The 72,089-nt window shown below is 40.3% G+C and overlaps 1 protein-coding gene and 2 long non-coding RNA genes across 4 annotated transcripts; all 3 read left to right on the forward strand.

Moving 5' to 3' along the window:
- Window positions 1-17,258: 17,258 nt before the first annotated feature.
- LOC115346163 lies at window positions 17,259-20,003 on the forward strand. The gene is made up of 3 exons (XR_003925041.1): window positions 17,259-17,354; window positions 18,915-18,965; window positions 19,819-20,003. It is a non-coding gene; the product is annotated as an uncharacterized LOC115346163 (long non-coding RNA).
- A 13,410-nt stretch (window positions 20,004-33,413) lies between these two features.
- Window positions 33,414-55,055, forward strand: LOC115347384. Its single transcript, XR_003925475.1, has 3 exons — window positions 33,414-33,534; window positions 42,065-42,187; window positions 52,224-55,055. It is a non-coding gene; the product is annotated as an uncharacterized LOC115347384 (long non-coding RNA).
- A 3,244-nt stretch (window positions 55,056-58,299) lies between these two features.
- Window positions 58,300-68,112, forward strand: PCDH18 (protocadherin 18). 2 transcript variants are annotated; one of them, XM_030023104.2, is made up of 4 exons: window positions 58,300-61,275; window positions 62,221-62,309; window positions 62,445-62,608; window positions 66,928-68,112. In XM_030023104.2, exons 1-4 carry the CDS (start codon window positions 58,768-58,770, stop codon window positions 67,617-67,619), a joined length of 3,453 nt encoding a protein of 1,150 aa, XP_029878964.1. In that variant the 5' UTR covers window positions 58,300-58,767; the 3' UTR covers window positions 67,620-68,112. The 2 variants fall into 2 exon arrangements, with proteins under 2 accessions (XP_029878964.1, XP_029878973.1); XM_030023113.2 differs by having other exon boundaries at window positions 58,301-61,275; window positions 62,224-62,309.
- Window positions 68,113-72,089: the final 3,977 nt, after the last annotated feature.

Genomic DNA, 72,089 nt, shown 5'->3' on the forward strand with positions numbered 1-72,089 from the left:
AGCATCTTTTTCTTGAAGATCCCCCGAACAGTGATAACACAGATACTGAGGAGGAAACAAGCTGTCAGCAGATGTGAAATTTTACAATGTGAGTAGATTCAGTTCCCTGTCCTTGTTATATCTCTGGGATTGTCAGGAGTGAGATACTACAAAATTACTACAATGAGATATACATAGATAAAAAAGATGGGTAAGAAGGAAGTACACATCTGTCCCCACTTCTGATTTGAACCAAAAATCTAGAGGCGATTAGCTCTTGCTCCTCATCTTTAGCATTCTGATGCCCTATCAGCTGTATTTCCTCAAAGGAATAAATAGTGCGTGTACTCCCTCTAAATATTAGAGAAATTTAGTGTAATTGGTGACATCGTCTCAGAGGATTAGGCAGCCAAAGTGCTTTGACTTTCAATAAGCCAGCAATCCTTAGGGATACATACTGCAGTATTAGCAGACTCCTCTCTTTTTGTCTTGCTTCCCACATTCCCTCTCATACACCAAGGTACGTGTCAGCAACAAATAACAACATTGTCAGGTCCGACTAGTTTGCCTCGATTCTGCTCCTGTTTGTGCTTTCTCCCATTGTAGTACCGAGGCATGTTGAAATAGCAAGTATTAATAATCCTCTAGTCACTTCCCGCAAATCCTTCCTTCCCTGCTGCGTCCCCAGAAGCATAGCCTGGGTACTAACCGGAGAGCAGCTGACCTTTACAACATGCAGGAGATGTCCTCAGAAATTTAGTGACATACCCTCAGGAGCGCAACAGCAGAACACAGAAGCGCGAGGATGGCTTTAGAAAGTGTCTGTGAACATCTGCTGCTAAGCTAACCCAGATGCTTGGGCCCCAGTGTCAATTATCTGAGTTTATGCTATAGTCCAGGCATGTCACAGATCCCTTTTGAAAAGGGGGCTTCAGTTCCTAAGTGATGTCAGGGTATTAGTAACTTTATGATCTCAGCCTACTAGCTTTTGCCCAAATCCGGAAGAATCGCTGTGGATGGTTGAACGATGAAACACTATTTTAGGCAGAGAAAGCTACAAAATCATTGTATTGCTTCTACTGTATAAGTTCTATTTTAAAATTATTATAAAATAGGGAAGCTAGGAACACTGATTTCTTATGTAATATAAATTTCCTATTTCTGAAAGGTTGCGTAGAAAATACTGCCGCATGCAGACGTATCCCATTAGAAAGTTTAACTGGAAATTGCATGCTGTTTGATAAATCTCTGGTTGTTGTACCCCCCAGAATTAGGGCAGGCAATAGAATTTTCGCTTCTTATTTATGAATCTTCCTATGAGAAAAACAGGAGAGATCCCTTCAAATAACACGTTTGGCACAGTTCTGAGGAAACGGATACCAGAAAAGCCTCACTAAAAAATTAAAATAATATTTCCTCTCCCCCAAAGCCCTACCACCATGGACAAAAACAGAGGGAAAAGAGGGCAGAATGAATTACATGTGAAACGTGAGGGTCCTTCAGAAGGCATTCTCAAGAAATAAAAGAACACCATTCTCAAGAAATAAAAGAACACATTTATATTTTATAACGTGGTCCCCAATCACCAAAGAAAAAGCATAAAATTAAGCAATTCCCTATAGACATTCTATATGATAGCACTGCTTTAATAATTAAAACAGAAGTCTTTTTTAAAAGAACTCAATGTACAACTCCCTCTTTCCTTCCGAATGCATTACCCTGACTGACTGGGAGAACTCCGCATGAAGCAGTTCAATGGTATAGTAGTGGCTGTATGTTTTTTTTTTAACTTCAGTTTCCTTCTCTCCTCTTTCTCTTATCACCCTGGATTTCACAAGATGATCTGACTGACCGCCTTTGAAAGTCACGGTCCCAGTAACATGGCATTTTCCAGACAGGCGGAAGGGAAGCCAAGTGAAAGATCCCAGGATTTCTTTACACAACTGCTCTTTTTTTGTTGTTACGTTAGGTCACGTGGAAAACTGGGCACCTTAAACGTACCGTTTCTGCACATGAGACTCTACGCACTCAGATCTGATTACAAGTAATAGCAACTGTGCAGCTGGTATGCCATTTTTACAATGTATGCTTTCTACATGGGCCGGAGTTGAAAGGCCAGCAAAACATACCAACACTGCATCACCATAAGCAGAGGAAGGTGCTAGCATTTGTAGCCGTTGCGGTTATTTTGGGTTACAGTTTGGGGCTTCTGGTAAATCAAAAAGTTCATTTCTCAGAAGACCTATGAGAAAAATTGTCACTCCAAGTGTCAGAGAGGGATTGGTTAAGGATGGGGTTGGTTGGTTGTGATGGTTTGGGTTGGTTTGTTGGTTTTTTGGGGTTTTTTTTGTTATTTAATCCAGTGACCGCTGATAGATAAATTTGGCAGTGAAAATATTTTCTGTGGCTGCTTTGTGAGACATCTTGGGTGATTTTTTTTTCCTGCACAAATAGAAGTGCTGTATGCAGTTAAAGCTTCACAAAGCACAGGTTGGTAGAAATACACAAAGAATATGAGTGAATAACCAGTGTTTTTTGATCATCTCTAATTAAGTAATTATGACTTCATCAGAAAACAATACTTACAAGAATGTGGCAAATGTTATAATACATACAAAGGAACTCATTTTCTCAGTGAAAATAAACAAATCTTGTTAAAAATATAAACACCTTTTGGTGTTTGAACTCCCATGTTGGGAATGTTTTTTCTCAGATGATATTTTAACACTACGGCTTTGCTGTAGAGCAAAACAGTAACTTTGGGATAGATACTCCCTGTTGTTATTATGTGGGTGGGAAAGTAAACTTCCTTAATTTGAGGAGGTGGAGGAGTCACCTCCACAGCTCATTTTCTTTTTTAAAATACTGTCTCTGACTAACTGGGAAGGCACCAAGTATCCTCGTATGTTTTCTGTTAGGCTTTTTAAGTTACTGAAGACAGAGCCTTGGGAGCTGATGTGGAATGTGGAGTGCAGAAGTTCATGCAGTTTCCCCATTATTTATATAATGTGAAAGCCAGGATCACTGAAACAGACTAAATAGATTGCCACTTGGACCACTTGCTAATTGCTAGTAGATTGGCACTCGGCCCCAAATGGAAAACTATGACGGAGAAAAGCAGAATCATGTCTCCTTTTCAGTGCTACCTGGAAAAAGCAGGTGTTATCCGTTTTGCCTTTTCTTTCTTTGTGCTTGTTCAATTTTTCATCAAAAGAATACAATACATCTGAATTCCTTGCCGTGCCCAGCTACAGTTCTCAGGATTTATTTTTCATGTATAGGAAAACCCCTATCTGGCCATAGGTTTCCAAAATAGCCTTCTGCCTTCCCACCAATATGCAAGTTGTTATACTACCCTTAGCATATTGGAGAAGCCATGGTAATGAATATATAATTTAGTAGGGATTTTTCTAAAGATTTTTTCCTATGTGACCTTTTCTTAAACTCAGTCTCTCTTCTTTTCATCCCTTCTGAAAATTAAACATGATGCAGTGAGAAAGAATTCGGTACAAAGTAGGTTGATAACATTACCATCCAGGGTACTAGCCATTTTTAAGATCTATTATTTCATATTTCACTGCCTCTATCACTTTCTTCTACCTCGAGCTCCACAAGTCGATCCTGGTTATATCTGAAAATCACACACTGGAAATGTGATCCATCTAGTAAATGAACAAACAAGGGAAGGGGAAGCTGTAGGAAAATTCACAGAACAAATCCACTTTGCTGTGTTTTCTATTAAGGCTTTTCTTGGGTCACGAGGAAAATTAGGCACCTAAATTCATATTACGGAGTAATGGGATTTGAATGTGAATCTCCAGTGTCCTTGTATGAATATTTACACCCCCTGTTGCCTGAAGAAAAAGGGATGTGTCATGGTACGGTTGGCCCCAGCCCTGCCACACGATCACCACAACTTTCCAAGAGGGCTGGCAAGCCTCACAGCTCTGTCTTCGTTACCTCCCTTTTAAATAATAGCCTTGTTGTTCAGAAAAGCTTCTCTTGCACAGGGACTTTTTAAAAAAAGAAAAGAGCTGCTGAAGACTTTATTTTCTACATAGTATTGGTTATTTTGAATTTAGGAGTATCAGCATTAATGTCATATGTAATAGTGTATTTCCCTTTGCTTGTATGTTGATACAGTGTGATTCTGTCGTTTGCTCTTCTTTATTAAGAATCAGTGTTTTTCAATAGTTATGAGAAACATGATGTTGTCTGTGGAGTTTCTGATGCAAGTTACATTGTAAGTCAATGCAGTAGCTTTCAGGTTTTGTTTTTGCACGCAAAATGTTCTCAGAGGGTTTAGGATTAGTAAGGAAAGTAGTAAGGGGGGAATAAGGGAAGGCAAGGGTGGCAACATGTTGTGTCTCTGGAGAATGTGTTAAGAGGCAAGCCAGTTGTGCAGGTTTGGCATATCGAAGGTTTATATCATGGGACAGCAGCTCTCCTTTATAAATCACTGTGATGATAAGGAAAACACACATCCTGTTCCTGAATCCAAGGAAGAAAAGCCTACGTTTGTTTTTCTTCCCTAAGCATCTTTCCAGATACATATTGTCTGGTTACATAATAACTTGAAATGGACCCCAACTAATCTCCGTTGTCAAAGGTTTAAAACTCTTGGTATTTGAATTTAGAAAACAGTAACCAAAACACAAATAATTCTTAGATAGAGGTTAAAAAGGGATGAAAACCAGAAGCCTCAGAAAGGAAAAACGTTCAAACTCCTACATGCAGAAGCCAGAGTGGTCATTGTCCACCACTGCTAAGGTGGGTGACACTTTCAGGACCAGGTGCCTTGAGAACCACCTTTACGGAGACAGTAGAAGAAGAGAGGAGGAAATGCTGTGCTGGAGGCTCATTATCACAAAGCAAGCCCAAATATGAGGCTACTTTACTTCATTTCAGCTATCCTGCTTCTATCAAGTCTGTTTTTTATTGTGACTATACTTTTAGGAAAGAGAAATAAAATGATGAGCCCACATACCTAGAACATCAGAAAGACTCAGGAAGCCAACAAAGAGGAAACAGTACCACATATTCAGCACTTTTTGAGGCTCCTCATACTCCCTTTCTCTAAAATGCTGATTTTTTCCCCTCTCGGGTATGACTTCTTCAGCCATCTCACCTCTGCTAGTCCTTTAGCCCTCTGGTATGAAGCAAACCCACAGGATCATACACAGTACTTTTAAATCACAGACACCTTGACTTAGGACGTAGGAATCCAGCACAGTCCTAAGGGGGATGATACGATACTGTCCTGCCAGGCTACACGACCTAGTTCCTACTTCAGCTTTAGCTTCCGAAATCATACTCACTATAGTATTTTGCGATAATATAAGCCTGAAGCCACAAAGGCTTGCTAAGGCCAGATCCTCCTCAGTGAGAAAAGTTCCTAAGTAATTGACTACTTCTGCACCGAAGTGTCACTGAGGTAAATTGGGTTGCTATTCTGTTGGATTCACAGAGGTATGACGAGTCTTTTTTTTTTTTCCTTCTTTTTTTTTTTTCTTTTTTTTTTTTAAGAGATCAGGCATTCAGAGGTAAATGCTCTCCTTCTGGTTCTGTGAAGAGCTTTTACATTTCAGCGGTCATACCATTGTAATGAGTGAAACCAACAGACCATCTGGTCCTCTATTTGATCTCTGGTAATGGCCAGTACCAGATGCTTTAGAGGACAGAGCAGCAGAATCCACAGCCGAATAACCAGCCAACGAGAGAAGGGTTTTTTCAGCTCCTGTCAATTAGTGGCTCGTTTATGCCTTATAAAGTGAGGATTTTTTTATTTCTTGTACTTTTTGTTATCCAGTAATCTTCATCTTATAATTGTTCAATACTATTTTGGTCTTGGATTCTGGATATACTGATGGTGGAAATATATTTCTTATCCTCCTCCACCTTTTTCAGGAGTACATTTCACTTTTACAGTTGACAATAGAGATTATCACAGGATTTTATGTTTTATGATGTAAAGGCAATTTTTTGATACAGCATAGCTATCCCAGATAAGTTAGTAGAAATACAATTAATTCATTATCTGTTCCAGTGGCCATCCTGTTCTTCAGCTCGGCCCTGTTTCACCCTAGTTCAGTGGGAATTTGTTTTTGTACTGATTAGAGTAGAAACTGGAACAAATCTTAATAAATACTACAGCTGGATGTACAGGAGGACCCTGTTTGAGTGGGCCTTGCTTTGATGCAGGCCAGACGGAATAATATTGAATCCTAATTTATAATTCAGGATTACTGGGTCCAATTAGTACCTCAGAGCCCAAAAGCTTTGCTGATCTCATCCGTGTCTAACTCCTCGCTTCTACAGCACAGCAAAGTGCTACCTTCATTAGTACCTCTTGGAGGTATTGCTATACAAACTGTTTAATAATAATTTTTAGTTTGCAGGTTTTTGCATTAATAAATAGCAACAAGCACAAAGTGGGTTTATTTCAGGCTGTTACTTCCAACTAGTATGTTACAATGCACTCTTGTTGGCCAGGCAGTGGGATGTTCTCAGTCAGTAATGGTTTGTGTATTTTAACTTGTTATTTTTAGATTTTAATCGTATCACTTATCCTTTGTTTTCCCTTTAATGCCAGAATGGTGAACCTTTGTGTCTCGTAAGATGAAATTTGATGCACTGATTGTCTCAGACCTGAAAGACTGAGCCAGAACTTTAGACCAGAGACTCCGTATTACATGCCTGTGATGGAGAGTCAGAGCTGTGCAAGTCCGCCTTTCTAACTGGGCTGTATGCAAATGATCAGAAACAGAAACAGTGGTGCACTGGTTTTGGCTGGGATCGAGCTGATTTTCTTCACAGCATCTCTCACGGTGCTATGTGTTGGATTTGTAACCAAAACTGTTTTGATAACACACTGGTGTTTTAGCTGTTGCTGAGCAGTGCTTGCAGAGGGTCAAAGCCTTTTCTGTTTCTCACCCCACCCCACCAGCATTTGGCTGGGGGGGGGGGGCACAAGGAGTTGGGAGGGGACACAGCTGGGACAGCTGACCCCAACTGACCCAAGGGATATTCCAGACCATATGATATCATGCTCAGCATAGAAACTGGGGGAAGAAGGAAGGAAGGGTGGTGCGTTTGGAGTTAAGGAGTCCATCTTCCCAAGTAACCATTACATGTAATGAAAATGGCTAAACGCCTGCCTGACAGTGGGAAGTAGTGAATGAATTCCTTATTTTGCTTTGCTTGCATGCGTAGCTTTTGCTTTACCTGCTGAACTGTCTGTATCTCGACCGACGAGTTTTTTCCCTTTTGCCCTTCCCATTCCTCTGCCCCATCCCACCGCAGGGGATTGAGCGAGTGGCAGTATGGGGCTTAGCTCCCTGCTGGGGTTAACCCCAACAAATGCTTAAAACTCAAGTATCCTTCCTAAACAGCTATTGACTTCCATGGCTCGCTTTTTAAAAATGACTCAGACTCCCAACTTCCAGAGATCTTTCAGAGTCTGCTAATTTCTCAGATGTTTTGATCTGCTTTTTCCTACCTTTGCTGTGCTTTACAATTTTCTCTTTTCATTTTGCTCTTCAAAAATAGATCTAACAGTGAAAAGGACAGTTTTTTTTAAAAAGAAGGTTATCTGAGAAAGAAAGGTTCACAAATCAGATCCGCCATCTAGCCAGAAGGGGACTGCAAAGAATTAATTGATATATGGAAAGAGCATGCAGCAGAACATGATTTCACTTAGAGTGCACAGAACCAGCACATTTATGACAGAATTGCTTTGCAGCTACCTCAGGGAACACAATATAAAAAATAATCTTATGTGCGGAACGAGAAATAGTGGAAAAGACTGCACATTATTGAAAGTTAACTGCAAAGTCCTGAAGAGTAATTTTGTCAAGTGTGTAGAAAAGCTAACGAACTCAAATAGCTGTGAAACCTCTCTGCTGCTTCATGGCAGAGACACAATTGATTTGGCTTCATATAGAACTGCACGTGTCAATAGATCAAAAATTCATGTACGCTCTAGAAAATCATCAGCCTTTTGGATGGGCTTAATGTGCAATATGCTATATTGCTACGGATGCAAATTTAGCAGGTTTGAGAGGCTTGTGGTGTAAATGTGTTCATACCCATCGTTTCTTAGATAATTAAACATGCAAATGCTACCTCTGATGGCTGAATTATAAGGTGGTATGTAAGTACAGTTCTTTCAAACCCTGCATAACATGGACATTTCAGTGTATCTGTCATCTGGCAAAACTCTTCCAGTTGACACAGAAATGCTAATGGAATTAGTTATTTTCCTCTTTGCTAAGACAAACTGATGCTTTTTTTCAGCTCAGTTTGGTGAAAATGTATCAACAACTTTTACAAATCACTGCAAGTAGTAGGGAGGGGGAAGAAATGAGAAAAAAAAAATATCTCTTTCCAGTATGAATATTTACTATGGCATGAAAAGACAATTGATTCTCACCATGATTAACTGCAAGAAATCCTAACGCAGCAAAAAAGCCAATGACAAATTGGCACAGGGAAGGGAACTGAATGAAAGGAATAGGTTTTCAATATAAGCATAATCTAAAGCATGGCCTCAAGTCACCAGATGGCTCAAGGGATTAGCAATACTATATAGTCCTTTCACCTTCCTCCTCTGTCCCCTCCCCTTCAAGCAACAGGTTCAAGTGTTTGAGTAAGTAACACAAGCATCCACACAGCCACAGCTTAAAGAGTCTTTATCTACAACAGGCAGCATGGTAAAAGTCGTCACTATCTAGTAGCATTATTTCTGTGAGAAGAATTATATGCTGGGGCTGTGTGAATATTTCTTTGTTGATGAAAAGAAAACCATTCATTTGGGTTAAATTGAAACCTTCCCTTTGAAACGTTTCATTTTATTTTCAGGCCCTTTCAAAACACATCCTTATGTTTATGTTTGTTTTGTAAATTTTGAAAAGAATCACCATTCTGAAATGAAAGCAGTGCAGTTTAAAAACTTACAGATCTCACATTTGTTTACTCCAATTAGGAGGAAAGGGTTAGATGTAAACCATAATTCTGTGAACGTGCAAAGGGGATCTGATTCTTAATTTTCAGTACACAGAGTGTTCTGTCAGAGATGTCTTGCTGAAGTTTGCTTCTAGTTATATTATTTTCTTAGGGGAGCACACGCACATACCATAAAAGTATGATCATGACTGTTAGTAAGCAAAAATCCTTTAGGAAATCTTAGTAGACTACAAACTACTTAAAACAACTTTTTAAGTCACCCTATGAGGAAATGTGGTGTAACAGGTGTTGAGGAGTCATCTTTTCCCCTATATCTGTAGTGCTTGCTTAGTAGATAAATAATGGACTTTAATCCTTGTTGTGAGGGCTATAGGCTGAGTTTCAACAGCATGAAAATCAATAACCAAAACCATCAATCATATTCTACATTTAAATTAACAGTACTGATTATAGTAAAAAAAAATACTAAAGGGTGGGGGGAAGGTAAGGTAAAAAGCCACTGAAGCCTGTGTATAACTGTAACCCAGAATACTGTACCATTTATTCTTGTGTGGCGCTCTTTAATTCAAAAAATATATGTCTACCTTGAATTTTCAGCTGTTCATGTTCTGCTAACTTTTAGCTATAGACTTAAATTACTCTCTTCAACAGAAGTAACATTTTGGCCTCTCTGCAAGATAAATGCAGAAGAAGAAAAAAAAGCTAGTTGAGTTTAATGACCTGATTTTATGCTACAGCTTTGATAAAACTCTACTTTTCTCCTTTTGCTCAGTTACTTGCCTTCTGCTGCCTATTTTTGCAGGCAGCTGCAGTACAGTGCATGATTTATACTTCAGATGCTAAAATATTTATTTTCTTCTATGTTCAGGCAAGCTCTTAATGTTATATCAAAATTTCTTTTGTAAATCTTGACCTTTCAAAGTAATTTATTGGCCCCACTGATGTCACTAGCAAAGCTTCTTTGGACTTGAACAGAGGGGAGGTTACCCTCAAGGATGTCATTGTGGTAAGGCTGTAATGCTCCTAGAGAACTTCTATGTTCAGATTAGATTCATATTGCCTGTGATTTCACTCTGTATGTTTTTTTTTGTCTGACATGGTACATGCTGTTATTCTCCTGAATGATGTATCTCAGATAACAGTACTTATTCACCAGTTGTGCTGTGATGTTTGGGTACCTGTGAAGGTCGAAGTTTGGGATGTAGATCTATATTGACTGTATTAAGTCACCAACTAATGCGGTTCAGTTTATGGCTTGGTGCTGTTCATTGCCCTCTTTCCTTACTTCCAATGATGTAGGTGGTGTTGTTGCAGATTACAGAGCAGAGAAATGTTAGTTTCAAATAGGCAGTCTGGCAAATCTCTAGAACCCTAGCGCCCTTTGACAGTCCCTCCTCACTCAACTGCAGTGCGCATTCTCTAGAGTCAAGCAGCTTCTCTTTCCTTGTGCTACATAGGAACATGAAGAACAAGAAAGGGGATTTCTCTGTCCTTTGCCTGTTTATATTTAAGCCACCCCAATATATTGATATTAAACAAAACCAGAGACGAACAGAATGCTCAACAGTCCCTGGTTCAGCCAGGGCCTTTCAATAAATTATTTCTTTGTGCGTAAAGAAATCATTAGATTAAATATCTTCATGGAAGAGAAGTTCAAAACAATGTGACAGCCATCACTGAGCAAGTTCAACACTGAATAGGCAAATTTTGGCTCAGATCTTCTTACTTATGGGGTCTTACCATAATCATGACAACTAATGAACCTAGAATAACAACATCAGGAAAATAAATGACATAATGTAAACTAATCTTGAATACAGTTTGGCACCTCGAAGCAGGGAGGTGCAGACTGCACTGCATGTTCAACGAGGTCTGCACAGCAAATCACCAAGCACTGCAAAAGTTCATAGTAGTTCACCTGAGAATAAGACTTCATATCTCAGTAATCTTCTCCCGGGTCTCTTTTTCAGGTTTTTCAAATTCTGTCTCTATCTCCTTTTCTGTCATTTAATACTTCGTAAGTAGCAGACTATCTTGTTTTTTCTTTAACAACTTCACTTTGTAATCTCCCTTGGAACTTGCAGGATTTTTTCCTGTATTGTATGTCCAATGTATTGTGATACCATCACGTCAGCTACAACGTGAATTTCAGCATACTTGCAGACTTAGCAGTTTTACGGTACAATTACTGTGATGGCTTTGACAGACATATGAGCCTGCATTTCTTACTCAGGCAAAACTTCTGTAAGTTCATTGAATGCAGTTAATGAAGACAAATCAAGATGACACTGAATTCACAAAGTTTGCTTTATGTTTGTGTATTGCTACATAAAACTGGACCACGGACTGGTACGCTGAGAGTTGTCAACCATAGGCTTGGGGGGCTTTGAGCATCTCTTGCTTTCCCTGGTTATCATGGGCTGCTTCTGACTCTGAAGAACATGCACCATTTTACTAGCAGTTGAAGTTTTGATTCAAATAAAAACATGGGGTTGGTCTGTTGGTCTTCAGCCATTTTTAAATTCCTTAAATAGGTTGGTTTCTCTGAAGTATCTGCTGTGCAAAGTGATGCTTAGTCTGAAAGTTTGCAGAACTGGTACCTAAACAGATTGAAATTTGTTGTAGTCACAGTATTTCTACGTGAACTATTCAGTGAAGTGCAGAATGTAAAGCTGTGGGCTCTAAACATGGCTGTACGTAAGAGAAAAATGCTTTTTGGTAAAGTATACTTTCTAGTCTTTCTTTGAGTGCTGTCAGTGTAGTTTCAAAAATATTTGAGCCATAAAACTATTTTTTACAGGAAAAACTCCTTAAAAACATATGTAACTGCAAGACTAAGCACAAAATTCAGCCCCACAAGTTCAGTGTCAATATCCTATGTGCTAGCCTTATTTTGAAACCGGGTAGTTTGGGACAATTTTACAGTTGTTCTCAGATTACAATAAAATCCAAACCAGACTATAGAAATGTGCAAACGTTATTGTTAGTCTGTCTTTCAGCTCTGGTCTCATAAAACAAATTTGAAACTGCAGATTTCCAGCAGAAAAGCTTTCCGACCGCTCGCCGTTCAAGACCATGTGAGATAAAATGGAGGTGGGAGGACCACCCTTTTCAGAGGTGGGTGCAGGCCATGTAAACAGATGTGGCCGGGCTGAATGGGGGAGCCTGAATGGCGGCATTGTTCCTCGCCTTCCCTCCTTCCCTCCCGCCCTCCCTCCCAGCAGGGACCCGGCACAAGTCGCAGATGAGAGCTTAAACTCTGCCTGTTACAGTTTAAGAAACCCCAACTGCACTGAAGTTTTATTAAGTCTATCAAATATCATGAACGCTCGTTTACCTCCCCAGAGCCATTTCAGAGGCATTCCCGAGCAGTGTTTACAATAGGGTTTCTTCCTATGTATGGCAGAGTTCATTTTAAAGACACCGTTGCAGTAATTTCAAGTGAAACTTTTCCATTTCTGAATTAATTGTAGTTTATTTTTGAAATGAACTCATCTTCAGCTCTCTGTGACTCACGATGAACCTACAAATAGTAGCTTTAATATATACATACATATATAATGCTGTTCAATAGCTTTACATTAAGCACATTCCAAGAAGAAAGACTCGGGAGATACTATAAACATATTTTATACAATTATATATGCCATGCATTCAGTAAAATCTTCTAAACCAATTGTAGGGACATGATTCAACAGTGTTGATACAATTTCATCTTGAAACGTCCATGCCACTGCTGAGTTACTATACGCATGTTCATGGATTTATTTCATAGGGGACTGTTATTGTTGAATACTTGTAAAGGTCGCCTGTACCAGCATTTGGAAGCTTGCCCAGGTTCCTTTAAATAACCCCAGGGACACAGAGTTTTGTGATTTCTGAGGCCTTTCTGGGGAAGAGACAGCAATAGTAATGCAGTTCTAGTTTAACAGTTTAACTAGCACTTCATTTTACAGAAATAAAGCAGCACCGTTTTCCCCGTTTATGTTCAGTAACGAAGTTATTCGTAAAATACACACTGTTGCATTCCGCTGCGCAGGAGTGGTGGTTTTTCCTCTCCCCTAGTAGTGGCAAAAGTTTGTAATAAATGTATTTCAGATGTGTATATTCTACTATTTTGTTAACTTTGTGTATAAAGTTCATGAATGTATTTTGTAGACATTTCTGTGGACTGAAGCATGCCAAACATCGTCAAGACAGAAAAAGAGGAAGCGAAACAGAAGGGAAAGGAGAGCGAAGGAATGCATGGTTTGTAAGTGCCAGTTTGCATTTCTCTCATGTTCAAAAATTAAGTGTAATTCTTCTGTAACAGCTCAAGGTACACACGATAGTAGGTCTAGTTACTTTTCCAGCCTCAAAGTCCTTTGTTTGTATCAACAGCAGCTTGAGAAAGTTGAGAAAGGAAAATACACCCAACAGCATACTTTAACCAGTATTTCAGGGTCACCCTGCAAGTGTTCAGTTTGCAGTTCTGCTGCAAATCTGCTGCCATAGGCGATGTACAGGACTGTGCACAATCCCCTTTTTGGGGGATAGGACTTGCTTATTTATGCTTAGGCATGCTATTAAAGCCTGTTTTATTTATTTTTTTTTTCTTTTAGTAGTATGATTCTATCTCAACAACAGTGATAGGGAGTAAATAAGGTGGCCTGATTTAATTTCTTGTTCTGCCACACACTCTGACTTTGTGTCTCATGTCATTAATAGATCTAATAGGATTTTGGCATGAAACCAAAGAGGGGGAGGGAGGAGGGGATGAGCTGCAGAGAGAGCTGCTGCCTTTCTCAACTCGAAAGCAATGTCAGGCCTATCAGCCTTCTCTTTAGTCCTCCCTGACAGAGCTGGAGGCATTTCTCTATACATGAATGTGTCTCATGCATTCATGAGGCTTTTTGACACCACAGCCTCTTTTGTTACGAGCTAGATCACGGCTCTGCCCTTCTCTCAGCTGCCATATGGTGCAGTGGAAAGAGGCTTTCAAAGAGAGAGCGGGACTGAGGGACTGAAGCAGAGAGAAGAAAGAAATCGAACTGTGGCAGATGAAATTGATTTATTTTCAGAGCAAAAGGGGCAAGTGACTACGACTGGTGGAGAGAGGGGGGATGCCTTGGAATATAAAACCGTCTCCAGAGCAGGCGAGCAGGCTGTTCGGATGACAGCCGTGCTGTGCTTGTTCTCCAGGCGCAGAGCTTGAAAATAAGCATACGCATTTTTGTTATCTTAGTAATGCTATCTGAGAAAGACTTATAGCCCCAATGCCTCGGCACCGGACCTCAGCAACTTCATTTCGGCTTGTCATTTTACATTTTTTGGGGAACAAAACCTCTCTGCCCTACCACGTGTACGTAACTGTCAAGTGTTAGTCTGACGATGTTAGAAGTTTCCAAAAAATATCTGTCTCCACCATGACATTTGGAGAAGGACTGCTTAATGAGTGTAAATCCACTAAAATCAATTGAGTTTGTTTAGACTTACAGGTCATTACCTTGTTTTACCAAGGCGATCTACTCTATTAGAAAAGAATATTAAACCCAAGTCAAATTTACTTCTTGTTATTTTTCCTGCCTTATACTTCATTCAGCTTCAAAAGCAAGCCTGTTTCACATCTCCCTGTAGTCACTTTGACTTCCAGATTTGGTGACAAAATATTTCAACTTGAAAAAAAAAAGGAAAATGATACGTATGGATCTTAATTAAGAGAGTTTCTTATGGAGATTATTTAAATTTTGTGGCAAATTGAACTTTAATCTTGATGTCAATATGGATCGGAAAAAGATGTATAAGGACAAACTTCTCAACTGCATTTAGGAAAAATTCTGATAAAACTGATTGAAATTGCAATTCTTATTCCCGGAAAAATTATTAAATCTGTGTAACTTTTCATACCTCCGTGGGACTGAACTAAAGTATGCAAAATGCATAGGAAGGGAATCAAGAATATTACTTAGAAATTTTGAAGTGTTTTGTTTTAAATTCATTTGTTGTCGTTTTGCATCCCCTGAACTGCCTCAAGATACTTATGGGAATTGTAGTTCAAAGGACATGTGAGAGGACCAGGGAGATCAAAGATATGGACCGTTTCCCCAGGAAGAGAGGATACGTGGACAGAAGAGACAATGAGAGGGATAGGGTACAAGTTTGAGAAATTGTAATTGGCATGGTAGCTAGGGAATCATTATTCACTATTTCTCAATGAAAGGACTGGAAGACACCCAATACCAATTTAAAATAAAAGTTTTGAAATTAATCAAGGAAGTTCTTTCTTCACACTATGCATAATAAAATTGAAGCTCTCGTTGCTGCAGAAAGTTCTGAAGGCCGAAAGTATAGATGGTTTTAAAAAACCAGATTGAAATATTCATTTGAAGAAGCATAAAGTTGATATTACAGTGCTTTGGATGCAATCTGTAGTTCAGGAAGTCTTAGAAATGGCACAGTTTGGGGAGCTGGGACAATGTGTCAGAAGCAGCAATTAATTTCTAAATTTCTTGTATCTTCTTACCGCTTCTACTGACCACTGTAAAAAGACAAATGTATACTAAATGGACATTTTAGCTGCCCCAGTATAATTATTCTTTTGTTCTTATAAAATATTTATCACTTCCAGTAAGCTGGGCTCTCTCCTTACTCCATTTTTCCTGTCAGGTACAATTCATATATTTACTTCTGTAGTTCACTTTTGAGGTTTAACTGGAGGGAAGGTATTGAAGCATTTGGGACATATATCAGACAAGGAAAGCTAGCTCGAAGGGGAATACTCCAGTCCACTTCCCATGAGACAGTGTGGGAAGCTCAAGCGGCTACTGAACGAAGTTGAACTGACTCAAAACAAAATACTGCTTTTCTGAAAAATCCACTGCTTGGCTTGGATTTGACCCAAGGTGATTTTTATAACAGGCAAATTAGTTTTGAATCAAAAAATTACAGACTTTGTTACAGAAAAAACTCTTACTTAGAGATTGGATTTTCCATTCCCAAAATGTGCTGGTTAGGTTAGTTTATTGATCATTGCAAATGGCTGTCTCGAGGAGCGCAAAACAGTAACCAGGGTTACTAATCATCTAAAGATGATTCTCACCCCTCCTGAAACAGCATTCCATATGTTTGGCTTGTTTCAACCTGGAGGTGGATCTTCCCTGTCAAAGTTTAGGACCATATGGTAGAACTGACAAAGGAGGAAAGTGGTCAAAGGAAGAATAGGAGGCATAGCCCTTGGAAAACTCAGAAGCAGCAGAGAGGGCACTAGAGCAAAGCCGGATGACTGTGAGCGACAAGGGTTTCTGCTGTCAATCTTCACTTGATAAAGAGCTGCTCTCCCCACAGACACATTTCCTTGCCCTCAGCTAATACTGTCACTCTGGGAGCTTCTGTGACCACCCTGTGGTTTCCATTTCTCCCAGAAGAGAATCCAGTCCCTTTCATACATTCACAGCACACGTCGCGTGTGGTCTATTTGCAACGTTGTTCCTTGTTTGAGGGATGAACAAAAAAAAAAAAAAGGGGACTTGCTGAATTGTTGGTGGTTGGTGTTGGTAGGATCTCGCCTTGCTAGCAGTGCCTAGTGAAGCATGGTCCCAGCCAACCACCTTCTCATCCATCCCTTTCTCTGTCTTTGAGCTTTCTCGGCCTGCAGCAGCACAAGAAAGGAAGGTCACTTTTAAAAACGTCCCATGCTGCAAAGCAGAGCTGTTGGGAGATATCACATCGATCCACCGAAACCCTGTAATACTTGGTGTAGTGAAACAGGATTGTCCTTTCACCCTCTTCACTGATCAGAGGAGATGGAGAAATGCCAGTCTGAATTCCTTTGGCTTGTATTCAGCAATGCCTTTGAGTAAGAGTCAGCAAAGCTTGTTTTAAGTTAATGATTGTGCTACACGCAGTCCTCATGGAGAACATGTGCAAGGGATCATGTTCCCCTTTTATGCATATGTCAGCCCTTGAGAAAAGTAGAATGAGATGAATAAAACCACTTCATCAAGATTATTTCTGAGAATTTTCCATTGAGTCATCCCAGTTTCATCTTTCAGAGTTTAAATGATCTATATAGTTGTGTTTTGCCTTCTGCAAATAAATACATATGCAAATGAATGAAGGAAAGGAAAATAATATTTTTGTGACTTGGTGTGGTCACAAAAGAACTATTGTGTTACTTGTTTGTTGTTGCATTTTTTTGTCTTTATTTGTCTATGCTAGGAATAATTCATGTTGTCAAGTGAAAAGACACTGCAATTACTAATCGCCTTAAAAAATGCTGCTGCTTTTTGAAAAGAGAAAAGCAGCATTTGGGCTAAATTCTGACCCTGCATTATAAGTCAGTCCTAGTCACAGCATATTTATTCAGTATTCTCCTTCTCTAGCTATTTTTACAGTAGGAAAAGAAAGACAAGTTTACACAAAAGAACAGAAAGGTAAGTAATATTTTTCTTTTTTTTTTTCTTATCTTTTATTATTATTGTTGTTGCTATTATTATTTCCACTTAAGAAAGGAAGAAATGCTCTGCTGGGCCAGACCAGTGGCCCATCTATCTCAGGACTATTTCTTAGATGTGCCATAGGGAAGGAGACATAAGCCTATGTACTTCCAGCAGTCCAGTCCCCTCCGCTACCTGACATCCAGAACTGTGGTACTCGCTGGTTTAGGACTAGGCAGGAACGTACCCCCTTTTAGTCCGTTTGATGACCTGTTGACCATGAGTTTGTCTAATCTTTAACCTATTGATACCTCTAGACAGGAAACTGGAAATATAAATAACAACTAAAGTGAAAGACTACATTCTTATCATGTTTAAATCAATGCTTTACAATGCAAAGGAAATTATTTAGTAGAATGAACCACTTAAACAATTTTAATATGTTTTATAGAATCACAGAATTTGACCAAATAGCTCTTGATTTACACGTAAGATCTAAACAGACTAGCGTAATTTGCGGTATTCAGATAGGTTTACAATTTATTTTAAAATATAACAGCTATACTATGAGTTTAATCCTCTCAAGAATGCCAGGAATGATAAAACAATCTTAAAATGAAGTATTCATAAGTTTAATTGAAAAGAGTCAAAGTACTTAGCAGCTTGCTGTAGTCTAAGTAAACTGTTTATGCAGTTTCATATAGGCAAGAACTTTGACTCACAAGTCAAGTGAAATGTTTTCAACAAGGTCAAGCAAATTCTTTAACAATTTGATTTTCATAAGGACTCAGTCTCAGTGTAGATGAGAAGTGTGAAAACAAATTACAATTCCTTTTGACAGATGTCTTTGTTTCTGATAATTGCTCTCCCAATATTCTATTTGGGCTACCTGGTAAAATTTCCTTATTCTTAAAGGCAGAGAAGGCGCTAGATGTTCAGTGCTTCAAAGGCAGGTAAAACACGTTAACGCAAAAAAATCTCTTTCAGCAGCCCCCCCAGTGTTTCCGGTACGGCTTGCTTGTGAAGCCCTATTACAAACCTATGGTAATTGTATTGTGCGTGGGCAGTTTTGCCCAGTTTTTCAAAAAGGGTGTTAAAGCATCAAATATAGCTTGCTTCAGGTACCACAGCTACAGAGCACCCCTGAGGCCGTGGGATCTGCACTAATGTTTATCGCTGCATAAGAATAAGACATCCATCTTGATTTTCACTGAATACAGAGTTTTGGAAAATCATTTGACAGGACATTAGGCACGAACTGCTCTACTCAGACATCTCGGTTCATGATTCTGGGTAGCACAGAAGTGCCAAAATGCATTGGTTTTCAGTTGCTGTTATTCATATATGGTTTTGACAATGAAGGCATTATTATATCAGATTTACTCAAGTATCATAATTGGGTGCCTCCTCACTTTACAAAAATTATGTCCTATCAATAACTGTAATGACAGTAAGATTTCACATGGGATATCTGTAGAAAGACATGCGTATTTGACGTTTAAACATAATCTGATGTATTTACAGCCCGTGGTAATTATTGTTATGCTTTTTTTTCAGGGGAAGTAACTGACAGAGCTCATTGCACCTTGACTGTCCCGCAGCCTCCAGGTAGGTCCTTGCTATAGTTTGACAACTGGAACTGTTCTTGAGTCTTGCCTAGCATAAGGGGATTTCTGGAGGAAGGTTTCTCACTGATGACATTCACAGGAAACTGCTACTCAGAAAGGACGAGGCAACTACTAGTTTATCAGAGAAACCTTTGAAAGCTGTGACTAATGGTACTGAAAACTCACATTTAGAAACACATGCATGAGAAAGTTGCAAGCTGGTTTTATATTGCATGAAAGATTTTATGTAGCACTTAATGTAGTACCTATTACTACATGTTCTCCTCTTCATTTTAGCAGGATTAAATCAGCAAGCCTGCAACAAATAGCTCAGATACTGTCTAACTAAACTAATACAGTAAATTCCTGGGAGACTAATATGCCAGAAGTTGACAGTAGCTAATCATATGGTTTTCAGGGAAACATCCTTTTCATTTCATACCCAAAACTTCCAATAGCAAGATGTAGCCAACTTACAGGTATACCAAAAAATGCTTGAACTAGCACTGTTAAGAAATTATTGCTTGTAAAGGCTGAGTAGAACTCTGCTTTCCAATTAAAACAAATTGGTTTAATTATAAATATAATTAATCTGTGTTAGTAATGAAAATAGATCAATAGAATACAAGCTGAGTGCTTAAAAGAATCTTAGGGATTCTTTCAACCCATGTGGGAAATAAAACATTCATATGTAAAAGTTGTTATTGCTGAGTTAGGGCATTATCAGAACTGAGTAATGTAGGTTATACTTGGTATTGAAGCAGAAGGTATCAATAGAAATCATGGTGCTCAAAAATGGCTTAACATTGAGGGTATAAGTCATGCTTAAAAATAATTTTTTTTTTTTTTTTAAGACACTATGTAGAACTGGCATTGAGATGGGACAGTTCTAGACAATCACTTTAAAACAAATATATTTCATACCATATGAAGAAAGCAGAACAATGTAGGCCCTGCATCTCTTCTGCACGCAAATGCCTGTGAATCAAAGCCTTGACTGATGCTCTTTGTGGAGATTAGCCTTCAACAATCCAAGTAAGTTCAAAAGCTCGATACCTCATTCGATATCCTTTTTCATTTTGTTCTTGTATTTATATGCTATCTCACATCTACCTGAAATTGCAAAGACAATATTTTTCTATTACTGTATTCTTTATATGTTCTTTATTCTTTAGGGGTTTAAATTCCAGAAGCTAGAAATGGGAACAGAAAAGAAGCATATGGATGCTAAGAATTTCTGTTTTCACTTGCAGCATCAAAATCTCTTCAAGCAATGCAATAGTGGTGAACCCACAAGATCTGGATTATGAAATATATGTCATATATGTACGCGTATATACGTATACTATCTCTACAGTGGGCAACTTTAGAAGGCGTATGTGCTATCAATGTCTTTGAAGTTGTATCTGCCCTTAAAATATCAACCAAGTCACAATGGTCAAGATTTTCTCAGATTGTTGTTAGGTTACTGAATCCTCATTAGAAACGGATATGCAGGAAGTCAGTCAATTTTTAAAAGCTCTGAAGACTTACTGATTTTTACTGCTTTCAGTATGATTTCAGCTATCACAGAAATTTACCTTTCCAGAGATAACAGCACTCTAGGAAGAGATGTGTACTTTGTACCCTGTAAAGGAAGGAAATTGGGAGCTGTGCTTCCCAGCCAATTTCTTTTACTGGAAACTCCTGGGTTCTCAGCATCTTTTGCTGAAAAGCAGCCTCTTACTTAACTTTATTTACTTCAATTACAAAATCTTGTTGTGTACAAACTTCCATAATCATTGTAGTGTTGCAGTTAATTAAAAAAAAGAAAAGATCTGTGTTCTTTATGTCTGGAAGAGTCCACCTCTTTTACTCACAGAATTCTTCAAGGAAACTGGTACTGGTTTTGTCCACGGCATTGCACATGCTAGGATATATGGTATCACAAACTGTGTGGGTTGGGAAGGAAAAAAGAAGTCTGGGCTACTTTTCATGCTTAATGCCCTGTAAATTTTAATGTATTATATAATTACTTTGTGTCCAGTTTCATTAGTCATTCTGCTCTCTGCATCATATATATCATTGATTTTTAGGTTACCCAGAGAGGTTGTGGCTGCCCCATCCCTGGCAGTGTTCAAGGCCAGCCTGGATGGGGCTTTAAGCAACCTGGTCTAGCAGAAGGTGTCCCTGCCCGTGGCAGGGAGGTTGGAACTAGATGATCTTTAAGGTCCCTTCCAACCCAAACCATGCTATGATTCCCATAAGCTAGAAGTGTACTTTGCTCAGCAGGCAAAATATTGCTACTAAGGATTTTTAACTTTCTGCCAGATCGTTTCTGCTAAATTCTGAAAAAACCCCAACCCTACATACAGGTTTAACCTTAAACACAAGTCTTCTCGTTTTATCCCCAAGTTAAGCGCAGGTCAGTGGCATACATTTCTGCAGTCTTGACAGATGCAGTAGGTGATTCCTTAAACAAACACAAACCTAAGTAGAGGCAATATTTGCACAGATAGCTATCAAGTCAAACAAAATAAGCCCCCATTTCATTACTGAATGCAGTGCAATAAGCACATCCAGCCTCTGAACAGAAACATATTTCTCCTGGTATTTCAGCCTTAGAACATATTGAAGGATCCCCATGGCCAAATAAAGTAAGTTGAAAAACCATGTGTAACGAGAAGCAGGATATTATCCTGTTCGTCACTTTTATGGGGTCACATGCCTTCTAATGTTAAAGCTGGATCATATAGCACTTTAGTCACACAATAAGTAAGTAAACACTGAATCGCCCCTCTTCCTGTCCCTGCTCCTTCCTCCCTGACCCTCAGAGGAACAGTGGAAAGAGCAAAAGAAAGGGAAAAAAGACGACTTACATTTGCTAGGGTTTAGCTTCTGGCAAGAGACATTATAAGGAATTCATTTCCTGGCACATAATTTACATGTCCAGTCCTCCCTCCCACTCCTTTTCTTTCTCCCACCCTTCCCCCCATTCCCCCTCCAAGCTGTCTTCTCGCTCCACAGCCTTTGCCGCAGCTTCCTGCCGTATGTTTGCTTTCTATTTTCATATCCATGGGAAAGGAATCTGCTCTAGCACAAGGCTGCTATCCTGCCTGTGCCCGTGGCGGCTGCCGCTGCCACCTTTAGCTTAGGCCACAGGTATTTGGACTTCATTAAGTGACGGTGAAGCATCGAGCAAATGACAGTCATTAAATTTTAGCAGAGTCAGCTGGAGAAATCTCCTCTTCTCTTTCAGGTTTTTGCTTTCTGCTAGCAAGCTCCAGACAAACTAAAATAATTTTCAATTTTAAATATTTAATCTAAATCCTGTTTTAGGGTTTTATTTTGGGGAAAAGACAGTCATGTCCCTCTTGCTCATTAAAGGGCTCTCTGTTGTGTATCTTTGATGCTGCTTTGGGCAGCTCTGCTACTTTGATCCTCTTAGAAATAGGCTCATTACAACATCCACCTCACAGAGTAACACTTCAAAGAGCTTTGCAAAGGACAAAGGGAGGAATTTAGAAACAGAGCCAAGTGGCTCTCAAGTATCTTGACTAAATTAACTTTGTATTAAGAGTTACTGGCCCAGTTGCAATTTTGAGAGAAGGAAACAAAGAAGTAACTCTGTGTGCTTCTTTCATGTATTTTATATCAAATTAATAAACACACTTGAAATCTTCTAGGATTCTCTGCCATAACTTCTGCTAAACTAAGCAGAAACCACAGCTGTCACATCAAACTTACAGTTGCTTTGGAGTTGCTAAAAAGGCGGATTGACGTTACTACTTGATTTATATTGTCAGAACGATAGAGCCAACGTTAATCAACCAGTGAGATTAACAGAGGAAATAGGCAGTTCTCAAAATCATTATCTCCAGAAACAGTGGTAACCATGTACATTTTCAGCACTCTTAAGTCTATCATAGCTGTAATGATTAGTATTATTGGTCATTCTCCAATCTAATTTCATTACTTCTGGCATGTTTGACTTAGGACTTCAGTTAGGAAGTCATTACCATTACAATCTATTATTTGCACTATGTGCTTTCAGCACAAATCATGGTGCTAGGTGCTGTACAAATACAAGCTACTTAAGCTGCCTTGTCCCAGAGAAACTACAGCGCCAATTAGAGAGCTCAGCTCACTCCCCTGAGTGTCATAGTCGCGCTGCCTAACAGGAGAGGGCAAAGCAGTCTAGCCCTTGTGCATGATGATGAGCTTCACCCTCAGGTCATATTGCCACAATCTCTGCCATGAGAAGGGTTTTTTTTTTCTGAAATATCAGAAGACCCTAGTTTAAGTAGTAATGATTCTTGACATAAACCCTTTGCATGTGCTATAAGTCAAATGCAGATGTCATTCATTACTCTAACTGCTGGAACAGCCTTTGAAAACACGTATATTGGTCTCTCTCAAAGCCAGCACAAGGACAAGACAAGTTCATTTGAAAATTCTGATTTTATTATTTATTCTATTTATTCTGCCTTTTGAACACCTTGACCAGAAGGTTTTCTGAACAAATCAGAGCATCATTTGTCTGAGGTCCCAGTAACATAATTTAATCCTGGCAATACTTATTTAGGCTTGAGCCATTCTTAGTTTAGACAATTCCCCTTTAACTAGCAGGTGTTTTACAGCACCTAGTATTACAATGCAAGTTGTGCCTTCTACTGTGAAAGCATAGTAAGCGTGGAATAAACAGAGAAAAACCACCAGGAAGCCTGCACTTCTTAGGTGCCAGGATGGAAGGTGCAGATGGCTGCCATTCATCAGGCCTAGACCATATTCACTCTGTGATTTATTGCTCTACGAAAACTGCCATAGTCCCTTGCCCACAAATACTTCTACTCTATCTTCCTAGCAATCCTTAAAATGTACTTACTTACTTATGTGTCTCCTTGAACCATGCATTTCCCTCTTGCAGAGAGCTATCAGTGAATTTAAGCAATGAGCTATGATTTTACTGGGGAAAAAAGAGATAGGGCTGTATAAACATTTGCTAATACACAAAATTTCTTTCAAAATAAAGAAAATCAGAGTTTGTATACATTTGGTCCACCCACATGTATTTCTTGTGAAGTGTGAATTCAGTGCTAATATAATTTCAAATTCTTCTTCATCTGGGTTGAACAGGACTCTCAGGATTTCCAGTCTGGTAAAGGAAAACAGAGAATGAAAACATGATTTGGGTTGATCCCGAACGTGACTAACTTTGAGGCAGAGCATTTGGGGAGCAACAATGAAGCTATTCATTGGCGTATTTATTCCACTTATTAAGGAATCTACTTCCCAGCCACTCCAGCCAATATCAGCCTACCCAACTGAAAGATATGTTGATCAATCAACTGCTTCAATTTAGTGAACAATTTGTTCTCTGCTGTTAAACGTGTTAAATTGGAGATTAAGCATCACTACCATTTCACTCTTAATATGTCCTATAGCTGCAGCATTCGCCTCAGCAGCAACTCTCACTCTCTGGTTCCCATCTTCCAGGTTATCATTTAAATCTTTAATCTAAGATTCTAAAGAAAATATGGACAAGCTGATTATTTCATTTGCAATCTGTATTGCGAATTGCACCTAACTCCATAAGCACTTCTTTCATATTTTCTGCTAGTCCTTCTGTCCATTATTTGATATTCTGTTCTCATAGGATTTCTTGCAAATAATATTGTGAGATAGCTGCATTACATTCCATATATCCTTCTTGTGGTAGTTAAAGTAATCACATCGTGATTGCTCTCCGAGATGTCTGTTCTTAGAAGTAAATTCTGGGACATATGTAATCAGTCTGCCTTTTAAATTTTGTCTGAGAAACCCAAATATGCTTTGCAAGTGTTGTCTTAATTCTGTTAAATTCTGCTCACCTCTGATTATTCTGAGGGTTGTAGCTTTTTTCCCCACCCAGCGCAATAGGTAGAGGGTCCACTTGTTTACTCATCGTTACTTCAAAGTACATCATTCTGTTTGGACCTCTCCTCTGAGCCCCTCGAACAAGTCAGAAGTTTGTTTCATTTCTTCCTAGTATGGCTGATACGTGGTGCTTCTAGCTCTCCTTAGGCTGGAATGACAGCTCACCTTAACGTTCTCCTCATCCATTTTACAACTCCAGCAATGACATAGAAGTTCTTTCCAGCATCCTCTGATTTGGCAGTTAGGACAGCATCCAATGTCTAAAACATCATTAGCTTAGTAAAAGGCAGGGAGAAATCCTATCCATTTCATAAATAAGAAAGCTACAATAAAGAGGGCTGAGAGTCGGTTTCCACTGATGGACTGCCCAGCCTCCTTGGAGGTTACTCTAGGGTGGAGTTAGAGAGTTGCTGCTGAGACCCTGGAGAGTCGCGTTCTGTCCTGGACATGATACCTCAATGTGATACTTTAACTTTCTTTTGTATTTTTCTCTTTAAGACAAACCATTTTAAAATCAGCCTTCTTTCTGATAATCGCAGCCTTCTGTTCAGAAGGCTGCTTAACCTTTATACTTCAGTGATAAGTCTGGAGAATCTGCCTGGCATAGGCAGAACCTGTACCAGAAGTTAGGAGTGTAAGAGTGCAGGCACCTGCAGTGTAACCTAGTTATGTCTGCATGTACATGCAGCTTAGGTCCTTGCATGTTGAGTAAATGGGAAAACCTTGATTTGTCCATGTTAGTCTTGCTTTGGACATCGATTACTGCTATGTCTGGAAGATAAGGCAACCGTATAAAGAGATCAATCTTCCTTCTTCAAACAGCAGAACTGTCTACTGCGTGGTGTGTGGACTCTGGGATCAAGTCTTTCCTTCAGGAGAATTGTCTTTACGTAGAGTAGCAGTTCCCTGTTCCTAGTGTACTTGATCTCTGAAGATTTCTTTCCCAAAGCAAAGGCCAGGCTATAATGCAATTTCCTAAAACTTTCCCACTTTTATTCTGTCACCGGCCAGAAAGATTATGGGCACTGATAGCAAGTCTCAACAGCAATATTTTCTCCACCAGTATATCGCTGACAGAGCCAAATGGCCCAAGCAGTGACAGAGCCCTTTCATAACAGCAGTTGTTCCTCACTGTTTCACTCGCTTTTGTATTGGCACAGTCATGCTGTCAACAGTGTGGTTTTGATATAGCAGGGCCCTAATACAGTGATCGTTATGACCTTTTGTGTAGAAAGGTATTCCTTTCTCTGACTGTGCCTAAGCAAAGCTAGAAAGCTTGAGATGTTCTTCTACTCTTGAACTGACCTTTGTCATTTCTGTCTCTAAATCCGTGGTGTGTCTTTTCACAAGAAACTCAGAAGTGTTTGAACAGAATACTGACAACTTGCCTTGAGGAAATAAACTTTTGTAATTAAGCTCCTGGAAAAACCTCTTTTAGGGCAGTTGGAGGTTTACTGTCCTCTGATAGGCTACATACTGTCTTAAGGGTGATTCTTTCAAAGTCAACTCTTCCTCTAAATTTCTCACCGTTTTTAACACAGTTGACTGTTAGGCAGTGAAATATTGGTTTCAATTCATATCTTAGCTCTTCTCAGTTCTTCCCCCCAAGGTAGACCCTAATCTATATTTCAGCTTCCGTTTAATATCTGTTTCAGGTATAGCCTTATGGAGAAATAGACTGAATTTTACAAAGTTGTTAGCATACCCAAAGAAACATCCATGCACAGGATATGAAGAAACCCAGCTTTTACTGATCGCGTTGGTTGGCTCGTAATATTCAAAAGCTATCTGCCATGTCCAAGCAAGTAAGATTTTCCTTGGAAATATTAGGCCTTGTATTTCACTATCTATTCCATTCTCCTACTTCTCTATCTATTTCACTGTCGACTGAAGAAGATCCTGTTAGGACAAATCATACTCTGTTTTAAAATCTGCTTACTTGAAAGCTGAGTTTAGCGCTTGTACCATTTTATTCTATCCTCTTTTGAGCAATGTAACAGCCTCTGTAACAGATTCAAAAGCAGCCAGTAGTGGCTTATATCGCATTATTAACAAATCCTCTGATTTGCTGGGAATCTTGATCACGTATGAGTTTTTGAAAAAGTATGCTATTTGCAGCTGCTGTCCTTTGGACAGCTTTTCTTCTCCTTCAGTCCCTGTTATAAAGATGGGTAGATTCCTCACACATACCTGCTTTAATTGTGAAGCACCCTGACCAGCACTATGAGTGCATCTAATTCATCATGCAATGTCCTGGAATGTTATCCTTCTACAACATATAAATATATTTCTATTTTTAAGACAATTTATCACTTCCATATAAGGAGAAATTGAATCCTAACACATTTCTCAAAATCGTGACATATTTCTGGAAGACTGTTGCCTAACTAGACTTTTCAGTTCATAGTAAGTTTCTCTCTCAAAATCTTAGGTTTATCAACTTCTGCAATTTTCAAAAGCTCAGAGGAATTCATAGCGATAGGAATACATTAATGAACTTGGACTGCTTTCTTATGGGAATGTAGTTTTTCTATTTGTTTAGTTTCTGAGGAAAAAACCCCACTTATTTTTATCGGGGAAGCAAAGAAATCAGAGGCAACTGTAAAAGAGAAATAATGGAAAGGGCTGACAAGGTGGGATTGGAGGGAAAGGAATGTGCTAGGCTTTTTTCTGTCTTTAGTGACAGCTAGTCCTCATTTTACCCCAAAACAACTACTCGTGTTTTCATGGTGAACTACATTCCCTTGTTCCTTTATGGCAGAAATAAAACCCAATGATCTGAGTTCTTTTCCAAGAAAAAGACTAAAAGGTACGGTTTTTTTCTTTGATAAAATGTTATTCTAAAGGTCTCTAGATAAATAGATATCATAAGCAACCTAATATTTCTTGCATCGTATGCAGGCTAGTTTCTAAATGGACTAGATGATCACTGTAGGTCCCTTCCAACTGAATTATTCTATTCTAAAATATCTTGAGAGTTGATACCATGCAACAGTATCTAGGTATTTGTGTTTACTACAGAATTCTGTAGCAGTAGCAGATAGATTCATCTCCCGTCCATACCTTTTATAGGTTTCCACAGCAGAAAGACTTTTTTTGCTTATCTTAATTGCACACATTTAATAGAGAAAGGCTCTTATTTTAAATACAACTTGTAATTTTTGAAAAAATGTATTTTAACACTTATTAGTTTAAGAAGAAGCATACTGAAGTATTCATTTTTACTGACAACAAAGTCAAAATTAATCCTTTGGCAGGATGACAGATTCCACTCACAAATGTAGTCTAAAGCTTCTGTATGGATTTCTCTACTGAAATTATCAATCATATTTCCTAATCTATGGATCATTTGAACATCTAAGGCAAATGAACCTAGACAGATCCATAAAAATGGAATTTCAAAATTATATCTGCAACATGGGCTTATCAAGATTATATACACTGAGTGAATGCATTGTGCATAGCTGGCTATTTTCTCAATACAAGAACACAGGTAAGCATCTTGTGGCTGGTGTAATTAATGTATAAATATGGAATTCTCTAGTAATTAAGAATTAATTTTTGTCTATGAATTCATGATTCTTTTGTGTTCATGCAGCTTGGGACAGGCAGAAGGTTGTTAACCTGCTAAGGTGTGTGAAATGGGGTAGCTTACATCATCTGGGGTTACTGTGCTATCTGCATGGTCATTAAGGAATGGATGAGATAGTTGAGCTTGATGAGACGGTACCTTCTGTGGCTGGTCCTGCTGCCGCCTGTAAGACCTCCAGGTTCCTCTGACTACTATGGGGTCAACAGAGCAATCACTGTGCCAGGCACTAGACAAAAAGTCAGACAGCTTCTTTCTGCAAGATGAAAAATGAGATGGCAGAGTTCAGTGATTAAGGCCGTGGTCAAATTGATTAATGTGACCAAACTGAGACACTAAACTGACCAGACATAATTCACAAACTAGTATTACTCCAGATAACATGACAAAGCACTCTGGCCCAGGGAGATCTATTTTTGATGTACTGGCATCTGAACAAGAAAACTGAAATTAATAGTCACATAATTTGTTTCCCTGCTCCCACCCCTCTTAAATTATTGGGCAGGGCTCATGGGACAGCCCAGAGGCTTAATGCCAAGGCTGATGAAAACTGACCCATTTCAGTTTGCATGTGACTGGCAAGATGAATTTTAGAGAAACTGTGGCAAAAAGCCTCACGTTTCCACTGATGACTGCTCTCCAATTGATCTCTCAAAGACAGCAGATGGGAAACAGAGTAAAGCTTTTATAATACAGTGGAGCAGAGAGGGACATTTCCAAACCAAATAAGTAAAAAGACGAAAGCATAGCAAAGAGCACCTTTATAAATGTGGGTAACAAAGGACTATGAACTCAGCTATCAAAATGAAGCTTTCTTTTTCTATCTTTTTGCGATCACCAGCGCTGTTATCAGCCATATAGTGAACGGTACCTCACTAAATGCGAAGGAAATTCACGCCTGATCTACACATTGACTGCAAGTACATTGGTAGAGTGAGACACCAGGGTTTTTTATCAATTTAACGAAAGTGTGAGGTAAATACACTGGGTTTGAGGTATTGATATATTCCTTTTTCTAACATTATGTAGAAAGTAAATTGATCTCATCAGTGTTAAAAGTGTGATTTAGAGTCATCTCTGAGCAACGCATATGTAGCCTTCTTCTAGCAGCTTCAGTCTCAAAACCATATAATTATTATTGCTGAAGGCCGGGCACAAGCTAATATGCTCTGCCTCCACAATTTCTGGACTGAAACTGTTGCTGGGGGAACAGATATATCTTTTTCTGTCTGCATAAATCTGATACAAAGTAATTATATTGGGCTTTACATCAGCTTAGCTAAATTGATTCATAATTTAAATCAATGCAAGATGTTAGAAGTGGTCCTAGGTTTCAGAAACAAAGGTTTCTTACAATGCTTGCTTATGGCCATGGAGCAGCAGGCTAGGTATGGAAGGCCACCATACTTATAAGTGACCATTGTGAATTAAACTCAGGTGAAAACAGCTCAAAAATGCTGTCCATCATTTGCTAAGTCTCATTTGCACAAGGATAATAATAATTTTCTGAAGTGGTACCACGTTACTATTACACTGTTTGTTGCCAGCCAACAAATTGTTTGTTGCCCCCCCCCCCCCCCTTTTTTTTTTTCCTTTTCTCCTAAAAAGCAGATTTTTAATGGCGGTTTCTGCCTGGAAAATTTTGTCCTTTAGACAAAATGGTGTCGTCTTTCTCTCCTTAGCAGCTACAGCTGCAAACACTGTTCACTAACTAAACTAAAGTATTTTCCAGGCAAGAAGACAGGTATGTAGATGGTACAAGCTGGCAATTTGCAGGTATTAGCTGGCAATACCTGAAGTGGTTTCTAAGAGTCAGCTGTGAAATAATTTGCAGGCTAGTGACTTCTCTGTATGTATATATGTCTATATGATATTTTCTTTCTGGCAGACCCACTGTTCTGCCCACCTTGTGTAGCTGCATTTGTGACATACACAATGTAATATTCCATTTCTCACCAGTTTAAACGTGGGCTGAGCCCTGCACTAATGATGGCTGTATAGCTGCTAGGCAGCTCACAAACAGACTGAACTCGGGCTTTTTTAAAGCCGAGTCAGACAGCACTCACATGGGCCTGCAAAACTCTATATAGGATTTAACCTTCATTATGTCAAAGGGGCCTTTGAATATTCATTTCTTTTCGGAAATAATGGTTCTGAAAGTTCCCAGCATTGGCTATATGGTAACGTTTTGCTCCCACTAGTTTCACCTATAAGGATGAAGGTCAGGATCGAGTGGATGAGTTGATTGTAGCACAATGTAATGTCTACTGGCCTATTTTTACCCTCAGAAGGAGCTAGAACCCTCTATTCACATTTTATATTCATTTATGCCTATTTGCTAAGTAATTCTTTTCTTCTTCATCTTTCTATACCCTGACACCTTAATCTTGCTGACATCTTACAATAGTTAATGAGAAACAGCTCCCTGTCTTTTCGTTGCTCACTTTCCCTCTCTTAATGCTAAGACATCGAATGATAGTTTACATTGCAAGACTTGAAAATGTTGTGTTGTACTTCTCTTTTGAAGAATACATATATATTAACAGGGCTCAAACCAAGAGCAATAATGACAGCCTTATAAACATGATTACTAGCTGAGACACAAGTACAGACACTCTCTTGAATATATCACCTAGGTATTATTTTCAGCTCCAGACCTGAAAGCAATTTCCATATTTTATAGACAAAAACATGACATCTAGCTCTAGGAGAAGCACAACCGATCTAATATCTTTGGAAACACAATACTTCTTCTAAATAACACTGTTTCAGGGATACCTATAAACTCTCTGTCATGAGGGTATTTCACTAATTCCAGTTCCTTTCAAGTCCATCATCTACTTAAGACATGCAAATACTTTTAACAAGCAAGATCTCTGGCTCTCAAGAGACAAGGTGTTCTGAGAAAACAAACAATCAAACTCTGTTAAGCTAGTGCTCAAGACCTAATGTAATTAACATTGAAAGAAAAACAAAACCAACAAGGGGTTGAATTTGTTCTTAATATATTTTCAAAAATCTGGATAAGAAAATCCAAGTGGCTGGATAAACCATAAGGTACTGTTTATGCTATTAATGTGAAAGAAAGAATTAAGCAAGTAGGCAGGTTGCGCTCACGGTACTCTCAGCAGAGACGGCTGCGTGGGTCTCTTCCTCGGTTTCTCTCCATGTGCTGAAATCATGACAGGCGTATTAGGAGAATTATTGATTAAGCCACTGCGGAGCTGAAAAGATGTTACCTGTACACCAGGTACACCTTGTCTTTTCATGCCAGGTTAACTGCTCTATGACTGAAATAAAGAATGTTTTGTTAAAAGAAATCCTCAGGTCAAGGGAACTACTCTTTTTATTTGAGCAGACTGTTGGCTTATGCTAGTGTGCCGCATACAAAAAAGATCACCTGCTTCTTCCAGATAGGAAACATGCCCAATGATACCTATTCTTCTAGGGTAATATCCAGGTTTTGATATTACTAACAGCTTCTCCATGCATACCGCTTTTTAAGTCCTGTTGAAACTCTGCAGTGTGCCAAGTCTACAACTTTGTAATAGCAGCAGCTATGGCAAACAGTAAATCTGTCCAGACTCAGGGTCTGCACCAGTGACACACTTCCCTGATCTCCTTCTGATCTCACAGCCTGCCAAACGTAAGCCAGAGCAGTCAAAATCGCTTTAGATGGCTGCTTCTCAGGTTTGGATGTGAAGTGTAATATTAATTCTTTTTCAGAAATTGATGGGAAGGGCTTTCCTGGTGATGACTGTTGTAGAAACTTTTTCTGAATCTAATATATCTATTTCACTGTCTCTTCTCAATATTACAGTAGTGACAAACTTTTCTTGGCCGCACTGTTCTCACTTCTTTTGTCCGCAAGATGTTTAGGCTGTCTGGAAATACACTCCTTTTACACTGTCATTTAAAGCTTTATTACTTACAAAAATTAGTTCTCTGATGAAAATCTGATCTTCTAAACTTAGCATGTTAGCTCTGCTAATTTAATAACTATTCTGTGCATTGTTTCTTTTACCTGGAAGTCAGGGAGGAGTGGTAGTGGTGGAGAGGTGGACCTCCAGCATGGGTCTGGTAATATAGGTGTTAAATGAGTTAAGATGGAAAGATACAACATTTAGAAAAAGATACTGAATAGCAACAGGCATGAAACTTATTCTCCTGTCTGCTGGTTTGAGCTGGGGCTTCTGCCATGGTTTTCTGTTTGCAACTGTCCTACTTCAAAGCAATAATATATTTTATGTACCTGTGTCTGTGTTATTCCCCATTGAGTTTCTCTCACTGTTCTTGAGAAATCAAACAGTTAAAAAAGATCTTTGATAACATGAACCTCTACGTGATCTATTGTTCCAAACACAAACAGTTTCTGAATGTCCTAAGCTAACATACCTTCATTTCTTCCTCAGCAATAGTCCTTTTGAAGATAAAGTATTCCTACTCTAATCAATTTTTTGGTTTGTGTGTGTGGGGGGGTTTTCCAGGTTAGTTGGCTTAGAAGTCATAAAGTGTCCTGAAACAATGGGAACTACCCAAGATATACTAGAAGCTCTGCTAGCCTACTGATGGCTAGTAGTTCTTCAAACACTGAATTTCACTGCAGAAATTCAGAGCTTACCTCAGAGCTGGACAGTGTATCACGGCGACTGTCATGAGTCAATGAAAAGCTCATCACTGGTAAAACTTATCTACCTTTATGTTTGCTCATACAGATTCAGATAACTTTCATGGCTCCATAATATATGTAAAATAAAAGTCTTTGGTAAGGATGAAGTGCTGGCTGAATTGCTAGCATGCTAGGATGGCTGACTTCAAAACAAATTCCCATTGAATACTTCATTCATCTGCCAAGGAATTATCCCAAACCTGGCCTAGAACACAATGATTTGTGAGCTTCAAATTTGAGAGGAAGCCGTACTGTAGATTAGGACTAATTCAAAGCCTCCTTAAAATTCTCTTTTGCTTTTACCCACAGGCTAACTCAATTCTTCTTCCCTCTGGCCAGAATGCATGCCAGTGAAGGAAAAATTTATTTCCTGAAACCATGCTGCCTTCAGCAATTTCAAATAGCTCTAAATTACGTGTAAGTATCTCATTTCTTATTGATATTTCTCCTTTAATGTTATTAAGTACATCGGTCTGCACTACTCATTTAGGATTTTTTTTTTTGTAAATATCAGTTCTAAATTGCTAACCCTGTTTGGGCACTTATTGTTATTCAGACTATCAAGGAGTAAGCAAGTATCAAAAAGTTCTTGTGTTCTTTTCTCCTCAGTCCTGGCTTGTGATTTACGCTGAATTTATAAAGCCTTGCAAACTTCAGATACTTTTAATGGTCTGTCTGCTTTAGCATTATCATAAAACCTTTTAACATTTCACCTTTGCATTCTTCAGGATGTGACTTTAGCTTTCTCTGGAAGTACTGAGACAAGAATTAATTCTGCCTCCCCAACAATATCAAATTTCTTTGTCACCAGCGTCCTACTTTTGTTCTGTAATGCTCCTGTTAATGTCTATCTTGATAGTTTGCTTATCTACGTACAGAATTTCAGAATGTAGATGAGAGGACCTGGGAACAACTCCACGTATGCGTTCAGGTCTAACAGTATGAGGTATGCTTAGTAACCCATGGTGCGTATGCAAGTTTTTGCACACTTTTGCCGTTCATATAAATGCAACATGTCTCTATTCCATGGTACGCGTCATAATTTGGGTATTTATTACTAAGTATGAAAGAGTGATGCTGATCAGCCATTCTTGCAATGCCCCTTGACTAATGTCTTGAATTTTTTTCATCTACATTTTTCCCACTAGCTGGGGACTTTCACCTTCAGATCTTCCTTTTCAACTGTAAGAAAAGAATAGTGCCAATATTGATCTAAATCTGAACATAATTCAGTATTTGAGTGTCTCCTTATTCCTTGCATTAAAGTTCGTTGGGCCAGGATTTAGAGTTTGGTAATGTTTGCAAGTTAAAAATGGAGACATTACAAGTGTCCTCTCTAATGTAGCAGTTAATGAAACATGACTGTTCTTCTAAAAATCACTTTGTTATTACTAAATTCAGCTTATAATTTCCTTTATATATGGTATCGTGATTAAAAAAATCCCTAATGTATAATTTTTTCAAGGTTTTCTTGCTCCGTTGTTCATTCTTTACATACCGATTTTCCAGAAAGAAAATAGCTGACCAGCTGACTACACAAATGAAAATGGAAAAAAAAAAAAAAAATTATTGTTAAAGAAAATACGCTGCATAAAAGAGAAGTTCCTCATGACTTCTCCCTTATGCCGCTTATCCCTTTTTCCTGTCTCCAGAATCATCCTTTAATCCTACTTTTACATTTTCCTGAAATAAAAGCCTCAAAAGTTGCTGTAATATGGGAAAGTGTCAGCTCTAATAACACATCTCTTTGGGATACAGTAGTCTTTCTTTCTCTTCAGAGGAATATAATCTAGTCTTTTATTAATAATACAAGTTATCTGCAGAAAGAGATGCTAAGGAGAACTGAACTTTCTTCTCTGTTTTGAATTCACTTTGTTAAAAAAGGTAAATTCCAGGATTATGCCTGTCATCCAAATAATCAAAATCTCATTTTCTCTACTTCACCACAATATCATCTAAAGCTGGATTTGCCTCCCCCATCTTATATAAATTTTATGTTTCTTACTCATGCATTATTCCTATAGCCTGGACTGATAAATTTGTAGTCTTTGCTGTAACACTAAGGTTTTCTTGCACCAATTCTTTAAGAATCTTAGGGTTTTCCAGTTACTCCTATTTGAGCACGTACAGTTCGGAGTGTATCCTTTTTGGATGCAGTCATGTCTGTTTTCCAGCTCCTCATTTGTATTAGCCCTCCTGACTTTGTCCTTATATTTAAAGAATTTGCCCCCATACAGCAGTCCACTGGGAGGATTGGAGTTCTGACTTCGTACATCACAGTAGACCAATAACATCTGCTTTCTGTCCTCCACTCATCTAATTATTCAGAAATTAATCTGATTCTATTATAGTATGTAAACATATCAAAAGCATGTGCATGATTTAGGGGTCTAATTTGTATTCTCATAATTGATGAAGCTGTCAGGCCTAGATTTTTTTTTAAAGGTATTAAATGTCTAAATATTTAGCTCAGCTGGTATTTCAATTGTGTCTAGGTGCCCAACTCATTGATTTCAGTGTACTTTCAAAGTTTCCTGCAGCAATCATTCAGATTATTGGACATTTAAGCATCTTTCAAAAATCTTGCCTTTGAAAGCTGGAACTTCAGAGTTTGCTAAGGCATTTCTGAAATTTCTACCAATTCTCTTTGGTTTAGTGAAAAATCACTGCACAGTAAAATTACTTTGTTTGCTTCTGCCAAGAAACCTGATTAATTCCCTTTTCTTTTAAGAAATATTTAGAAAATAAATCATTATTGATTCTATACAACTTAATATCAGGTTTTACCTAAAAAATCTTCTCTTAAATGCTTCTTCCTGTGATTCATGTCTCTGTTTTGGATAATGAGTACAGTATTGGAAGGTTTTAAAAAAATAAATCTAACACATCTTGTTATACAGATCATATCAAGAATATACTCTCTGACTGAATATTATCAGGAAATCAACTGCCAAAGCAATAGATGATAGCAGGCATAGCAGTGAAATTCTCAAAATAAAAAGAAGAAAACTATACATTAAAATAAAGCTGCGACAAGCCCCACAAACCAGATGAAAGACTAAGGGCCAGAGTTTTTTTGTTCTTTCCCTCTCAGAGAGGTTAATTATTTTTCAGCTTTGGCAGAAAAAGTACTGCTGAATGTGAGTGCATGTCTAGGGAAATGAGGTGAGTGTTAGCCAAATGAATATTATGTACTGATAAATCAATATGAAAATGAATTACAGAAGCTCTTCCATAAGTGTAATCCATCTTACTTTTAAAATCTTCTTCAAGTTTATGCACTGCTGTTCATTAGGTCTTTCACCTGAAGAGAGGAGAGTGGCCCTGTTTTCACTACTCCTTTCCATGACTCATTTACCCACATATTGACCGATGTCTACACAGTGCTGATTTACGCAGATGCTCCTTTCCCGGCATTGGGAGGGAGAGAATAGATTAGAATAAAACAGGGGTTTGAAAGTTCGTCTTTATGACCTGGGAACCGGATTTGTTTTGTTTTTCTTCACAAATTCTTATTTGTGAAAGTTTTTGAGGGTTGTGATTTACTTTCATTTGGTAAGCAAGTGAAATAAAAACAAAATCTTTCAAATGTTTTGAGAAATGGGACAGAACAGAAGCAGGTGTTCTTTCTGTGGCCAAAATTTTCTGGATGACCTTGGTCTTCAGACAGGTTTTCATTTAGAGTTTTGTCGAGACAAACAGGTTCCAGTAACTGTCTTAATTTAGGTGAAACAGCATATTTTGCCAAAACTATGATTAGTTGAAAACATCCTGGCCAGCTCTAGCAGGAACACAGAAATTATACTATGTTGTTAGGCTGGTTTGCAGTCTGCTGACTTCAGTATGCTTTTATGTTGTTTAAGCATCTGCACAAGAAGCGTGCTGCTGCTTCGAGCTCAAATCGTCAGGAAAGCAAAGGAAGAAGCTGCAGCTTCTCATCAGGTCCTTTCTTCCTCTGTCCTGCCAGGTGGCTGCCTCTGTTCTGCTGCTTCCAAGGATTTCTCTCTCTCTTTTCTGTACTGCCAGCTGCTAATTGATCCCCCTGCAGCATTTTCCCCAGCTTCTTCTCTTCACTCTTCACTGGCCTCAAACATTGATCCTGGGACCCCTTTCTGCTGGTCACCTGAAGCATCCAGACAGCTACGGTCCAGGCAGCACTGTCTGCTTCTCCTGCTCCCCTCATCCCAGAACTGTTTTCTTCCATAATGCACACTCTGGAGATGCCCCACATCTTGGTGAAGGCTCTCCTCTTTTCCATACCTTCTCTTGTTTTGAGCTCAGACACTGCTAATCCCCAGGACTGCGCCCACCGTTTCTTTCCAGCTGGCAAGGAATTTCTCCCTCTCTTCGTCTGTTGGTATCCCGTTCCCAAAAGACACAGCTGGAGCTTGAAAGTGATAATTCAATCCACATGTCCAACAGAGGAAGGTAAACTAATAGCCCGAGCTCCTCAGTATGTTTTTGAAAATCACAGCACTTAGGGCTTTGAGTACCCTGAATATAGCCACAGTTTATCCCAGAAGCTTGCAGAAATCTGCTATCAGACGACCCAGTGGGACGAAGGTATCATTTCTTCCCAAAGCTGCAGAAACAAAATGTAGCACTTTCAGCTGCAATGCCTAATTGCGAACATTCAAAGCATTAAATATTTTGACAGCTGGAGGAGAAAACATGTCCTGGAAATGTCCAGGATTGTTATTCATAAAGTGATGCAACGAGTAGAAAATCTAGTTACTTTAATATATAAAAAAGTGAAACATTGCATTTCCTGACAGAATCTAAATAACCTCTTCCCTTGGAAAGGAAAAAGGGCAAGTGAAAGAAATCCTTTCTAGATGGTTATTACGTAATGACAAAACGCTCTGATAGCCTCTCTGTTAGACTGATCTGAATAACACTCGAGCCAGACAAGACTTCCCCTGACTTTAAGGGTCTTTGGATGAGGCTCTCAACCATCTAGAAAAGAGAGCTTGACATTTGCATGCAATGAATTACCCACTCTTGACTTTACGCTGTTCCAATCTTAACCGACTTCCCTTACACACACACACACACGAAGTGCTTGCGCTGGCTGCTAGCACAAAGAGGTTGGTCCGTGTAAGGTCCGGCTTCCTCCTCCCCATTCCAACACACAAGGCTAATGAACAGGAGGAGCACAGGCCAGTTTTTATCTAGAAATGATCGTGAGGAAAAGGACTTACACAATCGAGACACCTAGAAATGCATTTGCTACAACCAGCTGTCTAAGTAGAGTAAGTATAACACAGCCCCACAAGAGAGAAGATGCTTAAACTTTGAGCATCTGATGCTATGCCTTTGACTTACTTCACTGTGCTGCTTTGCTGAGTGGAAAATCTAGTTACTTGAATGTATAAAGAAAATGAAGACTTATATTTCATGACAGAATCTAAATAACATCTTATCTGTCCAAGTGAAAATCATGTCCATTACACTAGAATGGTTATGTACATCATCCTTCTAGTTTACATTGTTAGAGTGCTTTTACATCAAAGATGTCATTTTGTCTTCCATCAGACATCCAGGGGTTTCTCCTGCAGCCTCTCTCTCCTCCCGCTCTGCCCTCACTGCTCATTCTTTTACTACCAGCTACTACAAAATCGTAGCTATATTTTCTGAGCTGTTTTTCATAGGTTGGAGTAAAATATATTTCTAACATGAGTAAATTTTTCATTTAAAAACATATAAAAGATATTTCTTTATTCAGAAAACTGTCTGAACTTAGAGCAGCAAGTGTATTATTAGAAGCAAGGTTTCACCATAAAAGCTTTAAATGGCGTCTTAAAGCTTTTTAAATACAGTGTGTTGTCTTTGCGGCTCTGTAAATCACTAGCCTGTTAGAGGTCAAAAGATTATCATTTAGAGAAAGGTTTCATTCTTTATGAGGGAAACTGGTAAACCAAAGCTATATAAATAAGCTGTCTGCCCTGAGACTTAGTCATGTGGCAAAATATATCTTTGCTGTCAAACGCAGAGATGCTAATATGAAGACAGCATCTATGTTTTCATGCGGTGCTCATGGATGGTAGCATTTTGTTTATTGTGACAAAGTGAGGCTGGTGGATCATATATATTCTTAATGCTCCTAACTCTTTATCCAGAAAGATCAAGAATTTACAGCAGACTACCTACCGTGGTGAGGTACATGTAAGAAGGAAGCATTTCTCTGAGTCAATAAACACCCGCTCGACTCATTCAAAATTTCCTTGGTTTATATGTTTGATCTTGGGATAAGTACAGCATTCCAGTAATGTGATTCAAGTAGTATTATCTTGCTATTTCTTATTCATCTTCTCAATCTTTAGTTCGTCATAACATAGGTTTGTAGTAAAATTGCCAGTGTACCTGCAGAAATGTGTGTATGTGTACATATATTTCAAAGGACCTGGTTGTGAAATAAGTCTCTCGAGTGCAAGGTATACAGTGGTATCAATATGTTTCTATGTTAACCTCTAACAAAATCGTAATGAATTAACCTCAAGCACGGCAGCTTGGATCCTTGACTGTCCAACAGCTTCGACAGTCAGCAACACTGTAATTAGGATTTAAGAATACGGAAACGTAAGCAGCTGCAATTTGTAGCGCAGACTTCCAGGTCCTTTTAAAACTCCCCTTAAAACCCCAGAACTGGGATGAATGGAAATGCCTGACTCCTATGAGCATGTAGGCACATGAGTAGAGGGAACCCTTTCCATGGCAAAACATGCAGGCATTAATTTATATTTTTAGCCTTTTTTCATACGCTGGCGGCTTAATGCTGAAAGAAAGTTTTCATTATCTGAGTTGATAGCTAACAGTCAAAGTTGTTCTCTTGTCTCTGTATCTTTCAGTGACTGGGAAACTGATTTATAACAATACATGGATGCACTGAATTAGAAAAGACAGTTTTAGAGCAGTGACATGTTTTTTTTCCTACAGTGCACACTCCACTGAGATATGTCAAACAGGCTGTAGGAGAGCTGCGTGCACTTGGAAAGGTTCTTCTGTCCACTCTTTCTTTTTCTTCCTTCCCTTTTCCACTTGGCCTTTTGCCTCCTCTGATTGCGACCGGAGAACGGCTCTGCGAGCCAGAGGGCAAAGGGGAAGGGGCCGAGGTCTTTCTCTGAGGTTAAAAAGGGCACAGCAACTGGTGAGCTCAAATCCCGGCTCCTGAATCGAGCTGAGCCCATCAGCTCAGCAGCACAAACAGCTTTCTCTGCTTTGCGGCTTGGCGATTCAAGATCTTATCCAAATTTCACCCTAAAGCAGCTCTAACAGGCTGTAAGGGCTTTGAACTTACACCCAGACTTGCTTTCACTTCTGAAATTTCCAGGAAGGATTGGATGATTTCTTAGTGATACCTAAGTGTCCTGAACTGCTGTTTCAAAGATTGTTTCCTAATCAAAATGTCCATGCGCGTTTATAAACCTAACACCAGTTCTCCAGGCTGAGATAAGGTCATTTGCAAGCCAGACTTTATATGCCATTTTAATTATTTTATTTAATGAAATTTCAGAGACGCTATTTAATCGCACTAAGCTGTGTATTCAATTTGATTTGCAAATCTAGGACAATATTCCTTTCCTACCCAGTTGTACTCATATAGAATAAGCACATCCCCTGCAGCTTTGGATACTAAACACATTCCTACCACTGAAACATTTTTCACAGCTGTGCCACTGTGTCCAGAATGCGAACGGAAATTTCTTTCATACTTTTATAAGCTTTCAAATCCCATGAGTGGTGTATACCTTTCTAGCCCAAATGTCTTTTACTTTTGCTAAACAGAGAAGAAATAACAAGGAAAAATTTCCTGTAAGATGCCACAGTACGCATCTGTCTGCAATGAGGTGAACCCAACCCAAATATAAAATGGCTGTTCCCTCCAGGAGGCCCTTATGGAATACAGCTCAGTGTGCAAAAAGCACATTTTTATACACCTATATGCCATATGCAGAAGTTTCTGACATAGACAAAATTGTTACATTCAGGACATATTTTGTCACAGGTGTCCACCTGACTGGATGAATGAACTTAGCCTTTCCGCATACAAATATAGGCACAATAACATCTAAGAAAATAGCCCTTGGATCTGATCTGCCATTGAGGTCACATCCTTTCATAACTGTTTGGAAACTGTATGCTGTTCCTGGGGACTGCTAGAAGAAAATCATGAGATTTCTGAGCAAAATTTGGGCATAAACATTTGAAAAGAAAAATGACAGCTTCTTCTGTTTGCCAGTGACAAAATTGGAGTTCCTTAAAAAAATAATGAAAAATAGCTTACAAAACAAATGTAGCTTTATTGGCTTCATTGTAATTTAAAAATGTAACTTTTAAAAAATTAATTTAAATATAGTGTTGATTATATATGTGTGTGTCTATGTGTATACACCTATTCATATATACATATCTACAAAAAGGGTAATCGTAATGGATTATCTTTTTGTTAGCAAATTTGCAAAATTGCAGAACCACAAAATAAGTGTGGTTTAGGTGAGGAAGAGTATGCAATGTTCAGAAATAACATTTATGTTCAGTCAAGCAACTGTGTCAGGAGTTTGCATGAGTAAAATCAAAATTGTCAGGTCAATACAGTAGTTTTTATATAATGAAACAACTGAAGTAATAATAATTATTACAATAATTATTATTATTTATTACTGACATTTGTTTTGATTTTCCACAATAATGAAAATAATTCACCATGAAATTTCACCTAGCAAGGTTTTGCTGAGAAGATGTTTTATAACACAACTGAACGCAAAGAGTTAAGATCATACTTACTTATGATTCAGTCAGTAAATCAGTATTTTTGGACAGGCTCCAACTGAATGTAACAACTTCAAATGCAATCAATTCCAGCAATGTATTTCAAATCCTACTTTTTGTTCGTATCTATTATATTTTTTCATTTTCTCATAATTTCTCTCTTTTTCTTTTTTTCTAGGAAGTAAAATAAAGGTTTTCAAATCCAGAAGTCCTCCACTCGCTGCATGTTTTTCTCTGAGGAAATTATTGCTTTTTAATCTGCCATTCATCTCATCCACATAGAAACAAAGTGGATTTTCAGGTCAGATACCTCTTTTACAAATCAATAAGGTGTCGTTGAAAAGTTGAATTTGAAAAGTATAGCAAAAATATACGTATGTGACTTCTGTGTAAATGAGGTACTTACATGTGTACAATATTGAGGGACATTTGAATCCTTCTTCACCATCAGACCCCAAGTGGGTTTTTGGCTGGGCTGTGCAAGTGATGGAATTGAAATCTTATTGAATTCACATTTTTGTCAAGGAGATGTGCAGAGTGATTTTCTTTCAGGCAACTTATTCCTTGAGGTTAAATACATCCACGTATATAAAGAAATTAGGTCATACTTCATTAGGTTTAACAAAAATATAATTAGCAAAAAGCAAGCTTTCTAAAAGGCTATAGAAGTGCCACTGCGAGGCTCCAAGCACCTGGGCAGCGTGAACAAGATTCAGCTGTGTTGTGGGAATTAGTTTTGAATCATAATAATGAAAATGTTTTTTTGGAATTGATCTGGAGTATAAATAATTGATTTTTCAAAAGTAAAGCTTTTATAAATGCAGGAAAAAAACCCTCCTGTTTTCATTTTAAAAGGAATCAATTATTATAATTGAGCTACAAAGACTGAGCTGGTATTTAAGTAATGGGAGTTTTCACAAGCGGATCACTCCAAAGACAAACATCAGGCTGGCCAAGAAGACATTGGGCCGCTTTGAGGATTTTTTTCCTATGCAGTATAAGCTTTGCAACACAGCTGTCCATTGCCAGGTTTAACCATTACGTGGACTAAAGAGGTGGGAACTGGCTACTGCTGCCGACGCATTAAATGTCCTTCATTTCTCTTGATCATTTGTACTTGTTTGGCTGCAGCCAGCTCATGAGGCATTTTGGCATTGAAGCTATTTCCACACTATGGCATTTGTTTCCGTTTGGCTCTAAACTTGCTCCAGTTGAAACTCGTTCCCTGGTTTTCTGCTGCTCATAAATGCAGTGATTCAGGAGTAGTGTAATGATATATATTTTTAAAAAACGCTGACTTATCAAGTCTGATTTTTTTTTTTTATGTCGATGTGTTGGTTCTGAAAACATTTTCTGATCAAGACTAGACTCCATACTAAAACATTTAAGCATCTGTATTTCTATGAATATCTTAACTTCATGACTTTACTCATCCTTCCTGAGATGAAGACCTGAAATGTCTCCCACTTGAAAGGCAAATTTTATTTGTATGTATATAATATATATGTATATACATATGTATACATATATGCACATATACCTATAGACACGTTTCCCCATGCAAATGAAAGATGAACCTTGATATAATCTACAAATAATTCTTACGTCATGGGCAGATCCCTGTACAAGAAATATGACATGATTCATATGCTCTAATAGATTTAACCTCCAAGTAGTGAAGATTTTTCAATCTTTTGAAGAAGAATTTTATGCTGTTAACAAAATACATTTAGACTGGGTAAACTTACTTCCTTTCCTTTTTCCCTTTGCCCCTTTTCCCCCCCTTTCTCCCCCTTTCTCCCCTTTTCTCCCCTTTTTCTCCCCTTTTCCTCCCCTTTTTCTCCCCTTTTCCCCCCTTTTCTCCCCTTTTTCTCCCCTTTTCCCCCTTTCCCCCTTCCCCCTTTTTCTCTCCCCCTTTTCCCCCCTTTTCTCCCCCTTCCCCCCTTTTCTCCCCCTTCCCCCCTTCCCCCCTTTTTCCCCCCTTTTCTCCCCTTTTCCCCCCTTTTCTCCCCTTTCCCCTCCTTTCCCCCCTTTCCCTCCTTTCCCCCTCCCCCCTCTTTCCCTTCCCCCCTCTTTCCCTTCCCCCCTCTTTCCCTTCCCCCCTCTTTCCCCTCCCCCTCTTTCCCTTCCCCCTCTTTCCCCTCCCCCTCTTTCCCCTCCCCCCTCTTTCCCCTCCCCCTCTTTCCCCTTCCCCCCTCTTTCCCCTTCCCCCCTCTTTCCCCCTTCCCCCTTTTCCCCCCTCTTTCCCCCTTCCCCCTTTTTCCCCCCTCTTTCCCCCTTCCCCCTTTTCCCCCCTCTTCCCCTTCCCCCTTTTTCCCCCCTCTTTCCCCTTCCCCCTTTTCCCCCCTCTTCCCCTTCCCCCTTTTCCCCCTCTTTCTCTCTTCCCCTTCCCCCTTTTCCCCCTTTCTCTTCCCCTTCCCCCTTTTCCCCCTCTTTCCCCTCTTCCCCTTCCCCCTTTTCCCCCTCTTCTCTCTCTTCCCCCTTTTCCCCCTCTTTCTCTCTTCCCCCTTTCCCCCTCTTTCTCTCTTCCCCCTTTTCCCCCTCTTTCTCTCTTCCCCCTTTTCCCCCTTTCCCCCTTTTCCCCCTTTCCCCCTTTCCCCCTTTCCCCCCCCTTTTCCCCTTCCCCCTTTTCCCCCCTTTCCCTTCCTTCCCCCCTTTTCCCCCTTTCCCCTTCCCCCATCCCCCTTTTCCCCCTTTCCCCCCCTTTTGCTCCCTCTTCCCCCCCTTTCCCCCTCCCCCTTCCCCCTTCCCCCCCTTTTGCTCCCTCTTCCCTCCTTTCCCCCCCTTCCCCCTTTCCCCCTTTCCCCTTTCCCCCCTTTTGCTCCCTCTTCCCCCTTTCCCCCCCCCCCCCCCCCCCCCCCTTTCCCCCCCCTTTCCCCCCTTTCCCCCTTTCCCCCTTTCCCCCTTTCCCCTCCTTTCCCCCTTTCCCCCCTTTCCCCCTTTCCCCCCCTTTCCCCTTCCCCCCCTTTTGCTCCCTCTTCCCCCCTTCCCCCCTTCCCCCCCTTTTGCTCCCTCTTCCCTCCTTTCCCCCTTTCCCCCTTTCCCCCTTTCCCCCCTTTCCCCCCCTTTCCCCCCTCTTCCCGCTCTTCCCCCCTTTTCCCCTTTTCCCCCTCTTTTTCCCTCCTTTCCCCCTTTTCCTTTTCTTGCAACACTAATTGACAAAGCAAAAAACTTTCGAATAAGGTATTTTCTTGACTTGTGGGCTCTTCCCAAATGTTTCACTGCTCAAACCTTGCTCTTTCCTGCTTCAAACTTTCATAACTCGGATGGGAATTAATGAGCCCCACGTGTCCTGGCTCCCAGCATATGGTCCTCTGCATCAGCAGAATCACCCTGCTCCTCTGTGCAGGGCCATGAAAAATTACATCCTTTCTCAGTACCTTTGTCAAGTCTTTTTTTTTCTGCTGTTTATACTCTGAGGATTATATTTGCCTGTCAGCTGGCCCTGAAAAAGGTACACTGAATTCAGAGCACAGCAAATTCCCTGTGTAGCTATAAAGACAGTAGACAAAACAGGACTGCAGCGCTCCGTTCTCTCTTCACTTCCCATAAGTATGATACCAAGATCAAAGTTTTAGACTTGCTAAAGCCCTCTGCAGAAATTACCCATTTTACCAAAGGATCTATTCCCCTTTTCGCTAACAAAATTACAAGTGAGAAAGCCCCAGGTGTGGCGCCCACTTTGAATGGAAGTAGTTCTGTGGAACAATCAAGAATCTATTTAATTTTAGAAAGGTGTATGTGTATAGATGTATGTATTCACACATATAAACTACTTTTAAGCTGTCTCAGGAAACATATGACAATGAGCAGCAGAGAAGCAGCAAAAGCAACTCATCTCATAAAGCAAAAAATTAGAGTAAGGCATCTAGATTAAATACAGTGATAATGATGGGAAAAGGAAAAAAAATTTTCCTCAAATCTCAAAGACAAGATTGATATATAGATTTTTCATATGGATTTTCCATACCAAGGTAGATGTCCATATCTAGCTATGTAGGTATTCTCTGTTACTGCCATAGTAATTGCTTGTAGCATTTGTGTGCCGTAACAACCCTATAAGCCACGTAACAGGCTGTGATTCACTGAAGTAATTTAGCAAAAGAGATTGGCTCAGGGAATGGTCAGTGGCTTTACTAATTTTTTATACTTAAAAGGATATGGGGAAATTCATGCGGGATAGGAAAAAAAGTCTAGTTAGTTGGGAAAGAAGTATTCCTTCTTAGGGACTGTTTAACCTGTACAAACCATAAGCCAAACAAATAAAGGTAATCCTATTTCTTTCACGATTTGATTAGTTACAGAAACAGATATCTTAAGGACAATTTTCTTTGATTGTTAGGTGATAACTGAGTGTATCAGACACTTCAGTATTAACTCGATAAAGCAGAAAAAACTGCTGCCAGAACCAACTCAACCATCAATTTTGGGAGCTATCTCAGATCATATCAGTTGCCAAATATGCGCACTCTACTTGCCTTATGCAGCATACAGCATTCAGAAGCAAGGCCCCATCAGGGAAAACACTTAGGACTGAGAGATAACTGTAAGGCTGCATGTTTGCAGGCTTGGATTTGTTTGTCAGTCCCTCCCCACTGTAATAAGTGGTACAAATACTGTGAGAGCAATTTTGCATAATAACACAGAGTCAGCTTTAGAAATGGTATGTGCCATGTAGTAAGGTAGACATACCAACTGGGAGCCTGAGAACTGAAAACTGCTATAATGTAGTATTTTTTTTAGTTTTTAACGAAAAAGTAACTTTTGGGGGAACTTTTGGTAGGAAGGATGGGACAAAGACAACATAATAGCACTTGTCTGTTAGCAAAGTCAGGCTGACTTTATAGGATTCATATGCAAATTTATATAGGTCTTTAGTTCAAGGCTGACTTTTTTTTTTTTTCCTCTTGGGGTAGTTATGATTCTTACTTTAAATATGCAGTGTATGCGTTTGATTCAAAATACACCAGGCTTTCACGGTTTTACAATGTTAGGAAGAAAGCACATGTAATAAAATCCATAAATGATAAAATTATTATATTTTGCCAATAGATTTTACAGTAGGTTGGTTGCCCTGCAAAATACTGATGATGAGATGTCAGATAAGTGCGCTCGCTCCTTCTCCTCTCTCTGTCTCTCACTATTTGTGTATACATACAATGACAAACCTGATAATCTCCATGGTGCTCAGCTCCATGAAACTCATTTCACAATTCTTCCATTGTGGAAGATCTGTTAAAAAAAAGTAACCATTTTTCTGTTGTGATTTTGGGGCACCATAAATTAAACCTGGTAAAAGAGATCAGAGCTAGTAATTTTCAAAGGGAAATATCTCTGAAGTGTCCTTCTGATTTCGTAAATGTGTGAATCATACGACTATGGATATAGCTCAGCTGAGAACAGAGGTCAATCATTTCAGTCTCATTGCCATATGGATGGGGCTTATATAGGTTCAGGGGTTTTTCCCTTTTTTACTTCGGTGACAAGACATTTTTCTTTTTTTAGGTGGGTTATTGCTCTTAGAGTGCAAACACCTATTTTGTGGTTCAAGGAAATAAATCGATTTATAAAAAATGGAGTTCCCTTCAGTTACAGTTGCTTATGACAAGTGAGAGGTGAATGTGGCCCGCGTCAGGAGTCATATACTGAAAGAGAGTTTATCTCCTTCTTTTAATCCTGTTGAAAGGAGGGACTTGTGCTGCCCAGGCACTCGCTGGTGACAGCAGAATTTGGCCCACTAGCAGATATTTTGAGAGGCGGACTTTACAGAGGCAATCAGGTCAGTTAATACATACAATCCAGGTAAACCAGAAACCCAGTACTTCCTTCTGCAGCCTCCAGGTTTTCATCTCACTCCAGTTAACTGAAGGGTAAAAAGGAGATGGCCCTTGTCATCCGCCAAAGCCAGAGACAGTCCACCGAGCTCCCTAATGTCACAAGCAAATCAAACCATGTTGAGCCATCAGACACTAATAAACTGAAACGAAGCTTGAGGAGGAGTTATGAGAATAACGTCTGCTCGAAGGACTAGTTATGGATCATAACCATGCTGAATTACTAACGGATCAACTGCTTTTCGTGGTTGAATGCTGTTTGACTTGGATGGATGGCACAAAGAGAATATGAACAGAACTTAGTTGAGAGGATAGATAAACTCTAACTTCCAAAATGAAACCCTTAAAATATTATTCGCTGCAGATGTGGGACATCCGTATGATCTATGAGTTTCCTTTAAACTCGATCTGGATGCAGTGATACGCACTTTGCTGAAATTAAACCATTAACTCATCTGTTCACACAGATACCCGAGTCAAGAGACTTCATCCTTCTCAGGCTCAGATCAACAAAGAGGTGGGAGTTTATCTTCATTAGCTGTAAACATAAGCTGGTGTTAAAGTCAGCTTAAGAAAAGGTTCTTTGACATCCCTAAATGAGCTGATGTGATCCCTAAATGAAAATAATAATTATTTAAGAAAAAGCTGTCCACAATTGAAAAAGAAAGCACCCTGGTTTAGTTTCAAACCACAGCAGACCTGGGGAAATACACACTGTGAGCTTTCACAGCACATATGACAGGTAACATATTACTTAACTGGTTTAAAACTAGTGCAGGTGTTTTGTCTGAAGTGATCATAAAACAAAGCTAACAACAAAAAACATCAAACTTGTCAAAACACTGAGGTTTTCTTAATACATGCTTTGTGCATTTATCACTTGATGTTATAGCTTTTAGAATTCAAGTTGTGAGGGATTTTTATTGTTAGCTGTTGAACCATTTCTTTACCAAGGTACTAAAAAAAAAAGATTTGAATTATGTTATAGAAGCTATATAAAAAATTAGCATTTAAAGAATACAGGATGGCTAGGAGAAGTTCCTAGCAATAATACTAAACATTGCCATGGAGCTTAACTTGTGTAACACTTAATCCCGATAGCAATATACCAAATCCACTTAGACTCTGCCATTTATTTTTATCAAGTTTTCCTTTTATCTATATATTGAACTTCTTTAATGGAAATTATCCATATGCTGTACCATGTGTGCTTGATTTATTCTGCATTTGCTTAATAGCTTCATTTTGTGATAGAAGTCTGTGGAAGGACAAAACAAAAGACCCGTATCTTAATAGCACGGATGCCCTAAGAAAAGGCCCCCACGAACAACAATTATAAATACTTGAAAACTGCAAAAGCAGCTTATCGAGATTCATTACAAAGTTGTTCTTGTTTCTCTAAAAATGTTATACATATGTAAACACATAAATATACATACATATGTGTGTATATGTATAACCCCTAGAATTTATTTCAATGAAAAGTCTACACAGCTATATTTGGAAATTAAGTGTGTCAGTTTATGCTTTAAATTCCAGTCACGGTAGTATTACTATTTATTGTTTTAGTGAATTTATGAAAAAGAAATGCCAGCTGCCTCATTACATCATACTGAAGTGTTCCAGGATCTGTCATAGATGTTTTGGACCACAGAATTAGGGAAAAAATGTGGGTGTACCCATATTTATGTAGCCTGGTGAGAGAATGCATTCCAGTGAGTTAAGGTTATTTTGGAATAATCTTGCATATTTATTTTAATTGATGTCTGATTGAAACAAAAATCTTTCTGATGGACGAAAGCTTTACTCAAATGGCTCCGGAAAAACAGAGCACATATTTTTGCTTTATTTCTTATACACTTTACACCTTTTTGCTGGCCATAAAAAAGTTAAATTTTATAATACAAAAGCAACAGAACTCTTCCATTTGACCTAATGGGTTTCTAATGAATTTTGTGAATGCTAATATGTCCACAATACATTTCATACAGTTAAGACATAATGCAGTACTTCTAAAATGGGTCTGCGTAAATTAACTTTGAAGGGTGTCTGTGTTAGTCTTTCACCCATTAATTGCACGATGTGAACCCCCCCCAGCAGCTGATTTAAGAGTTCACCCTAGCTGATTCTTGCTGGTGGAAATTTGCCAGAACGATTACATCAACTTCCAACAAACCACATGTGCATGACAACAGTCAGCAAACAATTACTTAAAACCCTATAATATAATTTGTAATTTGACATAATAGACTCTTCTTTCAGCGTTCGCATTTCCATGACAAAGCCAGGGGAATTGGGGCAGTTCTGCAAACAAGCCTGGGCTCTGGACATGGGTGCGGGGGATGGCCCTCGTCCCTCCTCTCCGCACCGCTCCAGGCTCGCACAGCTACCGCGCTGCCCGGAATCTGGGATTAAAACCGTCACAGTCATCATTTGGGGAAGCTCACTAAAATGCCACCATTTCTTTCTTTTTAGCCCTGAGTGATGATGGTGCCCAGCTCATGTTTTGTCTAACAAGACAGCGAGGGGGTTGAGGAAAATAAACCTATAGTAATGATTTATGGAAACAATAACACTTGCTTGAGTTTTAAAAACATCTGAAAGCAAATGTCATGCCCCTGCCTTGTGCCTGCTGTAGGTGAAATTTTCCATCCTCCTGTGTTACAAAGACCTAGTAAAGGCTGAGTCTCAGGAAAGACATGTTGCGGTAAATATATTTCTACTTTAATCTAACATCCTTCAGTAAGGCCACAACTCGCTATCTATGCAATGTTCGAAAACCACAAGATTATTGCAGATTCAGACCTTGAAGCCCTTCTGTTTTCTTTGTTCAAAGACAGAGATCCTTGACGTATATTCAGGAGATAGATCGGTTTAAATTCTCTCCCTCTTTGTCCTTCCCCTCCTCTCTGCTTTTAGCCGAGTGATTTATTTGAAAAATGTGGGACTTCTCTAATTTTCCATTTATGGGCTAAGAGTTCTTTGTAGCAGTAAAAGGACATAAGGCCAGCAAGGGGGAATTATGCAGCATCTATTGTAAGGAAATGTAAAATAATTGCAGCTTTATGTGGGGTGAGTACACTTAGAGGAATGTGAAGTCTTTATCTGCAGATATGTGTTAACATTTTGTTTAGGCTATGGCTGCCAGAGGAAGATGTCGATAAACTCTTACTTTCCGTGATACCATAAGGAGCAAAAATCTCACTTTTTAGTCTGGTTTCCAAATTAACACAAAGGTGGAAAATGGACTTTTCCTGTACATAAAGCAAAAAAGAAAAGGAAAGTTTGTCAGAACTTTGCAAGTTGTTGGGAGTATGGAAGGACAATAGTAAGGCTGCGTAATATCTCCTGAATCACAGAAAAACGTTATAAGCTACTCACAGAAAGCATATGATAGCATAAAACCATAGAACGTGGTTTTCAGGAATAGGGTGACTTACACAGAAGGGGAATTCCTTATATGAATACGGAAAGTTTCTTGGTGGTGCTGTATGCAAGGCAGTTGATTTAGGCTGTTAGTAGCTATTATGTCAATTTGCTCTTCCTTCCCTGAGTGTTTCTCTGTGTGATCTGTTTTCATAGTCCCTTGGCCCGGACTCGGAGGCAGAGGAACCCGTAGGTTCAGATGAATGGTAATGAGCATTGTCAGAGAGGCAAGAAAATTGAGTCCCCACTCTGGCTGCCGGGCCGAGAGCTGCAGGAGCTAATTGTGTCAATGGTAATGAGACTGAGCAGGCAGCAGATGCTCACGTGCCTTTACAATCCAAATCCCACCAACAAATTCCTCCCACAGAAACTTTGAGGGACGTCTTGGCACCCTGGAGATGGTGATAGACCCGGTCTCAGCCACATGCCACCTGCTAGAGCCATTGTTTAAAAAAGAAGGAGGAAAAAAAGCCTATTATGATAACAAAGTTGTTTGCTGTCTCTTGCAATGACTTTATGGCACCAGTTTTACCATACTGCAGCTATTGAAAAAAAAAGAGGAACATCTGATTATTTAAAGAGAAACATTTGTATTGAGCACTGTTAACAACTTACTTGGGAAGCCGGATGTTCAGTATATGTTACATATTCTGCTGATAAACCATGCCTGCCTTTTTCCCATTACAGCTCCCACTGTGCCTGCTTCCTACAGCAGGTTTACATTTCCACATGTTTTCCCATGACATTGAAGCAGGGAGCATTTTTTTTCCCTCGTTTTTTTTTTTTCCCAGAAAAATCAAAAATAAAAGTGTAGATACCCATGTGGAGTGCTGTATAAATATTTACTGTAAAATAAAATAAACAACATATTTGGACCTTATTCACAAAGCAGGCTGGGTGGTGAATTGTGCCTGAGGTTTTGAAGAGAGGAAGGCTGTTAAGGGTCCCTTCATGACAGTCCTTTGTAACGCAAGCTTGCTAAATGCTGCAGTAGAGAGAGGTTCAGATCATTCCAGGAAACGTTTGCCCAAGAGCATCTATTTCTGGAGAAATCTGATCAAGTGTCCTTTCTTGCAGCAAGACTTTGTGTCCAGCTTTGCACTCCCGTGAGGCTCACGCTCTTCAAGACAATTTAAACTGACCCTGAAGCTGTTCAAAATCCTTCCGTGGATTGGGTTGGTTCCCATCAGCCCCAAGGTCAGAAGAAGACAAAAGTGTCTTAAAAACTCTGGAGTTGCCTCTGGCTCCACTGTGACTGTATGCAGCCGAGCTCTGGCTCTGCTGAAGATGATGGACCCTTTCCCTTCACGAGTGTCCCGACGTCCTTAGAGCATGTTGGTCACAAACAGCTGGCGGCAGTAGGTACACGTGAGTGGATCTGGATCATTTGGCTTAGGCTGTCAGTGGAAGATTGAACACATGCTTTGTTTGGTCTGAAGACACTTGAAACAGCAATTATGCTCTTTTTTTAAACTCCCAAGGGTAATGGAGAAAGTTATAGTTCCATGAAAACCTTGGGTTGAGCTGGTAATTTGACAAAGTATGTATTGCAGCCCTGACTAAATTCATATCTACACCAAACTTCAAACCTTTCCCCTACAGAAACCCCACTCCTGTGAAGAAAAGAAGTATCACAAATGCAGCTGCTCCTTCTGCTCTATTTAGACAGTAAGAGTGGCCTTGAAAATAGCATCCCATGCTAGTTAGCGTGTTGCACGGTACAAGAGCAAGACGTTTGTCAAAGCAGTAGCTTTGCAGTAGCGTGAGACACAGAAAGCTTCTCAAATTTACTCACGTAGAGTATTTCAAATTCCAGTGCGTGCCGCATATTGATTTGTTCACATCTGGTATAAAACCCGGATGTGGGAAATCCAATGCAAGTACACCAGCTTGTAAGGCTGAAAAGCAGTAAGCATACCTCGGGCAAAGAGCGCAGATGTTGCTAGTGCTTTCCTGATGGGGAAAAAGAGGTCTGGGGTCTCTGACTGCACTGGTGACCACTGCAGCCCCACCGTGGCTGCCTTATTAGGGGACAGGAGGTGACAGAGCATCTTTCTTCCTTGCTTGTCCCCAGCATATGCAATACTCAAACAGCTATCAAATAGAGATATTCTACTTCATGCTTTACCAGGAAATAACTGAACAAAATGACAAATGCATTAGAGTGATCATACAATGGAATTTCCATTAGATACCGTGCCATATTAACTAATCCTCAAAATAACTCAAAAGCATCCAGTGATATATTACAGGCATTTGTTTTTAATAGGGATTTTGTAAACCGTAAGTCTCAAGCATTTTTCTCTTTTGCACTTGGTAAAACTTTGAGAGGTAAATGTTTTATTGGTTCAGAAAGAGACTGAATATCTAGGTACAGTACTTACCATGCATGGAACCTGTATGGGTTTAACTCACTATTTATATACACAATGCTGCATTGCAAAACTGCCACGGAAATTTACTCATGTAGCAGAAAATCTGATCCCCTGCCCTTTGCCATGATGATTGATGATAATGTAAAATCTAATTTTGAACTCACTTATAAAAAAAAAAATTTCACACCCATGAGCAGGTGTATAGAATTTTGTGGTTTGATGTATTTTAATGAACGATCAGATTTTTTTTTAAGTAAGTTGAAAAAGTAAACATTCTAGATCAGGGCTCTGAACTAATTTTCTCTGTTTATTCCTACTTCTGGGTACCTGGCCTATTGTTCCAGGGCTTTGACTGGCTATTTGTTGGGGCAGGAAGATACCTTTTCCTGATACAGCTATTACCTTTACGGAATGTTTCCCAGGTGTCTCCCAGGTGCCAGAGAGTGGCCTTTGAGACTGATCATGCTGGACACTGCATAGAAGAGGCAGTGCTCTGACTGGGAACAGAAACTGTTAGGCAGGGTATCTTCAGCAGGATCACTTTAAGGTATAGGTATATATGTATATAGTTAAGGAATGGATTTTGTGGAGGTCAGGACTGATAGCATCAAGTGGATTTTTTGCTCTTCTGATTTGACTGCCAGGATTCCTGACCTCATTTTAGATCATCAGTTCTTTGCCTTTTCAGGTGAACTAGGTAACTGATGCCTGATTGAGGTACACTCTTCAGCATTCCATAGATTAAAATATATGCCCTACCTAAGGTATTTCAGCTTAATTAAGACGACTGTGATGCAGAGGTCATATTTGATAATCCAATGGCCCATTCTGCCTGTAATAGCTCTTAAAGTAATCCAGCCTCTGATGCACCTCAGTTCTGAAAAAGGTTATCGGGTGTAAGCATGAATGATGGGATAGTAGATAGGGCAAATACGGCATTAATTTGTGATGAGTTCTATAATACGGTTGTCTGTGCAAAAAAATCAGACTGAAATGCCAGCCTCTTTCCACCCATGCCACTGAACAGCATCCTACTGACCTTCGAGCAGCTTATTTGTCGGTCCAAGAGCGAGTATAAAATGGCTACGCTTGCCTACAAGGATACTCTTCACTCGGTTTGCACTCATGCTGCACCAGATGGAAATGTAAAGTAGAAAGACCAGGGAGAGCTCTGTCACTAGTTTTACTTTGGGAAACAAGCTTGTTGAAGAGGGATGGAGGGAGAGGGAGAGACAGAGAGAGAGGGAGGAAGAAAGGGAAGAGGAGGGAGAGAGGGAAGAGGGAGAGAGGAAGCCCCCCCAGTTTTGTCATTCATCGTGATAGAAATGTTCTTTTAAAATACACTTCTGACTTAGGAAGACTTGTCTTTCACATTCATTACGCAGGTGTCAAATCAAATTTTATCTTGCTATGTCTTGTGCGCTGGAGCATAGTGCATATGACATTTTGTAACATGATGCAACATAAGGCAATAAATCATACTGAAAGTGAATAAAACGTCTTTTTTTTGTGTGTGTGTGAGCGCGAGGAGGGGAATGAACCAAATGACACTGTGCTAATTTCACTGTGCTTCTACCATTGTTAAGAAAATTATTTTCTTTCTGCCCTGGCCCTGCTGAGGGACTATTTCTCAAAATAGTTCTTCAAAGTAAAATTCTCTGTCACCTATGTTTTGCATATATACTGTGCATCTAGGGGATCAGTAAGTTTTAGAAGAAAAAAATATGCTTGAGAGCTCAATAAAACTCCTCGGAGAAACAAGACAGACTTTAAAGTATATCAACCACAGAAATAAACCTACTTTCAGCTAAGTGAAAAATTAATTAATCTGCTGTGCAGCTGTGGTTTCTGAAGCAGTACTGTGGGCAAATGGAAGCGCTACTTGGAGTGCGTTTGTTTTTCTTCCTCAGGTACATCAGCTGGAGAATTCGAACGCAACTTTTGAGAAGAAAGTTGCGGTGAATAGATCCGTATTAGGTGGGAATAACCGAGATTACTCTCCAGGAGGCCAGCAGCACTCCACTCACGTGCCTAACAGCATTCACAATACCACGCTCCCTAAGAAGTGTCTGCTGGCTGCACGTGGGACTCTCCCTTTTCTTTGTAAGGGAAGTCTGCCATGTCAAAGGTGGACTGGAGTTTAAGAGACTTTCAGACAGAACTCTTTCACTGGATATGGGAGGAATCAGCCTTGGGAGTGCTGCGACTGCTCATAAGCGTCCTGCAGAAGTATCACGTCTAGAAGTGCTACGCACTTAAATATTGCCGCATCTAAACAAACACCCCCAAGATGTGTTCCTTCTCACTTGTACATTCAAATGAACGTCAGGTGAAAAAAAAAAAAAGAAAATCAAGGCTTTTCCATTACTTTAGTTCAGAATTCAGACAAGGATTATTGTGCCAATGACATTTTATCGTCATTATAAGTGTAAATGGTTAGTTGCAAGACAGTGTGGACTTAAGTGACAATGTTACATATAACCTGATGTTGCAAAATAAAATATGAATTAAAAAAGGGAAAAAAGAAACGAGGTGCTGTAATTCCTGTCTGGAGGTGTCCTGCTATCTATTAATATACAGAGTATGTCTCTGAGAAAGACCGATGTGATGAAGTGGAATTACTGTTTGGAAAGTGATAAAAATTGCATAAAGCAAATTCTGCATATCTAAATGTACTACACAGTTACTTGGAAGAACACGTTATCATTTAAGAGTGTATATAACATTTTAGCTCTTAAGCAGTGAAATTATTTTTACTATGAATTATTCATCTCCTGTACTCATCATGTAAAGGGGCAGTGACTTCCTTTATCAACAAAATACTTTTTATTGACACTAAGAACAGCATTTAATTGAACCTATTTCCCCAATTATCGTCAGAAAAGAGTTTACACTGGTGTTTTGGAAAAATGTTTTAGGAAGATTTATCAGAGCTGCAAAAAAAGCTGTCCGTGAACTAATGGAATTAGATTATCTTTGAATTCTCTCCACCAGAACTTAGAATGGCCACTAATTCCTTTCTTTGCTCTTTTGGTGTTTGCAAAGGGGTTCACTAAAGCCTGAATTGATATAATTATTGGCTTGGATTGTTAGAGATTTAGGCCAGATGGCTATGGGTTTCTAAAGTCCCAGTTGCTTGTGTTAGCTTTTCTAGTTTGCCTATAGGGTTTGGGGATCAGCAATTTGAAAGGGCTGCAAACTTGTAAAACAGTATTATTCATGGGGGCAGAATGTTCATCAGCGTGACCCAGTACTAAATACATTCATTATGGGCATTTCTATTCTGCACAATTTGCCACACGGCGCTGGTTTGTGAAAAAAAAAGAGACAATGGCTTATAAAATGCTTTTGAATGCTTAAAAAGAAGGGGAGTTCACGCTGAGCCTCCTCTGCTTTCTTTTTCAGCAAGAACCTTCTTAGTGACTTTGGCCGAGCTCTGCTGAGAGTAAGTAAATTGGAAAAATCAGAGATGTACTTCTAACATTTTTGGACATGGGGGGGGCGGAATAGAAGAGAGAGAAGAGAGCAATAAAAGAGAGCGATGGTACAATTACGGGCAACACCAATAAACCAATGGACAAAGTTAGCAGAAAACCAATGAACAGCATGGTGAGACTGCGGCTAAAATGATAAACTTAAAAAGCAAATGCAAAAAAGGGGAAACAGAAATCACATCATAAATAGATACATTTGAAATGAGAACTACACATCCGCTTCTGTGACCTGGGTGCAGCCTGAAGCTCACAGAACAATCTAAGGCATTTCTGGTGTGCACAAAATACACGCTCGACTCAGTCATAAGATTATTTTCTTTTGTGCAAACGTGTCGCAGCGTAAACGTGAAAAGAGTTTTCAGCAATAGCAGAGAGGCAAGGAATTCGACACTTTCCAAACACTTCATCTAGCTTGTGGCTTCTTTTGCTTTAAAACACTTGGCGCGTAGAAGGTGTACTTAGCGCAAATTGTCATGGTAAAGCATGAAGTGCTTTTTCAACTAGGATGAAAAAGCTCTTCTGAAGAGCCACCGGAACAGCAAGTCAAAAAAGCAGAGAAACACGCACAGAGACGATCGCACACATGCACGCACGGAAGAACCGAGCTCAGGCAAATGCAGCTGCGCTGGGCGACAAAAATGCTGCAAGAGGGAGCCAGGGGAAGGACCGGAGCGTGCAAGATGTTACTGACTTGGAAAAGGAGGAGGGAGAGATTTCGAGGAGCGAAGGAAAGCTCTCCGTGCTCCACGCAGGAGCACAGATGTTGGGGAAGAGCAGGTAACGCTAGGTAAATAAGCAGCGAGAAGCCGCTCCTGAGGCGCGGTTAGAGAGCGCCGTCACCCCCGGCTCCTTCACTGAGCAAACGCACCGAAAAGATCCCAGTGAGTTAAACAAGGGGAACCTAAAACTATGTAAATGCGTGATCGCGCTTTTCGTGGCAGGAAGGGGAGGAATTAAAATCACAAAAAAAACCCCAAACCGCTCGAAAGTGCCCTCAAAATGCTGCGCGGGGGGGGGGGGGGGAGAAGTTGATTTAAAGTTGCCCTTTAGTGGTTTGTGTGCCCGCCCCCCCTCACCCCCACTCCCAACGCCCCCCCACCCGCCATTTCGCGGCGGCACACGGGCTGGCGGAGGAGCCGCCCCCCCCCCCCCCGCCCCTTCCCACTCCCCCCCCCTCCCCGGCGCGGAGGGCTGCGGGGCGGCCGCGCTTGTCCCCGGTGGGTCGGCGGGCTGATTGGCTGGCCGGGACTCAGCACATGCCGGGGAAAAAAAAAAAAAAAAAGCCGGAAAAAAAAAAAAAAAAAAAAAAGCTTTGTCTGGGGAGTTGGAGTGAAGTTGCGGAGGATTTTAGGCTGGAGCCGGCGAGCGAGGGTGTTTAGTCTGGCGGCGAGCGGGGGAGAGGGAAGGAGAGAGGAGCTCCGCCGGAGGAGAGGCTGCGGATCCCGCTGGCTTTTCCCGGCGGTCCCTGGATGCCGCCGGCCGGAGAGGAGCAGCACCCTGCCCTGACCCGTTTCGTCCTGGAAGAGGAGCGGGGAGTCAAATGAGAAAGCGTGGATTGCGTACAGATTGTAGCTGGATGTCCTGGCACGGTGTGTATAAAAAAAAAGCAAAGCAAACTTTTCTGATCCGGTAAGATATTAATACTTGGCTGGCTAGAAAAAAGGCGTTCGCAAGTTTTGAAGGACCAGATGTGCGCTGGGTTTAAGGTACCGGAGGAAGTCGAAATAATTGCTTTTTAACTTGCTGGGAGAAATGAATTGCAAAAACTTACCGATGCACCGAGTCGGCAGTAAAATGCACTTTATATTCATTTTTGCACTGATGATAATATCTCTCAATAAGGCTGTGCTGGGCAAGAATTTGAAATACAGGATTTATGAGGAGCAGAGAGTTGGATCGGTAATTGCAAGACTGTCGGAGGATGTAGCTGATGTTTTATTAAAAATGCCTAACCCTTCCTCGGTTCGTTTTCGAGCCATGCAGAGGGGGAATTCTCCCTTGCTCGTAGTCCGTGAGGATAATGGAGAAATCAGCATAGGAGCTAAAATTGACCGGGAACAACTCTGCCAGAAAAACTTAAACTGCTCCATAGAGTTTGATGTGATCACTCTGCCCACTGAGCATCTGCAGCTTTTCCATGTTGAAGTTGAAGTGCTGGACATTAATGACAACTCTCCCCAGTTTTCCAGAGCTCTTATCCCTATCGAAATATCCGAGAGCGCAGCTGTAGGAACCCGGATCCCTTTGGACAGCGCTTTTGATCCAGATGTAGGAGACAACTCCCTTCACACTTACTCCCTTTCTGCAAATGATTTTTTCAGTATTGAGGTGAGAACCAGGACTGATGGTGCTAAGTATGCAGAGCTGATCGTGGTTAGGGAGCTGGACCGGGAGTTGAAGTCAAGTTACGAACTCCAACTCACCGCTTCAGATAAAGGGGTGCCTCAGAGGTCCGGATCATCCCTCCTGAAAATAAGCATTTCGGATTCCAATGACAACAGCCCCGTTTTCGAGCAACAGTCGTATATAATCCAACTCTTAGAAAATTCACCGATTGGGACTTTGCTCATAGACCTCAATGCTACTGATCCAGATGAGGGCGCTAACGGTAAAGTCGTGTACTCTTTTAGTAGTCATGTGTCTGCCAAAATTATAGAGACTTTTAAGATAGATTCGGAAAAAGGACATCTGACCCTCCTGAAGCAAGTGGACTACGAAGTAACCAAGTCCTATGAAATTGATGCTCAGGCTCAGGATTTGGGGCCAAATTCTATTCCAGCGCACTGCAAAATTATAATTAAAATTGTGGATGTGAATGACAACAGACCCGAAATTAACTTAAACCTGATGTCCCCCGAGAAAGAAGAGATAGCTTACATTTCTGAAGGGTCACCCCTGGACACTTTTGTTGCCCTGGTCAGAGTGCAAGACAAGGACTCTGGCCTGAATGGAGAGATAGTTTGCAAGCTCCACGGACATGGCCACTTTAAACTTCAAAAGACTTACGAAAATAACTATTTAATCTTGACTAATGCCACTCTAGATAGGGAAAAGCGATCTGAATACAGCTTGACTGTAATAGCGGAGGACAAGGGAACGCCAAGCCTCTCCACAGTGAAACACTTTACTGTCCAAATCAGTGATGAAAATGACAACCCACCCCGCTTCCAGACAAACAGATATGAAGTTGTTATCTTGGAAAATAACTCTCCGGGAGCGTACATCACGTCAGTCACAGCCACAGACCCAGATCTAGGCGACAACGGGCAGGTGACCTACACTATTTTGGAGAGCTCTGTTTTGGGAAGTTCTATAACCACCTATGTGACCATCGACCCCTCCAACGGGGCGATCTATGCCCTGCGAACCTTTGATCATGAAGAAGTAAACCAAATAGCCTTTATGGTTCAAGCTAGGGATGGAGGGAGTCAGCAGCTTGTTAGCAATACCACGGTTGTACTAACCATCATTGACGAAAATGACAACCCTCCTGTCATCGTGGGGCCAGCGCTCCGCAACAGCACAGCAGAAATCTCAATCCCTAAAGATGCTGGAATTGGCTTTCTTGTCACCAGGATAAGGGCTACAGATAGAGACTCTGGTATGAACTCTGAACTCAGCTGCTCCATAGCAGCAGCTGACAAGGAAAACAGCATCTTTGTGATGGATCCCAAAACTTGTGACATCTCTATCAATGTGAGTGTCGAATCAGTTCCGGCAAAACAATGGGAGTTTTTTGTGATAGTCCAGGATAAAGGCAGTCCTCAGCTTAGTACTAAAGCACTTCTGAAATGTACCGTTTTTGAGTACGTTTATTCGTTTTCAAGCACGGAAGCAACTTTGGTAAGCCAACCCTCCCTAGACGTCTCCATGATAACGATTATATCCTTAGGATCAATATGTGCCGTGTTGTTGGTCATTATGGTTATCTTTGCTACAAGATGTAATCGAGAGAAAAAGGACACCAGGTCCTACAACTGTCGTGTGGCAGAATCGACCTACCAGCACCACCCAAAAAGACCCTCCAGACAGATCCACAAAGGGGACATTACGTTAGTGCCAACGGTTAATGGCACTTTACCCATCAGATCTCACCATAGAGCTTCTCCGTCATCATCTCCGACCCTGGAAAGGGGACAAATGAGCAGCCGGCAGAGCCACCACAGCCACCAATCGCTGAACAGCCTGGTGACAATCTCCTCTAACCACGTGCCCGAAAATTTCTCCCTGGAACTCACCCATGCTACTCCGGCTGTTGAGGTAAGGTCCATACCTCGTTTTGCACATCCCTTTGCTCACGCATTCACTTGGGAGCATGGAGGTACTCTGCATGCAGCCTGCGAGAGCAATGCCAATTAGATCTATGCCCAATGAGAATGTGTTATGGATTTCTCTTTAGATGTCACAGCTTTGCAGTTTTACTCCAATATCGATGGAACCCATTACTGTGGGGAACAGGATTAAATCTATTATTGATAGAATTACTTCTTGGTTCTTCCCTGTAAGGTCGAAACAATGGAGTGTAACATAGACAGTACTCTGCTCTGGTTTACTCCTCTTTCCTTCTTTCTTCCCTGCCTTCCCTTTCCCTCTGTATAGCTCAGTTTAAGAAAGAGTGCCCAAGTATTTGTGTAGAGAAACAATACAGGAAATTCTTTCATTACTGGGGAAGGATAACTAAAAGGTTAAACACTGACACATTTTAAGTGCAGCTCTTGTAATATATGATTGTAGTATCTCAAACTTGGAGACTACCCATCCCAGTTTTTGCTGCAAATGCCATGTAATGGCTTAAATGAGAGCTGTGTCCTGGTAACTCTTTACACGCAGAGCAATGACGTTTTATTTTGAATTAAAATCCTGGAATGGTAAAGGGTTGGTTCTAATCTATTAAAACAAAACTCCACCTCTGTTTAATTACTTATTTTACTTGTTAATGAATTAATTATTATGAGCTCAGAGGCTAATGAACAGCAGTGCATTTCCTCATGGTACATGGTCCTCAGGTGTTTCCTGTGGCAGACACTATACTACAAAATAGTCTGCTGTACTTCATTATATATGTGCAGGAATTTGATTTAATTAAACTTTAAAGGAAAAAAACCCAAACACCCAACAAACCAACCTGAGAAGTGAGTTAGTGGGTTTACAACTAGGTATTTGAGATTTCATTTCGAGGAATCAGTCTTTTCACCTTTTCTTTAGCAGGTTTCTCAGCTTCTCTCGATGCTTCACCAGGGCCAGTATCAACCAAGGCCAAGTTTTCGAGGAAACAAGTATTCCAGAAGCTACAGGTAAGGATCTGGACTGTTCTGCTACTTACGCCTGTACGTGTATCAGAAAATATAGACATGTATGTTTAATCAAAAAGTGGAATATAACTTACGTGAGATAATTTAATTCCACCATCACCCCAATTCTCTTCACAGATATGCCTTACAAGATATGGATAAATTCAGCTTGAAAGACAGTGGCCGGGGTGATAGTGAAGCTGGAGACAGTGATTATGATTTGGGGAGAGAGTCTCCAATTGACAGACTTCTCGGGGAAGGATTCAGTGACCTTTTCCTTACAGATGGGAGGATTCCTGCAGGTAAGAGCACAATGGAAGCTGAACAGTTTATTTACAGTGCTGCCTGGCTGTCACTTTGATAAAGCTACTACTGAGAAAGCAAAAATTCTTTAGCTTTCAAGCCCTGTATTTCCTTCCTTTTTACTCTGCCTCATGATAAATATTGAGCTGAAGCCTTCACATATCTAGTAAAACGAAGCCTCAGACACAACTGAAAATGTGCCCAGAGCAATGCCTACTTTTTTCTATTATTCACATCGTCTTCAGCTGGCTCCAAATTCCCCCCAAAAGCACGATCTGCTGCCTGTCCTTAGACTTTTAATGACTGGGTGGATGTTTTTGCAAAGCCAGGCAGTTGTGGTTTGTTAAAAATACACTGCACTATAATTTGGGAGATACATTTTCCACAGTGGGTTTGATTCATACGATACAAACTTCTACCATTCAGAAATGGGTTCTGAAAGTGGTTTAGAAATATGGATGGAGAAGAAAGAAAAGTGTATTTTTTCCCACTGAAAAATGAACTTGAGTGGCAAGGGGAGGATCTAAATATGTCCCAGCCTTTAAATCTTGCAACCCTAATTTCTAGAAGAAAAAGCTTAAGAGGTACAATTCCGGGGCAGAGGGCAGAAAAGAAAAAAGCTAGAAAAGGGTGAGTGAAAGTAAGATAAACGCACACGTACATATTCACGTGTATGAAGTACCGCTTTTAAATTTATGCCCGGTTATAAGTTGAATAAAAGAGGCCATGGGAAATCAGGCTAAGTAGAGATATGAGAATTTTGTAATTACTTTAATAATTATACAGCCACTGGTTGTAACCTAGATCTCGTACTTATTTCAGATCGTATTCAGTTTTCTCTCTATAACCGACAGGGCCGGATGATTTCGGTGTGGTTCACTGAACCAAGAGTGTAAACTTAAGAAGTTTAGTAAAGTCACTTTATACACGGGGGCACGTTGCTTTGTGGGGTGGTGCAGCACATATTCCCTCCTAAAGTGACCCCCACATATTGCCCAGGGCTGGAGGAGAGGAGCTGCAGCGCTGCAGCTCCTTCCCTCTGCTGCCAGGGATAACACCAGTGAGGGGAATTGTACCTGACCTTGGGGTGTTTTACCCTGACAAATGTGCTGTTAGGCTAGGCCGGAGTAAACCCCAAAAGTCTAATTTGTTCTTCTTATACATTTTAACTTTAAAAATTTCTTTGTATATTTTGCTCCAGACTGGGTCTTGTATCACCTACCCAGGCACTCACCTACCTCCTCAACTCAGTCTTATGTACCCAATGTTTCAAAACCAGAGACCTTGAAAAGCTACTGTTTTTTCAGAATCCTTAACCGAAATCTGGAGTCCTAATATACTTTTTATCCTCATCGCCCCCAGCTCCTATTACTTCCCCCTCTGCCAGCTAGCACAAGGCCTGTCTCATTCTCTCCTATGCTTAGCAAGGAGGCAGGGAGGGATCTGCTGGAGCTCTCAGTTGCCCGGGGAACTTCCAAGTGCAATGGTGTTTGCACTGGCATGCAGCCCCGCTTCTGCCAAGGAAGAGCTGTCTCCTTCCCGGTGGGCAGCTGGGGGCTGCCAGCAGGCGGGAGCGGTTACCCTCTTGGCTAGCTGAAATGCCCATGACTCCTTTTCAGCTCTTGCAATTTGGTCTCTAAACAGGAAGCCAAAGGGTAGGATTTCCAAAAGTGCCCGGCTAATTGCATTCAAAGTAAGGAAAACTCCTGCTGAGTGCAGACGGAACTGGGTTGGGCTATCAAGACGGGCATTTAATCTCACCCAGACGTCCATCTGCCGCTACGCGTGGTCTTAATCTGCCAGATAAGTATGCTGAACCTGTTCAGATGAGACCTGAATTGATCTGCAATCCAAACAAATAAAAAGAAAAAGAAAAAAAACTTCCTGGAGGTTTCCTGTTCTCCATTTTGAAAGGTTTTTGCATTGCCAGTCTGGACACAGGCAAAATGCTGCGAGAAAGTCCTTTCAGTTTGTCCCTTTAAGGTGGAACTGGAAAGGAATGGAGCCAGTCACTCGAAACTCCAAAAATGACATGATCAGCAAGTTCCATAACTGTCCTTGAAAGACTTGTTTCTTTCTCTCTCTCTTTTAAACCTTCACCAATAAGCTTTAAGTCCTGGCCAAAAAAAAAAAAAAAAAAAAAAAAAAAGCTGTTGTGCATCTGTTTTTTTTTATTTATTTATTGCTGATTTAAGGACAGGCTGTGACACCATTCAATTTCCTCAGAGTGTCTTTTGATCTTATGTTCAGGAATGTCACAATTTATTATTTTATACCAAAACCAACCCTGATAACATCAGTAACAAAACTCACAATAAGATAACCCTCACTACTAATGAAATGCTAGACCATTGAAAGTGTCTCATTAATTTACAGGAGTCTTCTTAGTTAGAACAGTAATCCTCGCCTTCTGGGATGAGTTGAGAGCTGGTCCAAGCACCACGGATCACTTAGATATCTTTTCACCTTTCTAACTTTTAGGCATTTTCTGTAAAACAGCACACGTGCTTTTCATACATGGGAACAAAGCACTTGAAGGTATTTCAGTCACTTGTATCAAAACTTCAGCCACTGATATTTTCTAGGTTGCTTTGTTTGAAGCTCACCGGACCAGCAGGCCATTTGCAATAGCTTGCGCAATATCCAGCCTGCAGCCTGAACCTGTATTCTTGAAGAAATTCATACTCTCACATGTAAGACACAGAGAAAGTTTATACTCAAAGGAATGGAAAGGGCATTAGGAAAGCAAACAATATGATAGGCTGTGTAAAGCGCAGAGATAAATAACGCTGACAGTGTGAAAGTAGGACTTTATCAATCACTGGTATGTCCTAAGCTGAAATACTCTGTTCAGCTCTGCTTACACCACTGCAAAAAGATTTTTTGATAAACTAAGTGGATCCAGAGCCAGATGGGAAATGTGATGAGAAAGTGAGGAAATCTTACAGGGCATGACTGCAAGCATTTCTGGTGTATCCAATATATAAAAAGAGAAAGAAAAAGAAACTCCCTTCTGTGTGGGATAATCTAACCATTAATTGACAGAGAATTAGGGCAAAAGCTTCTTACAGTCAAAATATGCATAATGCAAAGAGTCTGGCATTTCTGAAAACTTTCTTTTGAACTATGTGACTCAAATTCAAGGTAGTGGCCCCTGCAGCACCTAGGTCTTTTCCAGCAGGTCTGCCAAGCACCCAGACAGCACCCAGGCTGAGCCGAGGCTTCGTGTCCTACAGAGTGGGTTCCCTTTGGAGAGGAAAATTTGGCCTCTCTCCTGGCACATCCCTCTTTGCAGGTCCCTCAAAGAGGGCTTTGCCTGTCTCTGCTTCCAGGGACCTTTCCCAGGCCTCTGCAGTGGGAGAGGTCTTTGCAGAGGACTCTTGCAGTGCCCCTCCGTGAGCCAGTTCAGACCAGCGTAGCTCCCAGGGATGCAGTCGTTTGCCCCATCACATTGCTTCTCCCTGAGAGACACCACTAAAACCAAGCAGCTGAAAGAGCGGCTCTGTTGTCTTCTGCTCTTCAGCCCTCCTGGCTGGCCTGGATGCCCACCTTGTGGGTTAGAGCCCCCCTTGTGCCAACGCCTGAGCCAGCATGGTACAGTAACCTGAGCTACAGAGCTTCAAATACACTTCAGAGTAACTTCAGTATAAACACCGGAGTCACATGAGGTGTGAATTAAGCCCCAGGTATTCTGATACTGGATTAAAATTTAACTGATTCAGTTAAAAAGGTAATATGGCAGTGGATCACCTCGTATTCAACATACACCTCATTGTCAGATCAAAAGGAGGTGTGTTAATGAAGAGGGAGATCCCTCTGCACTTTATTGTTCTTTCTTCTTTATTTCCCCTCTCCATTTATTCCCACTTTATTACTCTGATATGCTTCTCTAATTGCACGTGGAAGACTTCACTAAACCTTAAGTAAATGCTTGGAGGTTGAAACACCTTCCTTTTATTTTAATTTTTTTTTTTTTTTTACTGAAACAGCACTGTACAAAGGGAACGAATGGCTTTAAGTCACAAGTCCTTGTTTTCCACCTGGATTTACGTGTTTATCTTCAGCCCTAGTTAAGAGATCGCATTACTGTCTTACATGTTCTGCATTTATTGTTCTCATTTTCTGAGACCATTCAGAAATAGAAGTACATTTAGATCCAGACCATTTGTATTTGCTACCTTTCTGCACACAGAAAGTGAACCCAAACGCCAGACTTGAACGTCTTCGGAGAAGTTCAGTCCTTGTGTTAGTCCCTGCCAATGTAAGTGATATCTGCAACAGGAGGGGGATGCTCACTCTCCTCTTCTCTCTCTTGCAGCGATGCGGCTGTGCACGGAGGAGTGCAGGGTTCTGGGGCACTCCGACCAGTGCTGGATGCCACCGTTGCCCTCTCCCTCCTCCGATTACAGAAGTAACATGTTCATCCCTGGGGAGGAGTTCCAGTCGCCCCAGCAGCAGCTGCAGCTGCAGCAGCAGCAACAGCAGCAGCAGCCGCAGCAGGGCCTCGAGGAAGATCCACAGCCTGCTGACGCCAGCGAGAAGAAGAAGAGCTTTTCAACGTTTGGTAAAGACTGCCAGAGCGAGGAGGAGTCAGGGGACACCTGTACCTCCTCTCTCCTCTCTGAAATGAGCAGCGTCTTCCAGCGCTTGCTGCCTCCCTCGCTGGATGCCTACACGGAGTGCAATGAGATGGATCGCTCCAACTCGTTGGAGCGCAGGAAGGGACATTTGCCAGCCAAGACTGTAAATTATCCACAGGGGGTGGCAGCCTGGGCAGCCAGCACACATTTCCAAAATCCTGCCAACAACGGGCCCGCTCTGGGGACTCACTCGAGCGCGCAGCCTTCCTCTAAATGGCTGCCAGCCATGGAGGAGATCCCAGAGAATTACGAAGAAGATGATTTTGACAACGTGCTCAACCACCTCAGTGACGGTAAACATGAACTCATGGATGCCAGTGAGCTGGTGGCAGAAATTAACAAGCTGCTGCAAGATGTCCGGCAGAACTAATTGTTTCAAAAGCCTATTTTTCCATATTTATGGAAAACTTGAAGGGAGAAAAAAAAAAAAAAGAACAAAAAACAGACTGAGAAGAACTGGCATTGCCAACTAGTTGCATTTATCATAAATGTGTCTGTGTATGTTGAATATTAAAATACTGTATTTTCATATGTACACAATGCAAGTGTGATTATCTTTATCTGTATTTTAAAAATACATTTGTACCTTATATTTATGTGTAATTTAACAAATAAATTTTATTTTTGTACACCCACAGCAAGCATGTTTTCCTAAATGTATATAGATGGTACCACCCTTGTCAAACTTCCAGCATTCTTGCCACACAGGCATGTTTGGAAAAAAAAAAAAAAAAAAAAAAAAAGGAGGGAGGGATATTGCTTTCCCTTATTATTTCTTTTAGGTCTCAAATGTTAGAAATACGACTTCAAACCACTGAAAAGTTATGCAAACATTGATTTCAATAAATGATCCAACACCTTGTTGCAATGCTTCATTCTTATAATAAAGAGTTGTCAACTCCCATGAAACCCAAAATGTCCTTTTTATTTTGATGCTTTTGGTCTACAGAATCATTTTCCCATCTACCTAATGGATTATTGCAGGCTGGGGTCTTCCTCTCTTTTACAAGTAAGTGTTTTCCCAAGTGAACAAATCATGGAATTCAGTGATGGGACTTCCAATGTTATCTCTGCAGAAAAAGGTAAATTTGTTCTGCTGTTGTTACGCTGCAAAGCCAGTTGAAGTGAGCGCTGTATACTTGAAAGACAGCAATAAAATCAGCTTTCCTGACCTCAAGCTGAATTCTCAATTTATGTAAATAAAAAATTGCAATTGACTGCTTTCCCCTTGTGAATGACATCAAAATAAAAGGAATGTCTTGTCTCCCAGGAAAACAGCTGATGATAGCTATATTTTGCCTCTGCTGTAAGCATGCCTATCTTGAATTTGCAAAATAGTACAGAAATACTTAAACTTCCTAGAAAAGAGCTATCCTGCAGGTACATTGGTTCTTGCTGAATTCCATCCTTCCGTAGTGGGGTTTCTCCCCGTACTGAAGCTAGCTCAATGAAAACAGTAATTTATGCCATGGTGCCATCACCACTGGGGGGGTGATATAACTAATTATTTCTCAGATAAAAGTCAATGTGGTCCCTTAAGTTCCTTTTTTTCAAAAACATTTTTGCTTAGCCCATCATACACAGGGAGATTTTTGTAATAGTAAAGAAACTGATTTTACAGTTGAAAAATATGGGTGGGTTCTGGACTCCTGATGCTCATTTCAGGAGAGTGTAAGTTATTAAGAGATGGCTGGAAAACCTGGTATTTTGGGCTTTCATTCAGAGCTGCAGATGCATATTTTTTATAGGGTATATTTTTTACCAGAAGTGTGAAAAACTGTTGAAATAATCCAAGTGAACCTGGGTGTAAAAACTGGCACATACCTTTATTCTGGAGAATTGCACTTGTAAAGTGCCCTATAGGGTATTTTTTAATGGTAGATACAGAAAAATCCTGTTTAATGTTACCTAAAAAAGCCAGAATTTTGTTGTGTGCATAAGCTTTATTTGTTTGGTCTGTGTGTAAGGAAACTTTAATCTCATTATTGGTTTCAGAGTGCTGTAGGTGTGACATTTGTAGACGTGTAGACATTTGTTGACACCTGAACAATGGAGAGTTTCTCAACTTGATTACACTTCAGGAGTTCATGAGTATAGCTATGCTGGTTAGAAATACCAGGACCTCAGACTTCTAACCAAGTATCCATATTGGCATATGAAACTATCAAGGTGTCATTTTGTCAATATGACTTACACGTTTAAGGGAACTGGCTTACCAGCATTGGTACAAGAAGATCCTCTGGCAACGGAGGCTCTGTTTCTGTTTTGGAGAGTTGTTATAGCACCTTTGAATGCCAACGAAACCTCAGTCTCATTGAGCGAATGTCTGTTACTGAAAAGAAGAAGACATAACGTCTCATTTATCAAATATTTGAAAACCTCTTCCCTGTTTTTCCCCCATCCTCCCCACTAATAGGCCTTAATGGCCCCAGCTAGCCTCACCTGGGTCCCACCCTTCCACTCCCCCTCACCCCAAGGGCTCCGGAGCTCATTAAGCTCAGCCTGGGGCATCCAGCTGTTGTGTGAGCTGTTGGTCCCTACCCTTGCTTCCTCGATGGACCTGGGACTTGCTTTTTAGCAACGTCTCCAACCCCGTATCCCGCTGCTGCTGACAGGAGTCCTTGGATAGACCCTCACCCCCGTTTGTCACCTTGCCGTATTGGGGCCTGTCAATGGATCCCATTACCGGCACCTGGCTCAGCCTGCTGCTTTCAGGTACTGTAGGACGGCGCTTTGGCAGGGAGGGTGCTGCCTGTGTTGGGACTGCTCTCAGCTCCTGGCCTGTCTCTTGCTCCCCTCCCCAGAGCAGCCCGGCTCTTGGTGCTCCCTGACAGTGTCTCATGCCCCACGTTCATCCCAAGTCTGGCCTCTTTATCAGCAAAGTCAGGTTGACTCTGAAACCAGTCTAGATGCTGTAGCAGTCCTATCAAGGCCTGAAGTTCGCGAGGGCATGGTGTCCTCCTCGGCTAAGTTGTTTCTGCCTCACCTCAACTCCCCCCGCCCCAGTTTCCCTCTCCATCAGTATCCAGTTTTAGTCCTGCTTTCCAAGTTCCCTCACCCCCACCTCATTCTCTTTCCCTCTCAGTTCTCTAACTCTGCTTCCCTTAAGTCAGTCTTCCCCATGTACTAACCCTGCGTGGCTGTGCTCCCGTGTTTACAAAGTACATGGTGTCCCAATAACATTGCCCGTGGCTGAAATTCCCAGTTTCTACGTCTTCAGCTGGGTCTAGTTAACACATTCCTCAAATCTTCTCTTGCCCTAATTTTTCATGTGTAATTGTAAGCTCCACTGGATTCCTGAATTCCCGCACGCTCAATGCCTTTTATTGGGTGACTGTACGGGGTGGCAAGGTCTGATGTGCCCGGCTGCACCTCCCTGCCGCTGACTTCGCACAGGAGCGGAACGGGACAGGGAGGCTCGGGCAGAGCAACTCTCAAGACAAAACTCATGCCTGCTTAGGAAATCACTGGTTATTTGATTCCAGCCTGGGCACATATGGTGCGTGAGGCGTACAGGAAGGGGGGACTGGCGGTTGTGTTAAAAGTGTGTGAAGATGGTAGTTTGACAATAGCTATTAAACTTGGAAATTATTTTAGTTTTCTATTGACATGGGTAGCACATTGCTGTTACGAAATCAGCAGCTGAGAATGAAACTCTCCTTCAAGTGGTGTAGATTCCTCCTTCATAAATTAATGCAGATAGATATTGCTTCCCATTTCTAGAAGAGGAAACATTAGACCTTCAGGCTCAGACTGGTTTGCACTGGCTACAGACTTGCAGGGCAGCCTGATAAGCTCCATTTTCACAGTCACATCATCCACTAAGGATTACCAACCTGTTTTAAATTTAAAATCCTTAAATCAGTTTATGCCCACTGGCCCATGTCACATGGATAGTCTCAATGATTTAAAGAGCCATTGTTTGCAGAGGGGGCTTTCTAGCAAAAATGGATTGCAATGAATTTCTCTGGTAGCGCTACGCATCCAAATATCATAAAATACGTAAGGTTTTCCTAGAGGGGATTTCTGTACCAACACACAGTAATAGTATTTGGTATGTGCATTGCTGCAAGAGTCTTATCATGTAAAGAGACCAGTTATAAGACCAGTCTCCAGGAGCAAAAATGTTTACTTAGATTATATCTGAAATGCATTGGAGTTTGAGCTGCATTTATTACAGATAGGGAGCTTGCTAAAAGATCTGTAGATTGTGGTAAATGAGGGAAAAAATCTCTCTTAATCCTACTCAGTTTAGAGTCCCTCTTTTTCTCAGGCTTCCCTTATAAATGAGAGAAATATGTATATGTGTGTGTGTGTGTGTACACATATATAAAAACCCTAGCACCAAATCTCTTTTATGTCAAGAACAGGGAAAACTGATATTACACAGATTAAAAAAAAAAAAATATATATATATTAAAAAAATCTGGATTTGTTATGTTTTGACAACTAATAGAGGGTTAGGAGTTGATGATGTGCATGAGCATGATTATTCTGTCTAGAGCACTAGGTTGCTAGCACTTCTATAAATGCTTGGCACAGTTTTATCCTTGAAGCCAAAAAGTTTTGCTCCTTGGCATCATAATGACAGAAAACGTCATGAAAGTCAGCAAATATTAATTACCAAAATACTAGTTATTACTAGGTGCTGGTGGTTCTGTCATTGCTACCATAGATGAAATTAGTAAGACTTTTGAACAAATACAAGCATACAAAGCTTCATTAATGGATGCTCAACTACTATTTTTCTCCAGACTCCATGTATGTTTTCCTTTTTAGTCACTTCTGAAATGGATAAACCCCAAAATGTACTGAAATAATGATCAGAGATAGTGGGTTG

The sequence above is a fragment of the Aquila chrysaetos genome, chromosome 1, assembly GCF_900496995.4.
Source record: "Aquila chrysaetos chrysaetos chromosome 1, bAquChr1.4, whole genome shotgun sequence".
In the NCBI taxonomy this organism is placed as follows: domain Eukaryota; kingdom Metazoa; phylum Chordata; class Aves; order Accipitriformes; family Accipitridae; genus Aquila; species Aquila chrysaetos.

Coding starts and splice junctions, on each gene's coding strand:
- PCDH18 (XM_030023104.2), top strand. CDS start 58,768: ATGAATTGCAAAAACTTACCGATGCACCGAGTCGGCAGTAAAATGCAC. Junction 61,276..62,220: donor ATGCTACTCCGGCTGTTGAG/GTAAGGTCCATA, acceptor CCTTTTCTTTAG/CAGGTTTCTCAGCTTCTCTC. Junction 62,609..66,927: donor AGATGGGAGGATTCCTGCAG/GTAAGAGCACAA, acceptor TCTCTCTTGCAG/CGATGCGGCTGTGCACGGAG.